General features: G+C 48.5%; 2 protein-coding genes across 2 annotated transcripts; both read left to right on the top strand.

Annotated features, from left to right (window-relative positions):
- The first annotated feature begins 2,604 nt into the window (after nt 1–2,604).
- Nucleotides 2,605–20,138, top strand: MCM3 (minichromosome maintenance complex component 3). The gene is made up of 17 exons (XM_034766685.1): nt 2,605–2,860; nt 4,242–4,354; nt 5,172–5,380; nt 5,708–5,838; nt 6,748–6,986; nt 7,506–7,614; nt 8,782–8,935; nt 9,034–9,165; nt 10,047–10,255; nt 10,881–11,055; nt 12,703–12,829; nt 13,660–13,810; nt 14,574–14,714; nt 15,409–15,506; nt 16,034–16,128; nt 17,194–17,269; nt 19,314–20,138. Exons 1-17 carry the CDS (start codon nt 2,780–2,782, stop codon nt 19,510–19,512), a joined length of 2,439 nt encoding a protein of 812 aa, XP_034622576.1. The 5' UTR covers nt 2,605–2,779; the 3' UTR covers nt 19,513–20,138.
- Nucleotides 20,139–47,718: 27,580 nt separating this feature from the next.
- LOC117874059 (interleukin-17F-like) lies at nt 47,719–53,044 on the top strand. Its single transcript, XM_034763877.1, has 3 exons — nt 47,719–47,745; nt 51,008–51,255; nt 52,807–53,044. Exons 1-3 carry the CDS (start codon nt 47,719–47,721, stop codon nt 53,042–53,044), a joined length of 513 nt encoding a protein of 170 aa, XP_034619768.1.
- The last annotated feature ends 8,419 nt before the right edge of the window (nt 53,045–61,463 follow it).

Genomic DNA, 61,463 nt, shown 5'->3' with positions numbered 1-61,463 from the left:
TCCAACACCTTTGAGTAGTATCCAATGGGTCGCCAGGTTGGTCCCGACCTTTGGCATAGAACTCCAGCAGCCACCCCTCCCCTCTCATGAACGTATAGAGTGAACGGCCTCCAAGGGTCGGGGAGGGCTAGAGCGGGAGGCTGAACCAAGGCTTCTTTTAGCTCTCGAAATGGTTTTTCCACCTCTTTGGTCCACGACCAATGGAGCAGACCCTCTTTAGTTAAGGATTCATATAATGGTTTGGCTCTTCCCCCGTAGTCAGGGATCCAGAGCCGACAAAACCCAGTCAATCCCAGGAAAGCCCTCAACTCTCAGGGGCTTCGAGGTCGAGGGTTATTGAGTATCACCTGGATTCTTTCTTTACCCAGACTACGACTTCCCTGGCACAAATGATACCCAAGAAAAGTGACCTGTCGCCTAACCAGTTGTGCTTTTTCCTTTGAAACCTTATACCCCTGTGCCCCAAGGTAATTAAGGAGCTTTTCAGTCTGTTCTTTACAGGCTGCCTCTGTTCCAGTACTTAAGAGCAAATCATCGCAATACTGGACTATGTTACATGAGGGGTGTCTAGCCAGGAATGGGGCAAGGTCCCTTCTTAACTGGCTGCCAAAAATCTCGGGTGCACAGGTAAGTCCTTGTGGGACCACGGTCCAGAGGTATTGGGCTTTGTAGTGAGTATCTGGGTCCTCCCACTCGAAGGCAAACAGTTTCTGAGATTCCAAATCAAGGGGGATGGAAAAGAAGGCATCTTTTAAGTCTATTACAGAGAACCAACTGTGACCTTTGGGAACTTGGCCCAGAATAGTATGGGGATTCGGGACGACTGGATAGGGGGCTTCTATTAGCTTGTTAACCTGTCTCAGGTCCTGGACCAACCGATACTGCCCATTAGGCTTAGGCACTCCCATTATCGGAGTGTTGTATGGGGACGTGCCTTCCCTGATCCACCCACACTGCAGAAGTCCCCTCGCAGGAGTCTTGGGCGGCTGAAGTCAGCTTAAGCCTCAGACCTGTCAGCGGCACTCACTCATCTTTTACACAGATCCCTTAATCAGTTACAATCTTGGTTTCCAACACACCATTAAGAGGAGAAACAAGATTACCCCACCCACAAACAAGAGTAATCCCTAAGGCTGCTCCAAGTCCCAATAATTGTTAAGAACGGCCCATGAACTGGTGGAGTTAGTGACGTTATTCATCGGCCATTGGTTGCTTCCCCTTTAACCAAAAACACGACGACATTACACTTATAATGCTACAACAATGTTAATATACCTTCCCTTATACGGGCTGCCTAGGGGATTTCCACCGTCCAACCCACACCTCGGGGGCGTTATTCCTCAAACCCAGGAGGTAAACGCACTTACCGCCCGAAGTGGCCGCGTCCGGCAGTCAGACTTCCCCTCCTTCTGAAGCCGTCTTGCTTCCGTGTCCTTCAGAGTTCTCTTCAGAGAGGACGCAGCTGCCCCGGCCGATTGTGACGATCCGAGGCCCGAGCAAACCAACAGCTCAAGGTGGCCACTCCTCGGAATCGCCCTCGGCCGTCGGTCAGTGCCCTCTACAGGGAGAGAAGTCCCATCTGGGGTTCCATTGTTAGCCAAATGGGCTCGTTTCCCCCTGGAGCTGCCCAATTACCCCAAGGAGACACGGGAGTCTAGAAGACGGCTTCAAGTTCTTTATTGATCAGTCAGCTGAGTGGGTGCTCCCCTCGGCTAGTGCCAGAGAGAGAGACACACCTTACAATCGCAAAGCAGGCCTTTTTATACCCAGTAACAAACAACGTAGCGTGCATACATTCTGCTAACCTATGGAATTTTTAAATTCCTTTCTAGGGGTAAATAGGATACATCTGTTGGACCTCCTTGATTGATTATTCTTCTGGGGGTCTTCAGGATGCATATGTCCGACTTCCTTGATTGATTGTCTTGCTATACATATATCCGGGAAACGGGCTATGGCCATGGGGAACAGCTGGGATAATAGGCGAGTAGTTGACCTTTGCTCTAACAGTGGGGTGGAGAAAAGCATGAAAATGTGACCCCCCCCCAGTTCACCCTAAAGGCTGAACAACCAGAAGGCAAATAGCACAAAGTCTCCATTTATTATTACTACTAATCTCATGAGTTTGGGGGCCTCACTCATGGCTTTTGAGTGGTAGGGGCTGGGTTAGCAACGTTCTAGGTGCCTGACTTGCTATGCTTCAGAGAATCAGAACGGATCCCAAACCAGACAACCCTGATGGACTACATATCCCAGCATGCCTCTGGCAGGAATACACCTCCCAGCATGCAATGTTCAAAGAAACTACATATCCCAGCATGCCCTAGGGCGGACTAGCGAGTGCAGGGCGGAGCCCTCTCACTCGCTACCAGGACACCCCTCCCACGCGATTTACCACGCCCCCACGTGTCACACACCCTCCCCGGTCATTGGCTGGAGCTGGGACCCATTCCCGTCCTTCCGGTTGGGCTCCTCCTCCCACGCTCTGCTATTGGCTGGCCGCTAGCCGGTGCCGTCAGAGGCTGGCCAATGGGAGAAGGCCAGGGCGGGAACCTTTGTGACCTTTTCGTTGGCGGGAAAATGTATCGCGTTTTGGCGCCAGGGGCGGAGCCAGCGCGAGAGTGAGCGCGGCGGACCCGATCTGCGCCCCTCCAGCCTCTGCCCCGCGGGTTCGCGCCCTCCCGTCCGGCCCTGAGCAGCGTCTGGGCTCCCCCCCGCCGCCCAGCCGGCCCCGAGCGCAGGGACCCCCGGGCAGGGTCCGCTCCCCAGCGCAGGCAGCATGGCGGCCCCCCCGGTGGGGCTGGAGGACGCGGAGTTGCGAGAGGCGCAGCGCGACTACCTCGACTTCCTGGACGATGAGGTGAGGCTGGGGGGCGGCGGGGGGAATCCCCGAGCTCCCGGCCCTGCTGCGGGGAGAGGGAACCCCGAGTGTCGCTGCTCCAGGCTGGGCCAATAGCGCCTCTAGCCGCTGCTGGGGAGGCTGCAGGGGGGATGTGGGGGGCTGGAAAGGGAACTGGGGGGGTCGAGGGGTGCTGGGGGGGGAGCCGAGGGGGAGGCTGCAGGGGGAATGTGGGGGGCTGGAAAGGGAACCCGGGGGGGCGAGGGGTGCTGGGGGGGGGAGCCGAGGGGGAGGCTGCAGGGGGGATGAGGGAGGCTGGAAAGGGAACCCGGGGAGGATGCTTGGATGTGTGGTATGAAGGAAAAGCGAGGGGATGTGCGTGGGGGAGGGGTGCCTAAGGAAGGGGGCGGTATGTAGGAATGCCAAGGGGCACTGAGGGAGCGGAGGGGGAAGCTGGAGAGTGGATGTGGGAGGGGAGAAGTGCTTGGGGGAAGGGGGCGGTATGGAGGAAGGCCGAGGGGTGCTTGGGGGAGAGGAGGGGGAGGCTGAAGAGGGGATGTGGGGGTGTGTGCTTAGGGGAGGAGGAGGTATGGAGGAAGGCCGAGGGGTGCGGGGAGAGGAGGGCTGTTCCTGGGTTTCCTGTTTCCTTCTCCAGCCCCACAGAGTGAGCTGTGGGTTCTTAGCTCCCACCCACCCTGGCCATTTCTCACCCTGGCCTCTATTGGGTGGAGAGCCCTGCCCCCTATTACAAACTGCTCCTATGCCACCATTCCCAGCTGGAGGAGACATTCTTGGGCTATCTCTGTTTTGAGTTAATGTGCTAAAAATAGATTGTAACTCTGGCTGTGGGAGGCAGGGCCAGCTCCAGCATTTCTGCTGCCCCAAGGGGGGAAAAAAAAAAGGCAGGTCCTTCGCTCTTAGAGGGAGTGAGGGACCTGCTGCCCCCAAATTGCCGCAGGTGCCGCCCCTCTCCCTTGGCCGCCCCAAGCACCTGCTTGTTAAGCTGGTGCCTGGAGCCGGCCCTGGTGGGAGGGTACTAGCCACCCCAAGTATGTTCCTGTTGTTTCAGATGGGTACGTGCTTTGGGTGATTAGCCCTTCCCACGGCTCACACTAGCATGGCTACGCTCTATATTTAGTGAGCCAGCTCCATCAGAGCTAGTGTGAGTATGTCTCCACAAGCTGGTAACTACACCTCCAACTCAAAGTGCAGACACACCCCGGGATGGGGAGGGGATTGAGAGTGCATCCGTCTATGTGGCCTTTCCTTGCAACAAAGTGTCAATAACGGTTGTGGACTTTCTTAGCCACTAAAGACATTCCTCTGGAATCAAATCATAGGGGCTGCATCTCACTGGCTTAAACTTCGTAAAATGGAACTCTTTTCCCATGGTGTGTTGCAGGAAGATCAGGGGATTTACCAGAGCAAAGTCCGGGATGTGATCAGTGACAATCAGTATCGTCTGATTGTCAGCATCAATGACCTACGGCGGAAGAATGAGAAGAGAGCCAACCGGTAAGAGTGGCCCCTGAAGGAACTGGATAAGAGTGGTTAACAGTATACTTCCCATTCAGCTACTGCACAGCATGCAACCTTAATATATGGCACTATACCTATCTCATAGAACTGGAAGGGACCCCGAAAGGTCATTGAGTCCAGCTCCCTGCCTTCACTAGCAGGACCAAGTACTGATTTTGCCCCAGATCCCTAAGTGGCCCCCTCAAGGATTGAACTCACAACCTTGGATTTAGCAGGCCAATGCTCAAACCACTGAGCTATCCTTCCCCCTATAAATCTTCTGAATGTCCTTAGGTTTTGTGATGGCATGAGAGGAGAGCCATTACAGTTGTTGCCCTGTTGGCAAACTTTGTAGGCGGGCCAATGGGTTAAAGCTATTACTTTCTCGCTAAAGCCCAGTCTGCACTAGAAAAGGTTTGTCTATGTATTTATACCAGCAAACCCTCCTAATGTAGACGCCGCTTACACCGACATCTAAAGTGCTTTTGCCACTATACCTTATAGCGGGTCCCTGAGCAAAATATGTATCAGTCAAAGCACTTACAATAGGCCATATTAAAATGGTGCCCCCCCCCCATTTTTTTTCCACACGAATAGACTTGGGGGGGGGGGGGGGTAGGGACTTCTCGACTGAAGTGAATTCTCATGTGGGTGGTGGGGAAACATCTGTTGGTGTTTGCCCAGCTCTGCTATTAATCTGTCAAGGCACTAGGAATTGCCACTGTGTGAAGGAAGGTTCTTCCTGCTGCGATGTGCTGGCAAGGTCCACTCTTAGCAGCTGAACTGACCAGAGTCCTGCTGCCCTTTGCTCCAGGCTCCTGAGCAATGCCTTCGAGGAGCTGGTCGCCTTTCAGCGCGCCCTGAAGGACTTTGTTGCCTCCATTGACGCCACGTACGCTAAGCAGTATGAGGAGTTCTACATCGGGCTCGAGGGCAGCTTTGGTTCCAAACACGTGACGCCCCGGACACTGACATCCTGTTTTCTGGGCTGCATGGTCTGCGTGGAGGGCATTGTCACAAAATGTGAGTACGGCCTGGGGGGCTGAGATGGGCCCTCTGAATGCACATGTAGGAACTTGAGAGTGTTAGCTATCTGTAGACACGAGAAGGGTGGGAAATGTCAGGGATGGTTAGGATGATGTAGAGTATAACTAGGCGTCATGGAGTGAAAGGTAGCTGAGAAGTTTAGGCTTGTTTTCAGGGAACCCGAGAGCTGTTACGCTGTGGGATGATCTCCCGATGGAACAGGTAGAAACCCCCTTGCTGGAGACATGGTGAACAGGAGTAGGCAAGGTCTACAAGGTTTTTTTCCCTCCTAACTTTCCTCCCATCAAACAAATCTAAATGCAGGCTCTCTGGTACGTCCAAAGATCGTCCGCAGTGTCCATTACTGCGCAGCTACCAAGAAGACCATTGAACGCCGATACACGGACATGACGACTCTTGAAGCTTTTCCATCCAGCTCTGTCTACCCCACCAAGGTGAGCAAATGGAGGCAGTGTTAAATGTTCGCCAGAGGCCCGGGGAGGGAAGTGACTTGCCCAAGGCCATATAGTAGGCCAGTGGCAGAGCTGGGTATAGATTCCAGGTCTTCCGAGTCCCAGTCCAGTGGATCTCACTGCAGTCGTCTCATATAGCTATTGGGAGTGAGTCACCTCCCTCTGGCTTCATCTGTGGGGCATGCATGTTGATTAAACAGCAGTAATGTATAGGCTCTGCTGTGGCAGAGGTGCTGATGTATTTGGAGCCTCTCCTAGTGGCCAGTCGAATGCCCTCCCACGAAACAGACATCCGCATCGGCTAACACCTGTTTCAGCCCTGAAGGCAGCAGCATAAAGAAGGCAGCTTATGAATTGTTTTGTAGTCTGTGCTGGATTTTATGGAGTTCAAACCTAGGGTCCTGGTCAGATGGAAGCATCTGTTAGTCAGACTGGATCGAGTGGTCTGTTAGGCAGAGTGATCACTCAGTCTTTGGAGAACATAGTGGGTAATTGGGGTGCCAGTGACCAAATAACACTCTTCTCACCTGAAGGTCTTGCTCATGTAACTTCTCTTGCACAGGTGATCTGTGACTGCCTGTCTGGTGTAGCCAGCAGGCCTCTCCATGACTGCTTAGTACACGCTAGGGCTTGGGTAGGCCGAAGGGGCTCACGCTAGGTAGTACAGGCTGTGAGTCTGGGAGCTGGAGAGCCTGGGTGAGCCACAAGGTCTCTGTGTCCGGCAGCCTCCATAAAGAAGCCCCTGGCAGCACAGTCCTGTCTCACTGCTACCACAAGGGACACTCCAGCCTCCCTTCCCGCTGCCCTGTTTGGGTGACCCCATCTGCCCCCGGAGACTCCTTTGCCATGCTCCTGTGAATGAGGAGTCTCATTACTGTGACACTCATCCAGGATGAAGAGAACAATCCCCTGGAGACGGAGTTTGGCCTCTCTGTCTACAAGGACCATCAAACCATCACCATCCAGGAGATGCCTGAGAAGGCCCCAGCTGGTCAGCTTCCTCGCTCTGTGGACATTGTTCTGGATGATGACCTGGTGGATAGGGTGAAGCCTGGGGACCGAATCCAGGTTGTTGGGACTTACCGCTGTCTGCCCGGGAAGAAGGGGGGCTACACATCAGGGACATTCAGGTGAGGGGCACAGTATAATCACTTTCCCTTCATATTGTTGCTTTCATCCTGAAAGATCCCAAAATGCTCTGTAGCTTTTATAGGAGGATCACTTCACTTGCCACTGAGATGCAGCCAGCTCTGGGGTGGGATGTAATAGCTGTTGAGCAGCAGCACGGTGTTGTAATTAGGCCAGAACACTTGGTCAAACACCCTGAATCTTTTGGAAGGTCCCATGCTCTCGCTAGTGACTATGGATGGCCAGGACCAAAAAAACGATAGGGATATGGTGCCACAGACACAGATGAAGGGTAATGCAAGCCTTAAGAATGGTCTTATTGCTCAGTTAATTAAGTAGACACAATGGCATCAGATACATCTTTTTCTGAGCTTTCCAGAGTCTCCAAGACTCAGCTTGAGGAGTTGACCCTTATGGAAGGATGCTGTGGGTGATTGCTGTAATCTGTAGGTACTAGCCTGGTTGCGCTGCAAGCAGGGTTTTTGTGTTCTAGACTTGACCAAGCTCCCTTTCCTTTCCAGAACCATTTTGATCGCCTGCCATGTGAAGCAGATGAGCAAAGAAGTTCGGCCTCTCTACTCTGCCTCTGATGTAGCCAAGATCAAGAGATTTAGCAAAAGTCGCTCAAAGGTATTAAGCTTTATTTTCAAACACACCCCGTAGAAAATTGTATATTAGAGATGGGAACGTGAACACTGGTCAGCTAATCCATTTCCACGGCACAAGGCAGGATTGCTCTGAATGTTTTCTAGTATTTTATCCAGCTTTAAATGGCTCTAAAGATATAGCTTCCCCCACTTATCCTGTGCGAGGTTGGGGGCTCTTACTTGGTTGTCCCAGTATCATTTGCTTAGTTTCTTCTCATCACTTAGGCCCAGCATAAACAATTCCCTTGCTTCATGTTGATGCTCTTCAGGTACTAGTTCAGCATCCATCTGACCAGACATCTCTCTTGAGCGTGCGCTGATCAAACTGGAATCCAGTCATGTCTGCTCTGCGCAGAAGTCTTAGGTTTTCTCACCCTCAGACCCTCCCCCTCTTCTTAGCTGATCAAAGCTTGAGCATTGCCAAGATCCAAAGGATACAAAGTCAAATCCTGCACTTACCTATGAGAGAAACAAATCAGCCCTAATCCATACCATATCCTTCCTCCCTTACTGCAGAACCTGTAGGTCTTTTCTTAACCAGAGAGTGCCATCAGACAGACCTCCCCTTCAGAACCTTTTCCTGGACAGATTTCCCAGCCTGCCTTGCCCTTAAAGGGATTGCTGCTTTACCATGAGGGAGAGAACTTGAGCTATGGGCAGGAATGTTAAAGGAAGCTCAGAATCTTTTTCCCTTGTAAATAACATCAATGTACGGTCTGGCCCAATATTAACAAAAAAGAAAAAAACTCCTTTTTTTGTCTCGCAGAGGCACACCCAGGTTAAAATCATATTGTAAAAATTCTTCCCCTTAGGTCACTGCTAAAGGGATTTAAAACACCCTTTTTAAACTCTCAGTTGCTGTTTACCTTTTTTCTCAGCTGGTTGAGGTACAGTGGACTAGTCAAATCAGTGTCTCCCTTTCTAGTTCTCCTGACTTAGCCCTGTCCTGTCGGGGGCTCCTGTCCTGCAGGGGAATGTGCCTGACATGTAACAGTTGCCAATGAAAAGCCCCTTCCTTTCCTGTTGATTTTAAGCCCACTCATTAGACTAGCAAAGCCTGAACTACCTGATCGTGTCCCTTTAAGGGGAAGCCACTCTCGTTAGTTGGTTGGATTTTTTTATGTGATGTACCTTATTTCCTCTGCCTTAGGATGTCTTTGACCAGCTGTCGAGGTCTCTGGCCCCCAGTATCCACGGGCATGAGTATATCAAGAAGGCGATTCTCTGCATGCTGCTCGGAGGAGTGGAGAAGGTCCTGGAGAATGGGAGCCGCATCCGAGGAGACATCAACATCCTGCTGATCGGTAGGGCGGAGGGGAGCGGCATTGGGATGCTATGATGACAGGAGGGCAAAGCCTGTGTGATGGGACGCTTCATAATCGCTTGGACTCATCCTTTCCAGGAGACCCTTCGGTCGCCAAGTCTCAGCTGCTGCGTTATGTGCTCTCCACAGCCCCCCGGGCCATCCCGACCACTGGCAGGGGCTCCTCCGGGGTTGGTCTGACTGCTGCCGTCACCACGGACCAAGAAACCGGTAAGGTTATCATTGAAGCGATCTGCTGGCAGAGGATGCTGGGAGGAAGGAAGTAAAGGGAATGGCTCTGTAAGATGTGAGGCTGCTGTAACATCTGTTAGCCATCACAGAACCATTAGTTGCTTTTGCTGGAAGCTTTTACATGATGGGAACCTCTTCTCCGATGCCAGAGCATTATTGGTGGATGTCTGCTGGGTTGCAGCTTCTTGCATCTTCTCATGCTGCATGTCTCTGAGCAGCGCCTGCATGGGCAGCTAGGTAGATGGCTCTCAGCTCTCCCATATCCTGTGTGGGATCCCAGTAGGAGCTGGTTGTGCCATGTCCCTAAATCACTGCACAGATGTTCTTGGTCTTCCTGCTGCTGGAAATATCTGAGAGAGAACTAATGGTACTTAAAAAGAACAGGAGTATTTGTGGCACCTTAGAGACTAACAAATTTATTTGAACATAAGCTTTCGTGGGATACAGCCCACTTCATCAGATGCATAGAATGGAACATCTAGTAAGGGGATATATATATCTCTCCTTACTATATGTATAGTGTATACTATATGTATACACACATACAGAGTTCTTTGAATAGGATCTGGTTACTTTCCACCCAAGGTACCATCCGACATCCTGGTCCTGCCATCCCTGTCTATCTTAAAGATCTATCTCACTTGACTTTCCCTAGGTTATCCCCACCACTCTCCTTTCCGCTGCGGAGAGCTGTCTCTGAAGCCAGGATTTCACATACTCCTTAGGCACCTGAGCTTTTGTGGATTTGAACCCCAGATGCCAGGGACCTGTCAGATCTCTGCGAATTTCAGAGGGAAGGGGAGGGCTTGGGGATGATGGCCCATACATAACCCTGGACTGCTCCCCACTCCACCCCCCAGGTGAACGCCGCTTGGAAGCGGGAGCCATGGTCCTGGCTGACCGGGGCGTGGTCTGCATTGATGAGTTCGACAAGATGTCTGACATCGACCGCACCGCCATCCATGAGGTGATGGAGCAGGGCCGCGTGACCATTGCCAAGGCAGGCATCCATGCCAGGCTCAATGCCCGCTGCAGTGTGCTGGCTGCAGCCAATCCTGTCTACGGCAGGGTGAGTTGGGGCGAGCGCTGGGAGGGGGGCGAGGGCTCTCTCGGATCAGCTCTTCTCCTAGTAGCTACTGAGACCTGGAGGTGACCCGAACCACTTTCCAGGAGAGGATCATCTGATGGATGGTAAAAACCCTTGATTCAAATAACAGGGTCCTGCGTAGGTCTCCGTGCAGCTGTGGATGCCAAAAGCATATCCTAATGTCCACACTGGGCCCAGACTCTGTCTTCACATCCCGTGCACCCCCATCTTGAAATCAATCAGCTGGAGACTCAACATGGCCTCTAGCCCGTTCTCTGGAGCTCAGCCCAAGAGCTGTTAAACAGCAATTAAAGCAACACGTGGTTTTCAGCTCTGATCTGGAAAGCGCCTGTCTTGGGGTCAACTCTGGGGGAGGCAGAATGTAAAATGTACCAGCCCCCTTTGTAAATGGGGCAACAATGCACGGTGGGGCAGGGTGTTGCTGCTGGATTTGGTTTCCTGGGGCAGTGTTCAGACTGGGATGATGTGTTAGCACCTTCTTAAATCCTGTGATGGAGGGTTCGCCCAGCCCCTTGAAAAGCCATGATGTCCCAGCACTTCTGATAGTTTCAGGGTCTCCTATAACTCATCTCCTTGCTCTTTGCAGTACGATCAGTACAAAACTCCCATGGAGAACATCGGCCTTCAAGACTCCTTGCTGTCCCGATTCGATCTGCTCTTCATTGTCTTGGATCAGATGGACCCAGAGCATGACAGGGAGATCTCAGACCACGTCCTGCGAATGCACCGGTACCGAGGACCTGGCGAGCAGGATGGGGATGGTGAGTTCAGTCTTCTCTCTTCCCCCAACCCCCTTTCACCCTGACTCCCCAATCCTTTGTGAAAACATTGCTCAATGTGCAGTGGCAGTCAGAAAAGCTAACAATATCACGAATCATTAGGAAAGGGATAGGTAATAAGACAGAAAATCATAATGCCACTATATAAATCCGTGGTATAGCCACGCCTTGAATACTGTGTGCAGTTCTGGTCGCTCCAGCTCAAAACAGATATATTAGAATTGGCGAAAGTACAGAGACAGGCAGCAAAAATGATTAGGGATATGGAACAGCTTCCGGATGAGGAGAGGTTAAAAAGACTGGGATTTTTCAGCTTAGAAAAAAAGACAACTAAGGGGTGATATGATAGAGGTGTATAAAATCATGACTGATGTGAAGAAAATGAATAAGGAAGTGTTTATCCTTTCACATAACACAGGAACCAATGGTCACTCAATACAATTATTAGGCAGCAGGTTTAAACCAACACAAGGAAGTATTTTTTTCACACAACGCACAGTCAGCCTGCAGAACTCATTGCCAGGGGATGCTGTGAAGGCCAGAAGTATAACTGGGTTCAAAAAGGAGTTGGATATGTTCATGGAGGATAGGTCCATCCCTGGTTATTAGCCAAGAAGGTCAGGGATACAACCTCATGCTGAGTGTCCCTAGTCCTCTGACAGCCAGAAGCTGGGACTTGACAACAGGGGATGGATAACTGCCCTGTTCTGTTCATTCCCTGTGAAGCATCTGGCATTGGCCACTGTCGGAAGACAGGATACTGGGCTAGATGGACCTTTGGTCTGAACCAGACCTACTGACAGTGTTTCTTCTCCCTTGCCCAAGACCTTGGGATTCCCCCACCCCATCCCATCCACAAATTCCTCCAGGCTTCATGTTGCACCAGCCATCTGGGGACCCATGGTCGGTTGGTCGGAAGCTTCTCTTCATTCCTGTGCCCTGAGGGGCTGGATTCTGATCTCCCCCATTGCAGTGCATTGGCCATTAAGCAGTCTAGCTCTCGCCCTCCAGTAACTTGCTGCATGTCTGGTTATCTGAATGGTCATGGCAGTGTGGTGCAAGAGAGCCAGCAGCAGAATAAATAGCAGGCTGGGCTACCAGGAATGGCTGAGGTGTTTAGTATGGCTCTGCCTGAGTCAATCTCAAGGGCTTTCCTGCATTGTTCTGTGTCTTGGTTGATTTGGTGACAGGGTGAGCTCAGCTGAGTGATACACACAACTCCTGGGGGCTTCCCCTTTCCCAGAGTCTTAAATGAGAGGAAAATCCTATTAGATCTAGTCCATCCCCGGGGTAGGACCAGTGCAAGACTGTTGCCTGCAGCACATTCTCCACTGGAGTGTCCTGTCCGGTTGGGCGTTTCCTCCACTCCCCCTGGAAGATACTCAGATCTCGCAGGAAATCAGCTTTCCCTGATATTTGGCCTACAATTTCCTTTGTTCAGTCGCATCCCATTTTGCCTAGTTACCCACGCCCCGTTACCACCCTAACCCTTGTCTCTCTTGCCTTGGTGCCAGCCAGCTGTAGAGGTTTCTGGGGTGATATCTGTGGCTTAGCCAAGCTACGTACTAGCCTCTCAAGGGTTCGGGCCTGGATGATGTGTAAATGCTGCTCTCTTAACTTGTCTCCCAGCCATGCCCCTGGGCAGCGCAATAGAGATCCTGGCTACGGATGATCCTAATGTGGTGCAGGAGGAGGACCAGGAGCTACAAGTGTATGAGAAACACGACAACCTTCTGCATGGTCCCAAGAGGCACAAGTGAGTGTGTCCCTGTCGGCCCCATCCCTGTAGCGATTCAATCGCGAGCAGGCTGCCATGTTGCTCTCAATGCAGAGGGCTGAGCCTGGGGCCTGCCGCTCTGCTCCTGGCTTTTATCTTTGAGGAGGTTCACGGTACGACTGGTTGTAAACTGCTGGGGCTTCGGCACGACCGTCTAAGCTCCTTTGTGGGCTTGCCAAGGGAGTGGGAGAAACGTCGCCTGCAGCAGCAGTACCTTGCCTTTATATAGTGCCGTTTGTGTGGAAGGATCACTAGCCCACTACTGACAGGTGTCCAGCCCTGGGGTGGAACACGGCAGCCGTTCTGCACCTGGCCCATACCACAAATCTGTAAAAGGATCATGGAGAACGTTGTATGTGGCTGAGCATCCCATGCACGTGTATGTTCCACGTACAGCCCTGAGAGTTCCTGTTCTTTGCGTGTTGCTCATATTGGGGGTGGGGGCTTCCTTTTGGAAGGGAGTGGCCCGGTCAGGGACGGCTCTGTTTTTTTGCTGCCCTAAGCACAGCAATCAGGCAGCCTTCAGCGGCATGCCTGCGGGTGGTCTGTTGGTCACGCGCATTAGGCGGCGTTTCTGTGGGTGATCTGCTGGTCCTGCGCCTTCGGCGTTCCCGCCGCCGAAGCTGTGGGACCGGCGGGCCTCCCATAGGCATGCTGCCAAAGGCCGACCGGCATGCCAACCCCCGCAGCTTGCCACCCCAGGCACGCGCTTGCTGTGTTGGTGCCTGGAGCCGCCCCTGGGCATGGTAAAAATGGAGTCTCCTGGTCTCGTTCCATGACTTGTGTATATGTTTGTGTGCTTCTGCCAGAGAGAAGATAGTTAGCATGGAGTTCATGAGAAAATACATCCACGTGGCCAAGATCATCAAGCCGGTGTTGACCCAAGAGTCAGCGAATTACATAGCGGAGGAGTACTCCCGCCTCCGCAGCCAGGACCAGATGAGCTCCGACATCGCTAGGGTGAGCAAATCTTTCCGGGGTCGGGGAGGCGGGAGCAGGCAAGGAAAGAGACCAGAATGGGTCAACTCCCTCCTTTTCCCATGGGCCAAGGAAACCGTCACGCATCCAGCCCTGAGATGTTCTCTCTGTGAGACGTCCACTGAGGCGGTGATGCTCCAGAGAGGTGAACTCCTCTCGTTCTCCCAGGCTTTTGCTAATAATTCTCTGGGGGGGGGAAATGTTGGCCTATTTCCCGTGCCCCAAAGTTGGCTTTCAAGCAGTATCTCTTCCCTTGATTTGCAGTCTGGAGCCTGCTAGTGGCTTCCAGAGCAGCACATTTCCGATGCTGATTCCCCGAGATGGGGTGGGGGCAGAGGAGGAAATCGTATGCACTTAGTTTTACATGGTCCTTTCTCCAAAGATGCATGCTGAGCCTCAGGCGAAGGCTCACTCTGGCCTAGTACGCTGGGATGCTACGGATCACGTGAGGCTATAGCCCACAGCATACCATGTCCATACTATTCCTGTTCCATGACTGGCACTGTCCCTGAACTCTTTGAGGGGCGTGTCTTCCATAGGCTTCCTTTACATCCTAAGACATATGTAGACTTCAGCAAAGATGCACGTGACCAAGGCTTTGGGGGTGTGACCTTGCTTGATCTGTGCTGGGACTCTGCCTGCTGCTATCCAGCATGGACCATAATAAATATGTGGGCATTGCCGCAACATGGAGCCATTGTCTGATCCCTCAGTCGCTGGACTGTCTTCTGCTCTCCCCTCCCAGACCTCCCCTGTCACGGCCCGTACGCTGGAGACGCTGATCAGACTTTCCACGGCCCACGCGAAAGCCAGGATGAACAAAACAATCGACCTGCAGGACGCGGAAGCTGCTGTAGAGCTGGTGCAGTTCGCCTACTTCAAAAAGGTGAGAGTGTAGCCAGGGTGCCTGCAGGTCGTGGGAACCATCCAGGGCTCCGGGTGCCAAAGGGTTAAATTAGAGGCAAACCCCCTGTTGGAACTTCCAGGATCTGGCTCTCAGCTGTGGAGCTGGCCGTTGGTGGAGTCCAGGCTGAGTGTTGGGGTTTGGCAGCTGCAGCACAGGGTCGGAGACTCCCTGCTGCGAGCCACCTTCCAAGACACCAGCTGTGATAGGCTCCTTGCTGTGTGATCTCGGAAGCAAGCAACTGCGGTTGCTCTTGGCAGTCTTAGTCTGGGAGGGGTTCGGAGCTTTGCTCTTTTTCGTGGCAAGTTGACTTAATCCTGTGTCCTGGTGCTTGGAGACGGCAGCAGGAGGTTCCATAGGAGTAAGTATTGTAGTGATTTTGGAATACTGGGTGTCAGGACTCCTGGGTTCTATTTCCGGTTATGCTGCTGACTGTGGGCTGCTGAATCCACCTCTGTGCATGTTTCCCTGTGTGAAACGGGCATGATTAGCTATATCTTGGGGTGCTGAGGCTTAATTAAGATACACAACTCTCTGAGATCTCCGCTGCTCCGTAAAATACCTTCTGTTCCCAGACCACTGCTGTGACTTCTCTGTTGGAGACTCAGCATGTATCAAATGATGTTGACTCCCCCGTTAATCTGCTTGGCTTGGGTTGTTTGGCTCCCTTTTGCAGGTGCTGGAGAAAGAAAAGAAACGCAAAAAGCAGGCGGAGGATGATACAGAGACTGAAGAGGAAGAGGAACCAGAGGGTGGCGAGAGAAGGAAAAAGAGGTGTGTTGGGAAGGGCTGGAGATGCATGTTGGGAGGGAGTACTAGCTGGGACTGGTGAAACCAACTGGGTGGGAGAGACTGTGACCAGCCGCATCTGTGTGCAGAAACAACCCCAGGAGTGGATTTTCTTGGAGAGGTCAGACTGCATTTAACAAAACTAACTCCCTAGAGGCTGTTGGCTAGAGGGTATTTCACCAGCTGGCTCTAGGCTTGGAACCTCTGTCTGGGATTTGGGGGCAGAGGGGAAAGCTTTAGAAAATGTCATGTCTTTTGGGGGGGTGGAAATCTGAATCTTTTTATAAACTTCCAAATGCTTTGGCCAGCCTCAGGGCTGTGCCTCGTTTGTTACCAGAACCAGCCCAGGTGTCTTCACTGTTTGAAGACATGCACTGAGTTCACTAGCAATCTGCAGGTGGCCTAGCTATATCCCCTCCCCGGGGTTAGAGGTGTGAAGTGCCTCCCTTGTGGCATTGGAGGCTGTTGCCTAGAGTGGTGAGGAGTGGCAGTAACCTTCTGTTGCTCTGCAGGAGGAAGAAGGCACGCCCTGGGGATCAGGAAGCCAAGGAGGGGGAGTCTTATGACCCCTATGACTTCAGTGACACAGAAGAGGAAATGCCAGAAGGTGAGTGGTTTTCTTTCCCTCTCTTCCTGGATCCTGTGTGCACAAGGGGCTGTATGTTGCTGTCTCCTGCCTGATGACGATGGAGAAGGGCACTGGTGCTGGACTTGGGCATGCCATGGAAGAGTTCCCTGGATGGCATGCTGTATTTCAAGCTGCCCGCAGACACAGCTTTCTGGGCAACAAATGAACTGAGCTTCTCTCACACACTGGAAGGTGGGAGCGAGACACCTTGGGTGATTAGCTCCAACCCCTGGGGCCAGTGCAGGATTGTTTCCTACAGCCTCTGTCCAGTTGTTGTAGAAAGTGGGCTTCCACCACTTTGCTTGGGAGACTGGTCCAGGATATTGCAGCCCTTGCTGTTAGCAAAAGTTTACCATTGTCAGTACACGTTGTTGCACTCTAAATTCACGCTGTGCTTTACAAGGGTCCACTGTCAAGGGGCTGTTGTTTTTAGGCACCGTCCAACCATGGATGAAGACCCTGCTCCCATCTCAAAGAGTGTGCATAGGGCAAGTCTTCCTGGGAAGGAGATCTCTTGGGCCGTGGAACAGTTTCTTGGCCATGATGGGCACCTGAGTGCTACAGACCTCTGAAATCCAAACCGAGTACCAGGATGGTATGCCATAGGGAGCAATGCTGTGTCATCGTCATGAGCCCATTTCCCCAAATGTCTAAACGCCACCACTACAGAAATCCGATACGGATATCACCAGTGTGTACCAATGGCATTATTCCTTGCATGGATTTTGTGAGAGAGTGGCTATTAATTACTATAGTAGCATCCCAGGGCCCCGTTCAGGGTCCTGTTGTGCTAGACACTGAATTAACAGCCAGACTAATTAGCCACTGTAAAACTACATGGAAGGAATAATATCCTTGCTCTGGAAAGAAGTTAGCAGCAGCCACGCTCTACAAGATGCTGTACAGATCCAGGCTGTACAAAAGATGATAGTAATCTCCTGGTTGCTGCAGCATATGCTACTATATCTTGTGTGCGCGCAGACATTGGGGGATGACGTGTAGCTCTCAGTTGCCAGCTGTCTCATCTTCGCTTTCTGCTTCCAGTCCAGGCACATACCCCAAAGACCCCTGAACCTGCGGAGACTGGAGGGAGCAAAAAGACCGAGTTGGCTGACTCAAGGTGAGTGGTGGGCTAAAGAAGCCATGGGGAGTTACGTCATTGGATCTCAAAGGGGTCAGCTCTGTGGCTTAGCATCAAATAAACTCTTATCCAGAAACCAAGATGGAAATCCTGGGGGATTCACCACTCTTCCTTTTAAATAAAATACTGATTGATGGTCACAAAACAGGTGCAGTCCAATCAGGCGCAGTGTGAGTTGACCCACCGTGTGTGTCCTCTCTCCCTGCTTGGGGGAAAAAGAGGTATAGTCCAGACCTTCCCCTTCCTGCTGAGTGTGTATAGAAAGGCTGCCTTTGATGCGGATACTTAACTAGCCCCCTGAATCACTTCAGATAGGCATCTGGATGGTAGCAATCCTGGTCATTACTGGCTTGGGTGGATTTGAGCCAGTCCCCTGTAGGGTAACAGGTTATTTTCCCTGCTAGCAACATATTGAGTCTTTCTTGTGGGTGTGGTAGGGGCTTACATTGCAGACAGAAATTGGGATAATGTACTCCATCTTCATGGGATTTAACTCCAGCTGGGGGAGAAGACTGGGTGTTGGAAGACTTCTATCCCTTAGAGTAAGAGAATAAGGAGACCAGCTCTGGACTTGCAAGTCTCACCTGAGCCTGCGGTTCCAAGTGCCAGGGAAATGTGTGTGCTCCAGTGGTATCTTGCGCTCAGATACACCCAGAGTGCAGAGCTTTTTCTGGGCACTAAGTCTGCCTGAGGTGGAAGTTAATTACTATATTATGCATCCATAGCCCCATCTTGGCTTAAATCTCCTTAAGCCTTATAAACTCAGCAGGGTTGGGCTAGAGCAGTATTTGAATGGGAAACCTCTGGTGAATTCCCAGGAAGTGGTATGGGTGACCCAGTGAGCACCTCTGATTAAGTGCCAAGCCCTTGCCCCACATGGTGCTAAGCGGGGGGACTGTGTTGTTTGACGTGCTTGCTGCCACTTAGGGCAGACGTAAGATATGGTCAGGGCTTCTGGTCACATGGCACTCTTTGACGGTTCGGTGTCTGTAACCCCTGTGTTCTCAGGTCTCCAGCCATCCCGTGTCTCTGGGCAGGGTCCCACGTCCCACTCCCTTCTAACTGGTGGTTGTAAGACAGCCCAGCTCCTTGCCTTACACTGTGATAGCTCCAGCCAGCCAGTCTGCCTTAAGGCCAGCACCTGGGCTTTGCTTTGTCTCCGAAGACTGTTACAGGTCACGACACAGCTCTTCCAAAGCAAAGTACTTTTATTCTTTGAGTAAAAGCATTACAGAGAAAACATATCGAATGACAGGTCGTATGTGCTTACTAACCCAGTCAGAATTCACCTGTCTCCCACATGGGGAGTCTGATAGGCCAACGTCCTTTCCAACCCTTCCATGAGAGTTGTCACTGTCTGTTTGCTGAAGCCTTGGGTCTGTTTATGTATCCCACGTTCTTTCTTGCTTGGGCTTTGGCAAACCCAGTTTGAACAAAACCACCCCAGAAGAGGGTCCTTCTCTGGGGAAGTTTTACAGTCTTAGTGACTTGACTTAATCACCCACTGTTTTTAGTTCTTGATGGAGCTGTGGTGACCTTTCCCCCGTGGAGTAGAACACAATCCTGCATAAACCATTCATACATTTAATATGGCATGGGGTTGCAATAGCTGTCACAAGACTTAGGGGACTTTAACTCCTATGAGCTGACCAGATTCCGAATTGGGTAAAATACCACCTGCAGTTCAGTTGGAGTATTATTTGCTTCCTGTCCTGAACAGCATTTCCGGGTCGGGTGCGGGAATTCTATCTAGTTTGTAAAGCACTTTGAAATCCTGCAGCTTGGAAGGCACTCTGTCAGATAGCAGTTACCATTGACCCTGACTCACGTGGCTGGCAGGTAAGGCACTAAGGTGATAAGCCTCCTTAAAAATTCCCAAGATAGGTTGCAAGTGCTAGAGTCCTCAATCTTTGGTCTCGTGCTGGGAGCTGTGACTCTCTCTGGGGAAGAACTAATGGCTGGGAATGAAGAATGATTTGAGTCTAGCTTCTGGTTCTAATTACCTTTCCTCCTGCTTGGCTAGGCTGAAAGCTTTCAAGGCTGGCCTCTTGGAGGTGTTCAGAGCTGCCCATGCGCAGTCTGTGGGTCTGAAGAGCCTGATGGAGTCCATCAACCGGGACAACCCTGACCCCTTCTCGGCAGCTGAAGTCAAGGTGGCATTGGAGCGCATGCAAGACGATAACCAGATCATGATGTCTGATGACATTATCTTCTTAATCTGAACTTCAGGGTGGGAGATGCCAAATTCTCATGAATTGGCATTGGAAACTCTTCTCCTCTGAGTCCTCAGACCCATCCTGAATGCTTTACTTGGCAGAACTGAACTTTCTGCCACTTGTAGCCCAAGCTGGAATTGGCAAACTCTGCAGCTGCACTGCCTCATGGAGCTTGAGAGGGAATAAAGAAGCTGGTTCTTGAAGGCCTGGGGATCCAAAGTCTGTTTTGGTTAGTTTGATTCCAAAACCATTGGAATGTTTTTGTTTTTATGAGTAGCAAAAAGCCCTTGCGTACAAATTACTTATCTTCTAAATGTGCTCTAGGTGAGTCTCAGCTGTATGCAACTGCTAATGAGCTTCATTCAGGACACAATAGTTGAGATTGATTTGGGATTTTTATCTCCGTGTGGAGAGCTCAGGATACAAGTTCTTGCTATACACTTTCACGTAGCACAGATTTCTCATTCCGAAGTGGTCCTTTTAAACCCCACTTCCATTTTTTTAAATGTTTGCCTAAAGTGTTACTTTTACTTTTTACAGTGGCAATGCACAAATTCACCATTTGGTGGCAACAGTTTTATAAATTCTCATACTTTACAGTTTTTAAATGGGATATTAATATGCACTTAGGAAATGACATTGGGTTCCATAATCTCTAGTGATTCAAGACCTGAATCTGCTTAGTTTACGAGTCAAGATAATTTGTCCTTTTCCCTGAATACTTATGCTGCAAACTCAACCTGAGCTGTGATATTCGGACCATTTTGAACAATGATTCTGCAATTGGATCTTAATTGACACTCCCAGAAGTAGGCAGGTTTGACTTGGCAAATGTGATTCAAAGGCTCTTCTTGCTGTGCAATGTTAGACTTGGTAGTAGGTGAGGGAAGCCAAGGATGAATGAATCTCACAGCCCTATCTGGAATTTCAAAGCCAGATTGGTGACAGGGTTTGGAAAGGTTACCAAGTTGGTAACATGTTTCAATACCAACTAGGGTTTTACATATCAAGGCATTTAAGGCTGCAGAGTTTCTAAGGGATACATGTGATTCCAGATCTGTCTAGAGTTCTCATCCACATCAATAACAGTTCTGCCTTTAGAATGAGTAGAACAAGACACATGATACATTGAAAGCCATGCCTAATACTGGAAACAAAGTAAAGGTTCCGTAAATTGTTTTAGGTGCTTTTGAGCCTAGGTCCCATTCATTTTCAAAGGGATTTAAGCACCAAGTCCCACTGAAAGTTAACAGGACTCAGGCACTTATGAAAACTTTACCCAGCGACTCCATAAGCACTGTCAGCTGAATTAGTGCTCGCTTCTATCACTGCTCTCCAGGGACAAGCAGAGAAGGATGTAAAGTGTTACTAACTCCCTTTTAGCCAGTGATTTGTAAGACTGAAGATTTGGGCTTCTGTATTATATGGTGTAATAGGCTTATACCACAAAGAGATGATTATCTATTCCTAGAAAGCTCCAAAACCATATGCCCAGAATCATGCCTAGCAGTGTTGGTGCAAGGTTTATCAGAATTGTATTAGTAACTCTCTCTGTAAAGGGCTCTCCGCAGGAGTGGCTGTTGAAAGTGGTCCTTGGTATTTCACTCTCTGTACAGCTGATACTGCTTTTTTCCTTTGTCTAACTGTTGTCTCAGCCTTGTGTTCAGTGGATGCTACAATACTTATCCAAATAATAAAATGTCAAGGTCGTGTCTCTCCAGTGGTGTGCCTTACGATGCGGATGTTCTGTGGGGTTGGACTCTGCTCAGCAGAGGGCATGTAACTTGGCTGTGTTTGGAAGCTCTGCACCCAACACGCTAGCTTCTGCACACATGGACAGACCCTTTTTCTTGAGGGGTGGCTTAGAAAGTGGTGCTTCATGGGCTTTCAAAGCAGATGTGCTTGCAGCAGGGGCTTGTCAGCTTTTGCACTGATGCCAATGAGATCAGCAACTATTACATGTTTTGGGATGGGTATATTTTAGGTACAGTGTCTAACAACTACAAATAACTATTGAGACGGCTTCACTTAGAGATGGCTCCTCTAGGCTCAAAAGTGTTACTCTGTCCAATCCCTTTTGAAAACTGACTAACAAAGCACTACGTATGGCATTTGGTACATGAATGACACTAAATTATGCCTTATGGGAGTAGTTCAGTTGTTCTCTGTGGGCCAGATTCAGTCAGCCTTATGCTAGCTCTAGTACCTTTAATTGGTATTTATTTAGATTTAAACAATAGGTTAAAATAAAGCCCACAGGAAAAGTTCTAGGCTCCAGACACAGCAAATATATTGGTAACAAACAACAGCGAGCTAGCAGCATTAATCCATCATAAACAGTAACAAATAAAATCAGACCAAACATCTGGGCAAAGGGAAAGCCTGTTTGCTGGGATCTTTGCCATTAACTTCAGTGAGGCCAGGATTTCACCCAGTGGGTGGAGCTGACCAAGTGCTACGTTCAAATGCATTCAAATTCCAAATGATTGTTCTATTTGTGCTCCTAGTATTATGCAAATGAATTCTAGGGGCATTGTCATGTTCTGGGGTGCATCCAAACTGGTGGAGTTGTCACCTCTTACCCTGTACCACATAAGTGCCTTAAAACTTTGCTACAATAGCTCTGTGCTTGGGATGCCTGCACTCAACAAGCAGCATGCATTTTATGTCTTTGTTGGGCAGCCCTGGTCTCTCACTTTGTATCCAGGAGGTTGCCTGCAATACCACAGACTTCCACTGGTCTCCACCAGACCTTGGTTGACGACTTGGCAAGGTGACTCCAAAGCATGCACCATCCTGAATTTTCCCAAAACTCTGTGCTCTGCGAGCAAAGCCCGCTCCTGGACCGTTTAGAGAGAGATTAAGGTTTGTTTGTTCCTTGAAAGAGACAAAAGCATATCACGGCTTATTAATATAAACGGGAGAAACACCCTTTCCCTGAGTTGGTTTATTGTAAAAATAAAACAAGCTTATTAAGAAAAGGACATAGGTTAAGTGGTGCCAAGTACAAGAAATAAAAGTAGAGATGGTTACAAGCAAATAAAAGTGAAAATGCCATCTAACAGTCTAAACCGAAATCTAGCAATCTACAGGCTTTGTTCAACATTTCTTACCAATCTTTCTTCTTTCCAGCCATGGCTGACTTTCCCTCAGTCAGGACTTTCCACAGAAGTACAAGCTGCTGGCTTCTCTTGTTTTTCTAGGTGAAAGATCTTGCCGCAGTAGGTTCTCTTATATTCAGTTCTCAGAGACTTCAACCCCTCCTTGGCTGAAGGACACATCTTTCTCAACTTGCATGAGGTATGGCCCCTTGTCTGTCTTGTGATAGATGCCAAGATGGCTTCTCCTCTCCCCTTATCTCTTGCCAAGCTCACTGGTTTGTCCCCCGCTCAGGATGACCTCATGCTGTTCTTCCTTTCCTATGAACTTCACATCTCCCTGGTGATTTCTATGTAAATAAGTCTTCCATTGCTTTTGATCACGCCTTCCTTATTTTCATTGCCAACAGGTAGATAGCTGCCTTCCCTCCTGTCTGGGAGGGAACCGGTTTCTCCCTGTGTTTGATCAGACTTGAAAGCATAATATCATCTATATTTCCTCACAGAGTGGTAATACAGACATTTCACAATGATATTAATCACCAGTGTGTCATTAGCTTTAAAAGATCTTACTTGATACACTTTTAAATACAGTAGTATTGTATACAATCATTTGATTCAATTACTTATCTTTTGAGGTTCAGACCCCCTGTCGTTATAGGCCAGTAAACCTTTGAAAAGTAAAACCCAGACCAAGGCTATAGCCACACTACAGTTTGTCAGCAGAACTTGTGTCGCAGTAGGGGCGTGAATAAATCACACCCCTGAGCAACATCAGTTACACCGACATACCACTGTCCACACCAGTGCTTATGTTGACAGGAGCGCTTCTTCTGCTGATGTAGCTTCTGCCGCTTGCAGAGGTGATTTCATTATGCTGCTAGGAGAGCTCTCTCCCGTCCCATAGAGCATCTTCACCAGACACGCTGCAGCAGCACAGCTGGAGTGCTGAACATGTAAACATGTCCCAAGTTTCTCTGTCCGGCTGGGGTATAGACACCGGGGTACAGTCTCTTCCCCCACTTGTTAGCTTTGTTTACCTGATAAGTAAATAGACTTTCATTGTCTCTGCCTGAAGACTAGGTTGGTCAGAAAAGCAAATACACATTCTGTTGTCTACGACAGACAGGGCTTGTGCATTGCTTGCCAAAGAAATTTTTAGAATATACCTAGCACATATTTATAAGTCTTTGTACACACCCTCTGTATACATCATGCAAGAATATTAATGATCAGTGAGTTATTAATTTTCCAAGGAACATCTTACGTGCCACCTTTTAGACACAGATTATTACAAGTGCGTGAGATGTAGTGAGTTTGTTGGGCCTGATAAGAGCTGCTGATAAAGTGGTGAACCACACATATGCCTCTGTGTTACAGGCAGAAATAGAACAGTCATTCGGCATTTGAAGGCAATACTTGCTCAGTTCCGCTTCCAGGGTGAAATCCTGGCCTCGCTGACATTGACAGCAGAGATGATTTTAGTGGAGCAGGGATTGTCTGCTTTTGGTTTTCTTTGAGACATCTTTGATTACTGAACTGTCACCCAGATGTTTGCCACTGCTCACCATGCAGAGCCAATAGAGACAGGAGAGAGGCTGCAGATTGTGCTGCTGGCAGTCAGGAAATATCTTTGGTGAAGGGAGCAAACTAGAGCCAGGGGTCACTGAGCGAGAGAGAATATGGAATCCTACCAGGTAGGTCGGTCTGGACTCGTGTGTGTGGCTATTGATGGAACTGATTCCCAGTTAACTCAGCTTAACTAACATAACAGTAACTGCCACCCCAGAGGTGGCATTTGGATGGGGATGGGTGGGCACATTTGAAAGGTTCTGATGTGGTGGGGGGACTGCAAAGCAGGCAGCATTGGGACTCCAGCATCAGGGAAGGAGAAGCAGCCCCATGTAGCAAGGGGAGGTGAGGGGAGCTCAGCCAGCGGCCCTGTTGCTTCCTCCTCCCCGCACTGATGGACACACGGTGAGTGCTGCCAGCGGGGGCGTTGCTGCTTTTTTGCTCTAGGTGTCCCAGTGAGAGGCATCCCAAGAAATCTGGGGGGGGCACATGACAAGCACCCTCCCCCCCATGTGTCACCTCTGCTGCAGATGTTTGTTCCAGGATGCAAATATCTGTGGTTTATCCCAGGACTCAGCCTCGGGTAAAGTATAAACATTTGTGATGTGTCTTGATGAGAATTTACAATAGCTGATAAATCTGAGTTAGAACAGAACTATAACCTCTAATCTAGACAGACCCATAGTGTCACTAATCACTGCTCCTCTGACTGTAAATTCATGTTAACAATTAAACAGATGCCTGCAGTTTCCTAGATGCAGCTGTACAGACTGATGAGTGGCTGATCTCCAGTATCTCATATTGCTTTCCATTGCATGCCAGAGAAAAGGGACTCATTTTGAGACTTGGGTATGCAGTTGTATGGAGACCCTTTGCTGTATTGTACGCTGGCTGCTATTTTGGGGGGAGGGGGACCCATTCTCAATCTGCCAGACATTCTTCGTCTAGCCTGCAGTCTGATGGGTTTAAACCAGAGGTCTGTACGGGGGTTGTCAGTGATTCAGAGTCATCAGATGTGGGTTAATTGCTGACTGATAGCAAGACAGGACTGGAGTCAGTATTTGGTGTAAAATCCTGGGGGTAGGGCTTCGGAAGATAAATCAGCAGAGAAGGGCGCACTTCTCTCTCTTTCAGGGCTCGTAGTATTTGAGAATGGTGCCACATTCGCGGTGCTGCAGATTGACATACGCGGTCTCCAGCACAGGCACCGCTTTCTCCGCACTGTTCTCTATCAGCGTCTCAGGGGCCCTGTCTGCATCCTTTCCATTATTCTCTGCTGAGACTGCCAGCAAGTGGCCAGCAGTGGCAGTGACTTTGCTGAGGTGGACACTGATCCAATAGAAACTAAGAGACCCACACCATCCCCAACTGACTTCATCTAAGCCAAAGAGCCTGATGGTCCCTGTCAGCCTGGACTACATTCACATCAGAGACCCAGATATCTCCATAAGCCATTTATTCCCCCTTTTGCCCATGCTCACTCTTAATCCAGATCACAGAGGCAAGGGATTGCCAGACTGTTGCTGAGAGCTGTTAAATGGTCTTGCTACAACAGCTGTAGAAAAGGCTGCTCTTCTAGCAATGGGACAGAGGGATAGTAGAAAATTGTGCTTCTGTGAATGCCCTTAGGTTATGTCTACGCTGCAGATTTCTGCCAGCTTAGCTATGCTAGTCTGATATCTGACCAACAGAGTTTTTCTGTCCAAAAGCCCCTAGCATAGAGGCAGTCGTACCACCAAAATCACACTTTGACCAAGGCAGCTTGTTTTGCTCATGGTGGTGGTGGAGGAATAAGCTATGCTGGTAAAGGCACAGCCAGTATAACTCTTTCCACATTAGGAGTGCTAGTGTAGTAAACTGGTATTCCTATACCAGTAAAATGCTTCTAGTGTAGACACAGGCCTAGTATTGACAGGGTCTATATCTCTTTAATCTTTCCTAGTTAGCACCAATCATGGCTGTGGTTTTGGGGATGTGGGCATCTGCCCACCAGGAACTGGACTGAGACAGCCAAACTCCTTTCATTCGAGCTGGTTGAAATTTTTCTGATTTGGAATTTTTGAAGACACTTTTTTGTTAAATTCAAATTTGGACAAACACCCCCGTTCTTCCCCAGCTGATCAAAATGTTTCAATTTTCAAAAATAAAAATATTGATATAAAAACAGTAAAGATGTTTGAATATTTTCATGATTTTTTTATTCCTACTTTTTTTGACCAGCTCTGCCTTTCACACACAAGGGTCACAGGTGACTTGTAGAGCTGTGGCGAGAATAGACATTCCATTCAGCACAGGAGGCCGAGGTTTTGAAATTTGTTTGAAATACATGATGAAACCCGAAAATTTCAAAATTCTCTGTGAAAGAAAATTCCGGTAACTTTTTTTGTTTCAGGTCAATTAAAACATTTAATACAATTTAAAAAATTTAAAAAAATTAAAATGTTTCATTCCCCAAATGGCCAAATAGGATGTTTCAATATTAGCAGAACTTTTCCCCCTCCAAAACAAAATGTCAGCAAATCTACACAATTTTCTGAAGCTTTTTGATTTAAATAGAACTGCATTCTCCAATGGAAAATGGTTCTGTCCAAGTTTTTCTGACCCTTCTTTGATAGGCTTCATGTCACCGATCAGTCTTACTTTTTTTGTATGTTGATTTTTTTGATGAATTGCTCAACTATTGCAATGAAAAATTGTCTATTTTTTCCTCAGTTTTCCAACCAGCTGAAATTTCTAAAAATGATTTAGTATTTGCTTTTCAGCCAATTCTACTTTAAACTCTTTTCTATACATAGGAAAATGTGAAGGGGAAAGGGTGTATGGTAGAACTAGCCTAATTCTTTACTTTTCCAGGCAGTTGGAGTAGGGTGAAAGAAATCTGTAATAAAGCAACTTTTGAGTCCCAGGCTTTGTAAAAAGATTGGCTGTCCCTGATGGAAAACATTTTGATCCCATCCTGCTATTTTTGGTGCAGAGAACAAGCAAGTGTAACACATTTTGCCTCGATCCCAGAGGTAAGCCAGTGTAATTATGAACTCCTTACACACTTCGTTGCAATTACTCACACAAATAGACCTATTGGCTTCAGTGAGACGTTGTGGGGTTGTGGATGTAACTAACTACTCAAGCACAATTTAGACCTAAATCTTTACTGTAGTCTCAGCAGTAGCACTAACTTGCATTTTCACCTTCCCTGGATTTCACTTTTTTGTTATTTAGGCCTGGACGGCACATAGAAGTTCTACTGGTGTCACTATACTGGGTAGGGGATGTAATTTTTTACAACATAGTCATACTGGTAAAAACCCTAGAATAGACACAATTACACCAAACCAGAATAAGCTATAACACCATAAGCACTTTTTATATCAGTATAATTGCATCCACACTAGGTTCTCCCCCTCCATATGCCCTTTTATCTATACCCACATAATTAGATTGTTACCTTGGTTGAAAATCCCCAAGCTCATTTTCATCCTGTTAGTTTTCAAAATAGAATGGATTTGTTGTTTGACATTTTCTGCATAATTTTTATTGCACATTGTCACGGGGTAGATACACCCAGGGATGTACGGTTGGCGGGGGGCTTTACTCCCCAGCTGCTAGAGTCGCTCTGATGGTCTAACCGACAAAAATGGGACAGTGTGGCCTAGTGGTAAGAATTCTTTGGGCTACCCTTTCTCTCAGTGCAGAGTTCTTTGGGGCCACTACGCAGGGTCTCAGACCTTCAAGCCAGGTGGAGCACCAAACTGGCTCAGTCTTAGGGTTTCAGACAGGGTAGAGCAACAAACATGCAGTCTGGGGTGCTCAGGCCCTCAGGCAGGGTGGAGGAGCAAACAGCCTGCTGTCCTAGCTCTGGCAGACAGCAGAGAAACACAGGCCTAATGTGGGGAGGCTGCCACCCCAGGGATGGGGTTGGTAGTAGAGGGTAGGGGGACCCAGGCCCACCCTACTCCACTGGGTCCCAGCCCAGGGCCCAAACAGTGGCGGTTGGTTCCGCCACTGGGTCAGTGGGGATCCCACTACAACACGCTGACAAGTTTCACGGTCCTATGGCTGGGCCAGTGTCTTATTTCCCCTGGGCCACTTCCGATCCTGTCTTTCAGTGAAGCAGTCCGCTGGTCCTTTGGTCCCTGGGATCTTCAGCTGGAGAGATCTCCGACAGGTTCAGTTCCCTCTCAGGTATCCGCAGGCAGCCCGGGGTCCGCGTGGGGTTTGGCGTGCCTGGTCAGTGTCGACCTGACCGGGGCTCCCACAGCTCTCTGGAGGGAGCTTGCAATACACATCCTTCCTCCTTGGCAGTCCGGCCCAAACGAGCAGGGCTGCTTCTCTTTATACTCTGTCTCCAGACTGAGCATGCCCAGCAGGGACAGAGAGATGTGGCTTCCTCAGCCCACAATGCACATTAACCCCTGCAGGACCAGTGGGAGGTAGATACACCATGTCACAGGCATTTTTTCATTTTCAAAAATATTTTTTTTTTATTTGAAATTGAAGGTTTTCAAAAAGACACTCTGTTTGATTTTGAAAAACAAACAAAAAAAAATCCCCCCGGGTGGCTGAGCTGTCCAATCAAAATCAGCAAGGCAGCAAAACCAAGCCAGCAAGGTTGATGACCGAACACAAAGAAGGCTTAATGACTGAACACACAATTACACAAAAAAAAAAGGAGGGAGGTATAATAAGAACAGCCAACCACAAAACACTAAGGTTCAATGATGGCGGAACATAAGGATGTTAGAACACAAAGCCCAAAGAAGACAACTGTGTGGGAAGCCTAAATGTACAAGGAGAAGAAGAGCAAGAACTGAAAGATTGTGACTGTCTTTTTGTTTTGTGTTTGTATAGTGCCTAACACAATGGGTTCCTGGTCTGTGGCTGGTGCTCCAAAGTGCTACTGTAGTGCAAATAATAATCATTAATAAAATAATAACAATTAATAATTGAAAAATGAAGGCCAAAAGCCCAATAGGCTAGTTTATTTTTTTTTTTTTTAAATTGCAGCTTCTATTAAGAACTTTTGAAAAGTTAAGCATAGCCACAAGAAAACTATCTGGCTTCGCAAAATGTTTCATTTCTGAAAAAAAAGTCTTTTTTTTTGCCTCTCCGATAAAAGACAATTTGTTTGCAAAATTCCCACCCAGCTGTAATCACTCTGTGTTTCCCCAGATGCAAATAATCATGGTGGCAAAAAGTAGATGAGTGAAATGTACAGCTATATCTTAACATCACTATGTTTCCTGAGCGCCGGGATAACATTCTTGCTATTCAATGAAAGACCACGTTTGCCCTTTTCTTGGCATAGCTGCTATGAGATCCAGTTGGCGGCCTTTATTTCTAGGGCCTGTCACCGGGCAATTATCCACCTGACACGCAAGTCTGCCTAGACAGTCCCTCCTCCCATTAATTTGCATGGCTAGAGGCCCCAAATTGGGCCTATTTACAGATAAAATCTGAAGCTCGGCTGTGCAATATGCAAATACGGTACTATCAAGAAAACAGTTTAACCTAATTACGCTGCCCAAACTTTCGATTCCCATCGCATGAAGCGAGTGCACTTGGTCGAGTCAGCAACATTTTGGTTGTTTGGGTCAAAGATCTGAGGCCAAGACTCTCGCAATTGAAGACATTCTTCCCCTGCAGCTGGGATTGGAGCATTCCTGTCCTACATTTCTCATCTCTCTTATGACCAGATCTTGGGAGCTTCTGAGTGCCCTCAATTCCCACTCACTTTAATCAGCACTAATTTAGATCTTAGGTGCCCGAATGCAGTGGTAGGTGCTCAACTTTCAGCACCCAGCCACCTAATTTCTAGGCCCAAAGTGAGCTTCATCTCCTCAGACAGAACCAGTGAACAAGGATGTGACACACTGAATACAGCTTCACTTTCTATGGAGTCTTTTATACAAATGGTCTCCCAAAGCACCTTACCCAGTTCAAACTTGCGCACATTCCCCACACTCCGAGCATCAACCTCTCGCAGCTGTGAGGGCTGGGATTGCCAAGAACAGATGGGGAAAGTAGGCCTCAGAGAGGAGACGCAACCAACACTCGCTCAGTTAAGGAGCTGAGACTGGAACCTTGATCTTCTAGCTCCCATGCTATAGGCCTCAACCACCTGAGGTAAAGACATTTTCCTTCACTTGACACTAGTAATAGGGCCCTTATCCTCTCTGAGCCAGGCACCACATGCACAACACTAGTACCAGCTGACCAGGAGTTAGAGCAAGGATTAGAACATGGGTCTATTATAGAAGCGGGTGGGGAAGGTTGTGCAATGTCCTAGCTGGGATGGCCACCGCAGCACGATTTGAACTGGGGACCCTTGGAGCTAAAAGGGCAGGCTCCTGAGGCAGTGTGATTATGTTGGAATGTAATACCAAAAACGCTGTATCAAAACACCTTTCCACCCCCATCTGAAGTTGTGGCAAGTAATGCCTACAAGTGATTTCAGTGCTGGGTACAGTCGGTAGCCCTGGAGCTACTGGGGCAGGTGAGAACTGTTTTCACAATGCTCCCAGCCCCGATCATCTGGAAAGTCAGACACTGGGCCCAAGGATAAGATTTGTTTTTTTTCATGGTGGCTTTGGATATTCACTACAAAGCTACAGGGCTAGCCTGGTTGTTTTGAAAGGACTGTCACCAAGACTTTTGACACAGCATCCTTTGTTTCCTCACTCTTGTATACACCTGGCCCCTGGAATACAACAGTGATAGCAACACTGGGCCCTATCTCCAGGAGCTTCTTTCTAAGTGACACCCGGGTCCCACATAACTTTCACCAGCCCAGGGTTCCCTTCTTGAAGGGACGTTTCTCCCTTGCCCCACAGCATGGCTTTCTGGGGCTGTTCTTTTAAACTGAGCGGAGCCAGACAGCTGCAATCTTAGAGGGGCCATTTTGTAATTAGCTGCTGTTTGCTGTATCTTCTGCTCTTCCAGCTGGTAAGTCCCTGTTATCAGGGCCAGTGGAAGGATGCTAGGCGAAACTTCCATCTTGCGCCAGGTGCCAATCAGCTTAGGCGCCGCAAGCCTGGGAGGCGGGAGCAGTGAAGCAGCCAGGGCATGCTCGGGGCAGGGGTGAGCTGGGGCGGGGAGTTCCCCTGCGTGCCGCCCCCGCCTTGCTGCAGGCGCCCCTCCCCGAGCTCCATTGCCCCAGCTCCCTCCGCCTAAATACCGGCAGCGATCGGAGCGGCCGAAGATCCGGCAGCCGTGGTCGCTGCCGAAGAAAATGGCGCCTCCCAAATCCTAGGCGGTTGCCTAAATGGTTGCACTGGGCCTGCCAGTTATGTATTCCTGGTTCTTATTGCTGAGAAGCTGGGACAGTCTCTCAGCCCTACATATACTCTAGTAATCATGCAGTTCCAGGGGTAGTACACCAGGTGGCGCTCTAGTATAGCGACAGTACTGCTTTGGCTTTTTATCACCATGCTGTCTAACAAGGTTAGATGACACTGTACACCTATCATACCCCCTCCCTGTCTTCCAGACCTCTGGTTAGAGCGTCTACAGTTGGTAAGACCTTATCTACACTGGGGTTTAACCACCAGGATAGCTGTGCTGCTGCAAACCCGCAGTGTGGACAGGCAAAGCAGTTGTAAGTTGTGATTTCCACTGATGCTGTTTATTTCTGCTTTGAACCAGATTAAGTTGCACTGGGGCATATAGTGCGTTTGCCTGTCTAAACTCTGGGATTGCGTTGATCCAGCTACACCAATGATTTGCTGCTGCTGGCAGACACAAGAGCAGACCCCCATGATCTAAGGCCTGTGAATGTGTCTTTCACTTTTTTGCAAAGGTTTTGCTCATTCCAGAAATATCAGAAAATCCAAAAGTGTTCTCCCCCTGCTACTCCCCCACTAAGAATCTCTGTGTTGTGTCGGGATGGGCGCTCAGAGCGCCAGATGTTGCGGGATGGTTTAAGAAATACACCGATGCCACTGAAGAGCCAAGACTCGCTTTAATATTCATTGATATCGCTGCATAATTCAGGGCTCCCCTGCTGCTGCAAGTGGGGAAAAGAGGAATTGCTAGGTGATTTAGGCCTGGTCTACACTACGAGTTTAGGTCGACTTTAGTAGCGTTAAATCGAATTAAGCCTGGACACGTTCACACGACGAAGCCCTTTCTTTCGACTTAAAGGGCCCTTTAAACCGGTTTCTTTACTCCACCTCCGACGAGGGGATTAGCAATAAAATCGGCCTTAGCGGGTCGGAATTGGGGTAGTGTGGACGGAATTCGACGTTATTGGCCTCCGGGAGCTATCCCACAGTGCTTCATTGTGACCGCTCTGGACAGCACTCTCAACTCAGATGCACTGACCAGGTAGACAGGAAAAGCCCCGCAAACGTTTGAATTTAATTTCCTGTTTGCCCAGCGTGGAGAGCACAGGTGACCACGCAGAGCTCATCAGCACAGGTAACTGTGATGGAGTCCCAGGATCGCAAAAGAGCTCCAGCATGGACCGAACGGGAGGTACGGGATCTGCTCGCCATATGGGGAGATGAATCAGTGCTAGCTGAATTCCGTAGCAGTAAACGAAATGGTAAAATATTAGAAAAGGTCTCCAAAGCCATGAAGGACAGAGGCCATAACAGGGACGCACAGAAGTGCCGCGTGAAAATTGAGGAGCTACAGCAAGCCTACCACAAAGCCAGAGAAGCAAACGGAAGGTCGGGGCACAGCCGCAAACTTGCCGCTTCTACGCGGAGCTGCATGCGATGCTAGGGGGTGCAGCCACCACTATCCCAACCGTGTGCTATGACTCCCTCACTGGAGAAACACACAGGGAAGAGGGTTCAGGGTACGAGGAAGATGAGGATGGAGGTAATGTAGATAGCTCACAGCAGCAAGGAAGCGGAGAAACCGGTTTCCCCAACCACCAGGATATGTTTGTCACCCTGGACCTGGAACCAGTAACCCCCGAACTCACCCAAGACCCTGAGGGCACACAGGGGACCTCTGGTGAGTGTACCTTTGTAAATATTACACATGGTTTAAAAGCAAGCGTGTTTAATGATTAATTTGCCCTGGCAATCGCGGCCAGTACAGCTACTGGAAAAGTCTGTTAACGTGTATGGGGATGGAGCAGAAATCCTCCAGGGACATCTCCAGAAAGCTCTCCTTCATGTACTCCCAAAGCCTTTGCAAAAGGTTTCTGGGGAGGGCTGCCTTATCCCGTCCACCATGGTAGGACACTTTACCATGCCAGGCCAGTAGCACGTAGTATGGAATCATTGCATAACAAAGCATTGTAGTGTATGGTCCCGGTGTTTGCTGGCATGCAGACAACATCCATTCGTTATCGCTCTTTGTTATCCTCAGGAGAGTGATATCATTCACGGTCACCTGGTTGAAATGGGGCGATTTTATTAAGGGGACATTCAGAGGTGCCCGTTCCTGCTCTGCTGAACAGAAATGTTCCCTGCTGTTAGCCACGCGGTGGGGGGAGGGGTGAAGTGATCATCCCAGAGAATTGTGTGTGTGTGTGGGGGGGGGGGTTAGTTGGGTTTGTGCTGCATGTTAACCCAGAAACCGCAGCCCCTCCTTTTACATTGCAAACCCATTTTAAATGGCCAACCCAATTCATGCTTGATATGGGAAATGAGGGCTCTGCTGTTTGAAACTATTCCCACACGTTAAGAAGGTTAAAAAAGCCAAAAGACTGTGGCTTACCATGGCTGCCTGCAAGTCGAAATCTGTTGCCTGGCACTGCGTGAGTGATCTCTCACACAAAACCAGCAGGCCCTCACTATAGGAGGAAAAATGCGACCTTGTAACGAAAGCACATGTGCTGTGTAATGTGAACAGCAAAATTTAACGTGAAAGAGTGTACCCATTGTTCTCTAAAATGTGTCTTTTTTAACCACCTCTCCCTTCTCCTCCACCAGCTGCAAATGTTTCTCCTTCACAGAGGCTAGTGAAGATTAGAAAGAGAAAACGGAGGACGCGGGACGATATGTTCACGGAGCTCCAGATGTCCTCCCACGCTGAAAGAGCACAGCAGAATGCGTGGAGGCAGTCAATGTCAGACATCAGAAAAGCACAATATGAACGAGAGGAGAGGTGGCGGGCTGAATCGCGGGATGAACAGAGCAAGTTGCGGGCTGAAGATGATAGTTGGCGTCAGCTTGCAGACAGAAGGCAAGAGTCAATGCTTCTGCTGCTGGAGCATCAAACTGATATGCTCCAGCGTATGGTTGAGCTGCAGGAAAGGCAGCAGGAGCAGAGACCGCCGCTACAGCCCCTGTGTAACCAACAGCCCTCCTCCCCAAGTTCCATAGCCTCCTCACCCAGATGCCCAAGAACGCGGTGGGGGGGCCTCCGGCCACCCAGTCACTCCACCCCAGATGATTGCCAGAACATCAGAAGGCTGGCCTTCAATAAGAGTTAAAGTTTTAAAATGCAGTGTGTCCTTTTCCTTCCCTCCTCCCCCACCCATCCCGGGCTACTTTGGCAATTATCCCCCTAGTTGTGTGATGAATTAATAAAGAATGCATGAATGTGAAGTAACAATGACTTTATTGCCTCTGCAAGCGGTGCTCGAAGTGGGGAGGGGAGGGTGGGGTGGTTGGTTTACAGGGAAGTAGAGTGAACTGGGTGGGTGGGGGCGGAGGGTTCATCAAGGAGAAACAAATAGAAGTTTCACACCGTAGCCTGGCCAATCACAAAACTCATTTTCAAAGCTTCTCGGATGCGCACCGCGCCCTGCTGTGCTCCTCTAACCGCCCTGGTGTCTGGCTGCGCGTAATCAGCGGCCAGGCGATTTGCATCAACCTCCCACCCCGCCATAAATGTCTCCCCATTACTCTCACAGATATTTCGGAGCGCACAGCAAGCAGCAATAACAATGGGGATATTCTTTTTGCTGAGGTCTGAGTAAGTCAGTAAGCTGCGCCAGCGTGCTTTTAAACGTCCAAATGCACATTCCACCACCATTCGGCACTTGCTCAGCCTGTAGTTGAACAGGTCCTGACTCCTGTCCAGGCTGCCTGTGTACGGCTTCATGAGCCATGGCATTAAGGGTAGGCTGGGTCCGCAAGGATCACGATAGGCATTTCAACATCCCCAACGGTTACTTTCTGGTCCGGGAAGAAAGTCCCTTCCTCCAGCTTTCGAAACAGAGCAGAGTGCCTGAAGACGTGAGCATCATGTACCTTTCCCGGCCATCCCACATTGATGTTGGTGAAACGTCCCTTGTGATCCACCAGGGCTTGCAGCAGCATTGAAAAGTACCCCTTGCGGTTTATGTACTCGGTGGCTTGGTGCTCCGGTGCCAAGATAGGGATATGGGTTCCGTCTATGGCCCCACCACAGTTTGGGAATCCCATTGCAGCAAAGCCATCCACTATGGCCTGCACGTTTCCCAGAGTCACTACCCTTGATATCACCAGGTCTTTCATTGCCCTGGCAACTTGGATCACAGCAGCCCCCACAGTAGATTTGCCCACTCCAAATTGATTCCCGACTGACCGGTAGCTGTCTGGCGTTGCAAGCTTCCACAGGGCTATCGCCACTCGCTTCTCAACTGTGAGGGCTGCTCTCATCCTGGTATTCTGGCACTTCAGGGCAGGGGAAAGCAAGTCACAAAGTTCCATGAAAGTGCCCTTACGCATGCGAAAGTTTCGCAGCCACTGGGAATCGTCCCACACCTACCGCACGATGCGGTCCCACCAGTCTGTGCTTGTTTCCCGTGCCCAGTATCGGCATTCCACGGCATGAACCTGCCCCAGTAATACTATGATTTCCACATTGCTGGGGCCTGTGCCTTGTGAGAGGTCTATGTCCATGTCAATTTCCTCATCACTCTCATCGCCGCGCTGCAATCGCCTCCTTGGCTGGTCCGGGTTTCGCTTTGGCATGTCCTGGCTCTGCATATACTCCAGGACAATGCGCGTGGTGTTCATAGTGCTCATAATTGCCACGGTGATCTGAGCGGGCTCCATGATCCCAGTGCTAGCTATGGCGCCTGGTCTGAAAAAAGGCGCGAAACTAGTATCTGATGGACCAGGGTAGGGAGGGAGGAAGGGAGGGCCGAGTGACGACATGGCGTACAGGTACAGGGAATTAAAATCAAGAAAGGTGGCTGTGCATCAGGGAGAAACACAAACAATGTCACACAGAATGCCCCCCCCCCCAAGATTAAACTCAAAATCCTGGGTTTAGCAGGCCGTTGATTTCACGGAGGGAGGGGAAGCAAATGAATTCAGAACAAATCTATTTTTTACATCTTAAGCTGGCAGCCAACGGTGCAGCATGACTGATAGCCACTGCAGTACGACGACGACGGATACTAGTTGTAATATACCATCTTCTACCAAAGGGCAAGGGGCTGCTGCTGTGTAGCAATGCAGCCCCACGTCTGCCAGCACCCAGATTGCCCTCGGTCTCTTCTGGGCGCTTAGCAAACAATACTGGGCGATTGGCAGAAAATAGCATACTACGACTGATAGCCATCATCATCGAGACAGTTGCATGTCTGCCCAGGTACTCATGATTGACAGCCACTGCAGTACGACAATGATGGATACCAGTCATAATATACCATCTTCTACCAAAAGGCAAGGGGCTGGTGCAATGCAGCCCTATGACTGCTAGCCTCATGGCTACCAGTCATGCTGCACCATCTACCGCCAAAAGGCAATTAGCTGCTGCTGTGTAGCAATGCAGTACCATGTCTGCCGGCACCCAGATGACATATGGTGACGGTGAGCTGATCTGAGCGGGCTCCATGCTTGCCGTGGTATGTTGTCTGCACAGGTAACCCAGGTAAAAAGGCGTGAATCTATTGTCTGCCGGTGCTCTGACGGAGGGGGAGGGGCCTGACGACATGTACCCAGAACCCCCCGCGACACTGTTTTGCATCATTCAGGCATTGGGATCTCAACCCAGAATTCCAATGGACGGCGGAGACTGCGGGAACTGTGGGATAGCTACCCATAGTGCAATGCTCCGGAAGCCGACGCTAGCCTCGGTACTGTGGACGCGGTCCACCGACTAGAGCACTTAGAGCATTTTATGTGGGGACACACACAATCGGCTGTATACAACCGATTTCTATAAAACCGGCTTCTATAAATTCGACCTAATTTCGTAGTGTAGACATTAGTTCCACAGTGCCACAAAGTACAAAGGCCCTTTTCTGTAAGTAAATCAGCAAGTGCTAGTACATAGACAGCAAAACCAAGCTGCATCCTTCGAGGAAGAGTGGCTCAGTACAGACCTGGCTGGACTTTCCCCAGAGTGTCTTTGATAATATGCTGACTCACAGCTATCTGAGTGGGAAGGAGTCAGAAGGCAAGGCTGCTGTGACAATCAGACTGAGAAAAACTCCCTGCCGTGTGGGTTAGACTCTGCAAAGTGCTAAATGCTTACTCAACCTACACTTCCACCGAGATATCTGGGAGTGGAGGAACAGTCAGCATTGATCTGGAGCGTGGACCTAGGCACTTAGTAAGCATAAGGATGACAGTTAATAATAACACCTACCGCTTACCTAGCACATTTCATTAGGAGATCTCAAAGGATTTTACTCACAAGGGCAGTATCATCATCCCCATTTTACTGATGGGGAAACTGAGGCATAAAGTGGTGATGTGACTTGCCCATGATCGCCCGGCAGCACAGTTGGGAATAGACCCCAAATATCTGAGTCCCAGGCCAGCGATCTGTCCACTAGGCGACACTGGCTCTATCAAGGAGCTGTTATTGAGTCTCTGGTGAGTGAAATGTGCTTCCATTTTTGACAAATGACCAAATTAATTTAAAATAAAAATGTCTTGGTGTTGATTACCGGGAACTAGATGCTACTGTCCTCTGCCCCAAAAGAGAATTTGCCAATGAGCACGGTGTCTTAACTAGTGGTTAGAGCATGGGGCTGGGAGTCAGGATTCCCACATCTAGTCCAGGCACTGCCACTGACTGTGACCGCGGCTTAACTGCTTCATGCTCCGCTCTACCCACAGTGTGAATCTGAGAGCATAGTTTTGTTCAGGGTGTGAAGCCACCCTTGAGAAGTAAGAAATGGTGAGGTTTGCATTGCAACCTTAGAGAGTGCTCTAGCCACACATCACAACAATCCCTCCTCACCTTTTAAGAAAGCTGGTTCTGACAATACAGAGGCAGAGCTGGCTGTGGCTGTTGTACCAGAAAAATGAATGTTTAAGAGCCCAGGGAGAACATAAGAATGGCCCTACTGGGTCAGACCACGGGTCCATCTAGCCCAGTATCCTGTCTTCCGACAGTGGCCAATGCCAGGTGCCCCAGAGGGAATGAACAGAACAGGTGATCATCAAGTGATCCATCTCCTGTTGCTCATTCCCAGCTTCTGGCAAACAGAGGCTAGGGACACCATTCCTGCCCATCCTGGCTAATAGCTATAGATGGACCTCTCCTCCATGAGTTTATCTAGTTTCCATTGATGGACCTACCCACCATGAATTTATCTAGTTCCCATTGATGGACCTATCCTCCATGAATTTATCTAGTTCCCATTGATGGACCTATCCTCCATGAATTTATCTAGTTTTGCTGTAGACTTCAATGGGAGTTACAAAAGACAAAATACTTAGGCAACCTCTTTCTCAGCCAGAACTTGTTCTTTGTTGACAGGTTTGCCATTGAATTACATTGATTGTCCATGTTGTTCAGAACTGCAAGCAAGTCAAACAAGTGCAAATGTCTATAACACTAGGAGAGCTTGTAGGAAAACCGATAGGATGTTATTTTAGAGAGTCTCAGGTAGCGAAGAAAAAGAAGCAGCGGGTGGAGTTATACAGATGCAGTCATGGTCTGTGGGTGAGGTATATTAGAGGTGGGGGGGGGGGGTAGCAGAGTCAAGGAAAACCAAACAACTCAGAATAAGTATTGCTTATTTGTATTCAAGTAGTGCCTGGTTGTGCCTCACACTGTACATACATACACAGTGAAAAACAGCGCCTACCCCAAAGAGCTTCCAATCTAAATAGATAAGCTGGACAAAGAAATGTCTCCATTTTACAGATGAGGGACTAATGCACAGAGAGATTAAATGTCAATAAGGCATCAGTGGAAGAACTAGGCATCGAACCCAGATCTCCCAACTCTTAGGCCAAAATACCTTCCCTACAAAACCATCACTATAGTACAAGGATTGCTAAGGCCGTGTCTACACTGGTTTCCCAGTCCCCGTTTTATTGGCATATAGCAGCTGACATTACAATGTTGCTACAGCACTCATGCAGGCTGCCTTTACTGATGCTGTGCATCCTTGCTGCAGGAGGGGGTAGTGGCAAACAGGCATTGCACTGTGAGTAGGTATCTTTATGTGCCCCGTGACCGCAGCGTTGAGAAAAGGCAGCCAAAGTGCAAAACATTGGTTGCTTTTATCACCTTTCCCGACAACAACCTTTTCCATAATCAGCATATCCCATAGTTTATAGTGCCACTATCCTGCAACAAGTAGAGTGTGGTCAGGTGATTAAAGACCATGAGCGATTTGCTTTATAGCCTTGATGGGCTTGAAATTCATTTTTTGAGTGGAATTTCCAAGGTGTTTTTAATTAAAGAAGACTGGAGAAACAACACAATTCCATCACTTGCAAATGCTTGCTAGACATCAGTAGACCTCCTGGCTTTGGGAGGGAGATGTGATCTTAGAGGTTAAATTTAGAAAAGGGCTGAGAACTGGGACTCCTGGGTCCTATTTGTTTTTCAATTGTGATTTGTATTACAACATGCTCGTTCATCTAACGATGGGGGTCTCAACATACTTTGTGGCTCTGTAGAACTAGCCTACATGCCACAGCCGAGCACATACTTATGGCATAGTCCTTCTGAAAGGCAGGGCAAGTGAGTGGATGAAATATGGGTCTGCCACATTGTACACCTACTTCCTATTCTCAGCTCTGCCAGCAGCGCACTTGTGCACTGGGTGTTCTTAGTTACCCATCCGGGAATGATACCTGCCTTGCTCAATAGGAAAGGTGATGAATTGCAGAAAATTATTAATATCAGTACGTGGAATAGATGAGTCTTCCACTCACAGAATCCTGGCTCCTAGGCCAGTGTGCCTTCCTCTGTGCCAAAAGGTATTTTAGTAGCAAGGGTGTCTATGTCCTGTTCAGATCTGTCACTGCATACATTTGTCTCAAAGCGATGCAGGAGGCTCAGTGGAGCCCATGAGCTAGTAAGAAGAAGTTTTTAAAGGCATCTAAGGGAGTTCAGCATGTAAATCCAACTGAAATTGTGTGAAGTATTTCTTCACAAAATGCACAGTCAACCTGTGGAACTCCTTGCCAGAGGATGTTGTGAAGGCCAAGACCATAACAGGGTTAAAAAAAGAACTAGATAAATTCATGGAGGATAGGTCCATCAATTGCTATTAGCCAGGATGGGCAGGAATGGTGTCCCTAGCCTCTGTTTGCCAGAAGCTGGGAATGAGCGACAGGGGGTGGATCACTTGATGATTATCTGTTCTGTTCATTCCCTCTGGGGCACCGGGTATTGGCCACTGTCAGAAGACAGGATACTGGGCTAGATGGACCTTTGGGTCTGACCCAGTAGGGCCATTCTTATGTTCTTATGAAATTCAATGGACGCTGATCACCTAACTCTATAAGGTGCCATAAAAACTTCAGCCAAAGGGTGCAATGAATTCCACGGTGAAAATGGTGATATTCTTAATTGTAACTCAGTAAAATATGGGAAGATTCACGTGATGCCAATAAAAGGCACTTCTCTGTCCTCTCCACTACATCCCTGCCAAATCTGGAGTCCCTGCTCCTATAGACTGTGACGTGAAAGCTGTTCAAACAGTGCCGGGAGATTTGTTTTATGTATCAAAAAATCACCTCTTTTTGACTGACCTTCTGGAAAATGCGTGCAACCTTTTTGATTAATGTGTCATTAAACTTCAATCTGAGGCAAGCGCCAAGCATGGAAAATTTGAGCTCGAGTAGTTAATATTTGCTGAAGTTACACATAATCAAAAATAGGAGGCGATAATGGAAAGTATTAGGAAACCTGAAAAATGCCACTGTTGCGCTGCCTATACTTATTTCCATTTAACATGATACCTGTAAAATCTAACCCGATATACAATGCAACGCTTTGCTCTGCTCCTTTACCTCAAACAGTCAATTAGGAAAAAGAAAAGACCAGAAAATAGGTCAGTTGTTGACCTGTAAATGTGCAACGTTGGTAACTCTACTGTCACTCGGTCTCCTTCCACGTTCCATTCGTCGTCGTGTTCATCTGTGGATGTAAAGACTGATGACAGTCTGGCCCATTACTGGCAAACAGGAAGCAGTCAGAAGAGAAAATGTGTCATGAAAGTCATCCAAAGAGAGGAATCTGCGTGATGGTGACTGTAGTGACCTGAAATATCAAAAGTTAATGTGACACGAGTGGCTGGTCTCAACATGATTCCTACCAGACAAGTGTCAAGGTCCAAAAATCATGATTACAAGTAGCAATGACACTAAGGGTTGATGGGTAAGGTTCTCTGGCAAGAGCCCATTGTGCTAGGCACTTTACAAACACAGAGCAAAAAGTCACCCCCCCCCCATATACTTAGAGCATACAATCTAAGTATGTGACAGGAAACAAAGATGGATACAGACAGACAGGGGAGCACAAGGAAACATTCATTAGCATGATGGGCAGTGGACTCTGCATGCCAGTGAAGAAGAGTTTTAAGGAGGAATTTGTAAGGCAAACAATGAAATATTCTGCAGGAGGTCAGACTAGTTGATCATAATGGGACCTCTTGGCCTTAAAAATCCAACTCTATAATTGGCTTTCTAGTCTCTACCTTTCTACAAAGGTAGTGTGGTCTGGAGGAACGAACACAAAGTTGAGTTAGGAAGTCCTGTGTTTTAATGCACTGCCTCGGAATTTGCCATGTGGCTTTGGGAAAGTTGCTTCACCTTCTGTCTCAGGGCTTGTCTACAGGGAGGGAGTGGACTGGAATAGATATTCTGGAATTTCTCTGTGTACGGACACTCTATTCTGGAGTAAAAGTCACTTTTGTTCCAGAATAATTATGCCACTTCCAAAGTGGAGTAATTATTCTGGAATCTAGTGACATTTATTCTGGAATAGGGAGCTATCTTCAACAGCTGTTATGGTCAGTTTCCTGTGTCTTCCCACGCCTAGTACTGCAGTATGCTTACCCGTCCACCTCACAGTGATGTTGTCAGAATTCTAAAATAACCTGTACAATGTTTATCTCTGAGTGACCCCTGCTTATCATGATAATCGTAATTGTCTCAATGTTGCCCTGTGCTCCCCCAGTTATTCGTTGCATCTACCTCTCGTTTCTCGTCTTATACTTAAATTGTAAGCTCTTCAGGGCAGGGATCCTCTTTTGTCATATGTCTGTATAGTGTCTAGCAAAGTGAGCTGGGACACCTTGGTTGCTACCACAAACCAAATACATAATAATGAAGTGCTTTGAATGTGTGAAGTGCTACATACATGCTAGAACAATTAGATTATTCTACACTAGTTATTGTGCTGGGCCCATCATGACAGTATCTGAACACCCATCTAACCTACGTTAAAAAGTGCCTACTGCCTTGGGGGCAGATCGTCTGCTGTGACTGATCATGGTTGCATGGAGCATTTACACCAGCTGAGGATCTGACCCTTAGTATCAAATCAGAGAAGTCAAGGGCAGCGTGGGCATAGAGTGAGAACTATCACCCCATTCCTAGAAATGGTCCCTCCATATCCTGGCAAAGGTGAATAAAGGTCAACCAGAACTCAGCATCACGTTCTATCAGTGGTGTATTTTCCCCTAATGGTGGAGGTGGAGAGAAACGACTGGCATCTAAGTTCTAGTTATATGAAAAGTGTCTGCAATTCTTGATTCAACATTGTGGTTGGTGAAGTGGAGCCTGGTCTTATTGTCTCAAAAAAAGCCACATAAAGCAATAGCGAAAGGAGAGCTTGTTCTGGACAGCTCTGCTAGGAAATCTTGTGCACGGCCATGAGCGTGGTGGGCTCCCCGCAAGTCACAGCACAGAGACCACCATCACGCTTATCGCCGATCTGCTTCCCAGTGAGTTGCACGAGGAAGGATGGTTGAGTGCATAGGGCTGGGGTGTGCCCCCTAGGCTAGTGGTTTTCAAACTTTTTTTCTGGCGACCCAGTTGAAAATTGTTGATGCCCACGACCCAACGGAGCTGGGAATGAGGGGTTTGGGTTGTGGGAGGAGCTCAGGGCTGGGGCAGGGGGTTGGGGTGCGGGAGGGGGGCAGGGATCTGGGCTGGGGGTGCAGGCTCTGGGATGGGGTCAGGGATGAGGGGTTTGGGGTTCAGGAAGGGGCTCTGGGTTTGGGGGGATGGCTCAGGGCTGTGGTAGGGGTTTGGGGCGTGGACTTACCTTCGGCGGCTCCCAGTCAGTGGTGCAGCCAGAGTGCAGAGGCAGGCTTCCTGCCTGTCCTGGCACCGTGGACTGCGCTGCGCCCCGGAAGCGGCCAGCAGCAGGTCCGGCTCCTAGGCGGAGGTACGCAAGCGGCTCCGTGTGGCTCTCGCCCACAGGCACTACCCTACGCAACTTGTAGTCAATTCCCTGCTCGGCTGCAGATTGCCTGGGTGGCTGGGGTAAGTGACTTAATCTGTGCTGTGCCTCAGTTCCCCAAATACTTCACAGGGCTGTTGTGAGGCCAAAATCCACAATGAGATGCATGGGCCATATAAGTATCTAGACAGGAAGGTTTAGAGGGGGTTCCTGGGCAACAGGGATGAGGTGCTTGTGAGGAGAGCTTGGGACTATATACTATATGTGTATGGCTGAATGGTTCAGTTTACTATAATGATCCCAGGCTAATCTTATTTAGTGTGTCCGTTAATCTCAAAGCTCTTTACTAAGAAAGGGCAATCTTATTATCCCCATTTTACAGATAGAGAAACTGAGGCAGAGAGTGAAATTATTTGCCTAACATAACCCAGCAAGCAGGGGGTAGAGCCAGGAGCAGAACCCAAGTCTCATAAGTCCCAGGCCAGGGCACTAACCACTAGGCTCCATTGCCTGGCTGTTCAGCTATTCCTCTCAGCCCTCTTTGCTCTTCATTGCTCCCTTCTAGTCCATCCAAAATGCAGCTGCTAATATTATTTCCCCCAGCCATCCGCTTCACACCTCTATTCATATGCCTTCAGTGGCTCCATCTCGCCCACCAGAGCAAGCTCAATGCCCTCATCCTACCTTCAAGTCCTGGCAAAACTTGGCCCGAGCCCACAGCTTGTATCTGATGTCTTAGCTCCAGGTGATACTTTGCCAAGGATGGCAGTCTTGAGGGCTCCTTTACTAGGATCCTGTATGCATGGCGTGACCTTCCAATGCCGGGACCCCAGGCCCATTCAGAACCCTTGCCCAGAAACACTAACCCAGGGCAAATGCCCTCTTAAGCACAATGTATGCATAAAGGGAAGTTGACAAGGCTTTCTGTCTTGGTCATCCCCCTGACCATCCCCAGCCCCTGAGGGATCATATACCCCATCATAGAGTCAAAGAGAAAGCACACGTTTTATTTTAACAAATTTTCAACTATAAGTTTTGGGTTTTTTGCAATATTCATGAATCTCATAGATATGAATTACATGCAACCCCCCCGCCCCCCGAAATAAACAACATTATTTAAGGTTGCCAAATCAAGCACTCAGAAAGTAGGAAATACAAGAATTAAGGCTGCTTGTTCAGACTTAATGTGGTCCCCCCCCCTTTTTATTATTATTATAATATGGAGATATACCTATCTTACAGAACTGGAAGGGTCATTGAGTCTAGTCCCCTGCTTTCACAGCAGGACCATATACTGTCCCTGACAGATTTTTGCCCTAGATCCCTAAATGGTCCCCTCAAAGACTGAACTCACAACCCTGGGTTTAGTAGGCCAATGCTCAAACCACTGAGCTATCCCTCCCTTGTGTCTGCTTCTGCATGTGCATTATGAAAAAGACTTTAATTATGTGATCACATACTATTTTTTCCACAGACTCCTGCCTCATTCAGTATGAGGATAGATGAGTTATTCAATATTTCGATTTCTCCTCATTGTTCAGTGTGAACCCTGCCCAGAAGACTGAATCACTAAGTGCCTCCTGGGCTTTTCTATGCTGATCGTCACAATAGTATTTGATGCTCTACAAACATCAATCCATATATTTTTTACAATCCCCGCTCTGAGATGAGGGGCTGGTATTATCCCCATTTGATAGATGGGAAACTGAAGCACAGAGAGATTAAGGTCAAAAGTAGCCAGACATTTTGAGTGCCCAGTTTGAGGTGCTTCGGGAACCTCATTTTTCAGGGTACTTATCATTGTATAGCACCCTACATGGTCAAAACAGTTCCCATTGACTTCAGCTGCAGCTATGCACGCTCAGCACTTCTGCAGATCGGACTGCAGGACCCAGAAAATGAGGCACACACAGTTAGTAACCACCTGGGAAAAGTTTGGTTTAAGTGACTTGCCCAGCACCACACAGGAACTCTGTGGCAGAGGAAGGGATAGACTCCAGTTCTCCAGGGCAGCATTTAACTGCCTTAACCATGATATTATCCTTTCTCTTCCTGCAATCCTCTGCCTTATTCACTGCACACCTTCCAGCTTCTGTAACAAAGGAGGATGGGGTCCTGCAGAGAAGTCTCCTTCACTACACAGTCCTGATTCATCCCCAGAGCAGGTCCATCCTGAGCACTGAAAGAGGCAGAGGTCCTGGGAAAAAGTACTATGTGACCATGTAACTAAAGACTGTATCATAATATGTATGCACAAGGGGGGGAATTAAGGTTGTACAAGTTACTTGTCCAGCAAGTTCCAGTCTTTTCCCCTATCCAGTCTCCTTGCCCAACCATTCCCCATTCCCACAACACACTCCTGGCTCCTTGTCCTGCCAGTCCCAGTTCCCTGCCCTCCCAATCCAAATTTCTCCCCCTTGGCCTCTAGTCACCTCCTCACCCATGTTCCCCATCAGCTCCCAGTCTCCCTACCCAGGCTTCTTATCCAATCTCGGTGTTTCCATCTCCCCTGGTGCCTTGTCCCAGTCTCTTTGCCCAGCCAGTCCCAGTTCTCCCTTTGCACTCTGGCTCCTTGTCAGATCTGTCTCTCCTCGCCCACCTCTTTCTCCCGACCCCACTGGTTCCCAGTTCTAGACTCTGCAATGGCCCCTCCTCCAATCTCAGTATCCCCCATTTCCATCCCCAGCTTCCAGTCCCAGTCTCCTTGCCCAGTCAATCCCACTCTCCCTCACACTAGCCACCAATCCAAGTCTTCCTCCACCTCAGCTTCTTGTCCCAATCTCCTTCCCACACCATCCCCTCCTAGGTCCAACTCTTGTCCCCTCTGCATTTGAACCAGGTGACTTCCTCTTCCACACCGCCTGGTTGCCAGCAGAGAAGTCACTGAGAGCATAGCAGAGGCAGGCTCCATGCTCTCATTCTGGTGCCTGGCCCCACCTTGGCCCAGAGCAGCCATTACAGGAAAAGTCCAGCTTGGCCCATGTAGCCCTGAGCTGGAAGGACTTTGTGGGGATGCGCAGTCTGGGCAATGCTGTTAGGACCTGAGAGACGCGCCAACATGCGCAGGGAGGACAGAATCCTCAGAGACTTTATTGGCTCAGCCCTGAGAAGTCTCTTCGGAGCCTGTGGGAATTGGAGTTTTTCAAAGGCTTATAATTTGGTCAAATTTGGGAAGATTTTCATGAGAACCCCCGACACAAAGATCACCCTCTGCCAAGTTTCAAGTCCTTGCTCCAAGAGCTTTCCAAAGGAATTTTTTTATCATGGACAAAACAAAATACTTTCTCCTAGTCTCAGAAATGAGTCAGGAATATCACCTAGTCTCCAGTGCCTTTAACCACAAGGGAACATCCTTTCTTGTCTTGTAGCCTGCTGCCCCATGCACTGTCCATCCTGTGCACAGAATGAGGCAGGGGAACTGTAGAAGAAATAGCAAGTGATCATGTAGTTAAAGACTGTATTGTCATGCCCAGGTACATGGGCGCTGAATTAAAGTGGCCCCAGCAATCTAACTTTTGAGTGCTTGACCTCGTGATCTTAATGTTCTTTTATGTAGATTTTTGTAGGCAGTATATAGGTCTGTCTGCATAGGTGTGTGTGTTTGTGGCGTACGCGTGGAGAGAGAATTGACTAATATAAAGACAGAAAAATGCTGACAACACAAGTGCAAAAACGGATGGCACCATTCTACATCTCTTTAGGGCTATTTTATCTCTTATTTATCACTTTATCTGCATCTGATCAGTTGGTCTGGGATTCCGATGTCTGGGTAGTTGGTTCATCACATGTATTTTCCTTTCTGCCTCTCACCCCGTGACAGCTTGCGGATGTGACATAGAAAACGTCAAATGACCCAGAACCGCAAGTAAGGGCAGGGAAGCCACCTCTTTGCTGCAATGGAAATGATGGGAGTGATTGAAAACCATTATAAAAAGGAGCTGTCGCTGGGCTGATAGATATATTCAGGTTGAAAGACCTCCTGCGAAAGGATACTCACTACTGGCCTCAGACAGTCCAGATCTGCAGCAGAAGAGAGATCGCGATGGCTTTTGCAAGACACCCCTCACTGGTGAGTACTTTTATTTAACCCAGGTGGCCACTGTTTAAATAAATAAAATCTCACTCCTTCAGAAACCAAGGGCTAGGGTGACTGTCCATCCCATTTTTAAAGGGACAGTCCCATTTTTGGGGACTTTTTCTTATATAGGCACCTATTACCCCCACACTCCCTGTCCCATTTTTTCACAGTTGCTATCTGGTCACCCTACCAAGAGCCCCCTTATGCCAGTGCTGCTTATGAATGACTCCTCTTGCCTGCAGTGGGAGCTACTCAAAGGCAGCGTGGTTAAGCCCTCGAGCAGTGGGACGAGTTTGGGATTTTCTTTAAAGCTTTCCCAAGTGGATTTAGTGATGGATTGACAGCCCTGGGGGACTTACCGCTGCCATGTCTCCAGCAGAGAGGGGCTAAGCTACCCTTTGCTGTTTCAATAACGTACCCAAGCCTGTTCGGAGAGGAGCCCTTCTGAGGGGGACAGGACTGTGCATTATTGTTATTTAGTTGTAACGACAGTGCCACTTACTGGCCCGGATTGGGAGTGGCACTGTATAAGTTCATCAATAGAGACAGTATTGGGACACTAGATGGGGAGGGCTCTGAGTGACTACAGAGAATTCTTTCCCAGGTGTCTGGCTGGTGGATCTTGCCGGCATGCTCGAGATCAAATTAATCCCCATATTTGGGTCGTGAAGGAATTTTCTCCTGTCAGATTGGAAGAGACTCTCAGGTTTTTTTCGCCTTTCTCTGCAGCGTGGGGCCCGGGTCACTTGCAGGTTTAAACGAGTGTAAATGGTGGATTCACTGTAACTTGAAATCTTTAAACCATGATTTGAGGACGTCAGTAACTCCGCCAGAGGTTAGAGGTCGATTCCAGGAATGGGTGGGTGAGGTTCCGTGGCCTGCAATGTGCAGCAGGTCAGACTTAGATGATCATGATGGTCTTTACTGGCCTTAAAGTCTATGAGTCCCTGCCTCGAACAGCTTACAATCTAAGCAGACAAAGTCTGGGTGGGGAAAGAGAAGCTGAAAGGAAGGCGGTGATTTGCCCAAGGACACAAAGCAGCTCAGGGTCAGAGCTGAGAACAGAACCCTAACTCTCAGCTCAGTGCCCTTATCCACGGATTTTTCAAAAGGGCTGTGTACCCAGGGGAGTCAATGCGAGCCTGATTCAGCTATGCAAAGCTTCAGCGAGGCAGGCACCTCTTCCCGCAGTGCTGAAACAGCAGCTCAGCTGTGACTGTCCCTCTATTGGGTTTCCGGGCATGCTTAGTCCTTGGCACCTGCCCGGATGCTGTGTTGCCCCATCACCTGGCTGTAACCTTTGATGAATGTGGGTTTGAATCCTGTCTTCAATAGGAATGTGTCTGGGTTTTCCCCTTGCACAGCCCGTGATAGCATCAGCACCCTTGCAACGTTCGCTCTTCTGCTGCGTCAGCATCTCAGCTTTCACTCAAAAGAAAAAGGGTGTGTCCAGCGTAGCAAAGCTTGAGCTCATGAAATGAGTGCACCCCACCCCCAACCACCCCCAAACAGAAGCCAAATCAAAAGCGGCCAATAATAATAATAATATTTTTTTTTAAATCTCATGACTGCCGGGGCCTGACCCATGATTGCCGAGTGCTTTGGGATGGCAGTGCTGTCTTTGTGTGTGCCACAAAACCGCTGGCACGATTGTCAGCTCTGCCAAAGGCAGGCTGGGGGCTGGAAAAGAAGGGGGTATTTCCTCCCGCTCTGCGCTGAGTTCCTTTGGCAGAGCAGCACCACAGCTGAGGATTTAGCCTAGCAGGGACTGTTGCAGGTCAGGAGTGTGAGGCTGGGGCAGGGTTGTCTGGGCTTGACAGAGCTGGGGATGCTATGTGCCAGTCAGAGCTGATGTGCTGGGGCAGAGAGGTGTTGAAGAAACACCTGCCTCTTAGCTTAACCCTGAGCATCAATTGGGCTCTCCCTGATTGCTGGGGCACTTTGGAGAATCAGGTCCCTCAGCGTGGGTTTAAAAGCTTAGCCTTGTACTCCCCTTTTTGAAAGCTTCAGCCAAGAGAGAACGAGCAGCATTCCTCAGGTGCCCGTGTGTGATATAACCTTCCCAGGAGCGATTCGATCGCCTGAATCTTCAGCCTCGAATTTGATCCAAACCTGCTCACCCAGTGCTCATTTCATGTCCCGGGCCATGTGTAGACATGGATCTGCAGCCAATCCCCCTGATCTGAACACCCCTTGACTTTGGGAAACGATCGGATCAGAACGATCCATGCCTGGACCCAAACCCAACCTTTGTGGAGCTGGCTTTCTCTGATCCTTACCAGAGACAGAGATTTTCTTTGGCTGGCCCGTCTCTCATTGGCTTGGACTTGCTCCCGTTGCCTTTACCCTGCTTAGAGCGCCACCATCTGATTCCATTGTTTGTCCTTAGCTTTGCTCCTTGTGATGGTGTCCACCTCCCCCTGGCTGGATTTCACTGTGCCCTCCTCCCCAGCATTTCCAACGTTTAGCTGAGTCCCTGAAACCCCCTGCATGCCCAGAGAGACCAGGGAAAATGGACTGGACTTTGCATTGCAAAGTACTGGACCAGATGCAGTACAAGGCAGTGGGGGAAAGGGAGAAGTGCAAAAGAGACTGGGGCAATGCAAGTGGGCAGCTGTGGCCTTCAGGATTGAGCTAGGGAGTCAAGCATCCTGGGTTCTATTTCTGCCAGCGCTGGCTTTGGGCAAGTCACTGTAGCCAAAATGTCCAAATGTGGGTGTCTAAAGTTAGGCACCTACATCCATATTTAGGCCCGATTTTCCAGGGGTGCGGAGCGTCTAGCTGCTTCTCTTCCATATCCAGCCTTGTGCATCCTAGCCTGATAATAATCAACCCCCAAGAGCAGGACCTGTCATTGCTCTTAGAAGAGGCATCTCGGCTTAGTGCAAATATTTATTTTAAAGACAAAGATAGCCATAAAAAAAAAGATTTCCTTGAAAACTCTGGGCGCTGTCCACTTTTGAATTGTCTTCCCTTGGAAGCAGCATAAGCCTCTACTGCTGTGCTGGACAGTACGTTATACCCAGCTGAGGTAGAGTTGCGGGCGAATGGTAACCATAATCCAGCGCTGATTCCCCAGGATGGATGAATTGGCCTTCTATCTAAAATCACTATTCACCAGGTTTCACTTGTGCTTTGCTCTTCCTTTTACGATTCACAAGAGAGTCCCGAGTGAGGTGTCACTGGAGCTGTTTGGTGCCCTCGTCAATTCCAAACTCCAAATAGAATTAAGAAAGCTGTTTCTCTCTTTCAGTTCAGGACACTGCTGCTAATGCTGATCCTGGGGCTCTCGGCTAAGAATTCAGCCCATGGCAGGGCGGTACGGACTGAACCCAACAAGGAAGGAGGCTCTAATGAGAGAGTGAGCGACGGCTGCCCGCCCCAAAAGAATTCCAGATTCCCTCTAAGTGTGAAAGTCAACATACACATCAGCAGCTCCAGTCATGCAATCAGAGTGGCTCATGATGTCAGGAACCGGTCTATATCTCCTTGGGATTACAGGTAACACACACATCCCCATTGGCTTGAAATGTACTGGCCACGCTGCACTGCACAGTTATCTGCATGTTCCCATCGGAAACAAGAAGGTCTTTGCAGGGAGGGTGCAAGGATGTTTTGCGCCCTAGGCAGCTCTGTGGCAGCTCTCCGCCACTCCCCTCCACCCTAAGGTGCACCCCCTGCGGCAGCTCCCCACCCCCCCTCAGACCTGAGGTGCCCCTCCCCCCGCAGCAGCTTCCCCCGGCCCGGGGAGCCGTGTGGCAGCTCCCCGCACCAGTTCACCTCAGCTCTGCCTCCTGCCCCGAGCACGCCATCACCGCTCCACTTCTCCTGCCTCCCAGGTGTGCGGCGCCAATCAGCTGTTTGGCGCCGCAAGCCTGGGAGGGAGAGAAGCAGAGCAGGGCAGCGCACTCAGGGGAGGAGGCGGAGCAGAGGTGAGCTGGGGCGGGCAGCGGTTCCCCTGCGTGCCACCCCCGCCTTACTTGCTGCAGGCAGCCCTCCCTGCGGCCCCCTGCCCCAAAATGCCGACGACGACCGGGGTGGCCGAAGATCCGGCTGCCGCGGTCACCGCCAAAGGACCCGAAATGCCGACCCCCCAAATGCTAGTGCCCTAGGCAACCGCCTAGGTCGACTAACGGGTTGCACCGGCCCTGGATCGTGGTGTCCTTTCAGCATTTACAAAGGGTATTGAGTGAATTTGCCATGGAACTCCACTAGGTGTCGTCAGCCAGAGCCCTGCTACATTTATCTGGTACAGAGGAATTATAAAAAGAACAGGAGTACTTGTGGCACCTGAGAGACTAACAAATTTAAGGTGCCACAAGTACTCCTGTTCTTTTTGCGGATACAGACTAACACGGGTGCTACTCTGAAACCAGAGGAATTATAAACACTCTCCTAAATTTTCAGCCATTTCTAGGAAATCACTCTGAAATAAATAACACAGGGTGACTCCTTTTGCCTTGTCTCCTAATGAGGATCAGTAGGCATGTAATGGGGCAAAGAGGATAAAAATATAAAATGAATAGAAGGAAGTATCTTTTTCACAGTTCATAATGAACCTAGGAAGCTCACTGCTACAGGATATTCTCACCCCTGTTGGAGACAGGATCCTGGGCTAGATAGCCATTGGTCTGATCTGGTATGGTCACGCCAATATTCCTATTCTCGGGGCAAATTTACAGTAAACACAGCCATGTCCAGAACTAAGAATAGCATCTGTCTATTTATTAAGTAGAATAAAATTACAAGGCCTATCAATCTGTTTGCTTTGGGCTAAAAGTTGATCACTAGGAACATCCTGCATTGACCTCATTTGGAAATAGGGTGACCAGTTGTCCCGATATTTGGGGCTTCATCTTATTGCCCCCCACCCCCATCCTGATTTTTCACACTTGCTGTCTGGTCATCCCATTTGGAAATAGGTTATTGAATGAGACAAAACACTGATCTGTTGAGTGAATCATGGAGGAGACTCAGACCCTGCTGATCTGCATTGTCCTCCGAGGAATAGCGGTGTAACAGAATTCATTCTCTTTGTGTCTTGATTCACAGCATTACCAAGGATCCCAACCGGTTCCCCGAAGTGATCGCTGAGGCCCAGTGTCGCCATTCAAGCTGCGTGAATGCCTTGGGGCAGGAGGACTACAGCATGAACTCCGTCCCCATCCAGCAGGAGATCCTCGTTCTCCGACGGGAGCAGAAAGGCTGCCAGCACGCCTACCGGCTGGAGAAACAGCTCATCACCGTAGGCTGTACCTGCGTTCTGCCTGTTCTCCGACATCAGTCCTAAGAGGGTCAGGACAAGGAAGACACATGGACAGCCTGCCGGTGTAACAAACGACATGTGTAACAAATTCATGATTACTCTGATCTGTCAGATCCTCATGAAATTTAACCTGACTTTTCAATACAAAATCAGGGGGAGGGGTAGGGGGGATTTTTTCCAGTGCTGATTATTATTGTTATTAATTAATATTTACACTATGGTAGGGCCTCCAGGCTCTGATCATGGGTCCCATTGTGCTAGGTGCTGTACTGACATAAAAGTAGAAATGGACCATGCCCTGAAGAGCTTACAGTCTGAGAAGACAAGCAACATACAAAAGGAAGGGAAGCAGGAGATGTAAATTCTGATTTGTCAGAGAGCACAGCTCTATTCCCAAATCATTTTGTGCGTGTCCATGTCAGTATCTGACATAGAAAACTGAAAATCAATGCAAGACTAGCTGTACACTAGAAAGAGTTTGCCAGGACACCCTCCTAGTGCTTTTGCCCGTATAGCTTATACGGTTCAGCAAGGGAAATGAACTATACTGGCAAATGCACCTTTATGCTGATATAACTGCATCTATACTAGGGCTTTTTCTTACAGAAATATTGCAAAAAAAAAAAAATCCCACCTCTAATCGACTTTCCTATACCAGCAACTGTTTCTAGTGTAGCGCTGACTAAGAGACTTTGGGCCTGATTCTGATCTCATTTACCCTGGTTTTATCCCGTTATAACTCCTGTGATTTCACTGGAGTCACTCCTGACTTACATCAGTGTAAGTGAGAGAAGTGGACCCACTGGCTTCTGCTGGCGTTTAGCAATAAATATGACATAAATGCAAAACTCCAGGAGAAATGGCAAAGACTTGTTACATGTTTATATCTCTATTTATATGATCTATTTATATGACTATATTTATGGCCCTGTAAGTGCTCAGAGTACAGGACCATTGTATCTGTTTATTTGTATTTATTCAATAAAGCCAAGGACAGGCTCCTGTTTGCTACTGTTTTCTTTCTTTTTAAAAATGCTATTTTCCTCGCAGGGAAAGAAATCAGGCAATTAAAAGTTGTGAGTATTCCAGAAGGGACCGATAGATCCCAGCTAAAACCAGGGCCCCGTGGTGCTAGATGCTGTACATACACATGCCCTGAAATTATGGTCTAAATAGGTAAGGCATGCAAAGGATGGGATGGGAAAGAGAGGCCCAGCGACTTGCCCAAGGTCCCACAGGAGGTCAGCGGCAGAGCTGGGAAAAGACTCTAGGTCTCATGAATCCAGTGCAGTGCCCTCGCACTCTGAACGTCACTGCCTCTCACCTTGTCAGAAGCTGTGTTCAATATTACACTGATGTTAGGAGAATGTGAAGTAACTAAAGTAGAGACTAAACAATAATAGTTTTGCTTTTAGTTTCAGCAGGCTAAACAAGCAAGCATATTCCGAAGAACCTTCACGCCAGTCGGGGTATCTCTATATGCTGACAGAGATTTTTTCTTCCCCTTCCCCAACTACTGTTCTGTACGCTGATAGAAACCCCTTCTTCTCCTAACCCCTAGCTCTGCAGGGCGATGGAGCTCCCTCTTCCGCCCCCCTCTTCTTGTCAAACTTAATTATACTTGTAGTGCCCCTCCCACCCCGTACCACCTTATTAGCCCCTTATTTTCAAGGCTACCAGCTGGGGGGAGTGGACGGGGGGGTGCAGCCTAGTGCTTTCACTTACATTCCCTTGCTTGCTTGTTCAGCCAGTTTACTTCACATTCTCCTAACATTTGAGAGAAAAAGAAGTAGGAGCAACACCCACTGTACATTCTGCACCCGGCCCATTGAGTGGCTCTCAGGGCAGGAGCAGGCTGAGTTATGAACTATAGCCAGGCTTGAGATGGAGCTTTTGCTTTGCAGGCTTCCGTAGCAAGCCTGAGTTGCTGCCTGTACTGTGGTTTGAAGGTTCCATCGGGCAGTGTGACTTAGGTGTCCCAACAGCTGCTTACCAGCCATGTCACAGTGTGCAGCACGCTTGCCTTATAAGAGTACGGGCAGGGCTGGAGAAAGCGGTGTGCTGGCTTGGGATGTATTATGAGAGAGAGAGACTCCCTTTGTGTCCTCTTCAACACAAGACCCACCAAAAAATAGGTTTAAGCGTCTTTATTTTTTCATCTCCTCCTGCCAGGTCCATGCTGAGTAGAAGTAGGATAAATTGACTATCTGCATGATGTCCCTGGATTTTTAAAAGCCACAACCCGAAAGGTCGAAGGCCTTGATCCGAAGCCCCTTGAAGTCAGTGAAATGACTACAATGGGGCTTTGGCTCAGGACTGACATGAGGTAAATTGGATGGTTTGAGGTCTAAGGGTATGTCTACACTGCAGTTGGGAGGTGTGACTGCAGCAGGTGTAGACATACCCATGCTAGCTTTGATCTCACTAGCCTGCTAAAGATAGCAGTGGAGTCACAGTGGCATGCACTAGCTGCCCCGGTACGATCCCTCCTGGGGCCCTGGGCATGTACTTGCGATACTAGCCTGAGCCACAGCCTGTGCTGGTGCTACCATGGTTACCCTGCAATTTTAGTGTGGTTGTAGCTGTGGCCCCAGGATGTGAGAAAAGACAGGTAGGGGTGGTCCCTGCAGCATGTGTGAACCCCTTATGCTTAACCATCTAACCCTTTATTGCCCACTTCAGTTTAAGTAGTCTCCTACAACCTCTTTATGTTTAACTGTCTGTCCCTCCTTGTAGTTAGCTGGGATGCTGGTTACCTTCCCCAGACCTGAAGAAGAGCTCTGTGTAGCTTGGAAGCTTGTCCCTTCCACCAACAGCAGCTAGTCCAATAAAAACGACCTCACCCACCTTTTCAGTCAGCTATTGTTAGCAAGGTAGCTTGGCTGTGCCTACAGATGCTTCAGTCACTCCTCCGTGCTGCGAGACTCACAGTCATTCATGCCTGCGATTGTTACTTATTACATGAATTGCAGTAACCAATAGTAGAACTGGGTTAAAACAAGTATTCGACAAGTTCTTGAAGGGTAGGTCCATTAATGACTATTAGCTAAGATGGTCAGGGTATAGTGGGGTGGTCACCCCACTCCTGCCCTGAAGGGCTTAAAACAGCCCTGGGAGAGGGCTGCGGTGGGGAAAAAGCTAGGCAGATTGGGGGAAGCAGTCACAGGTGGGGCCTAGGGTGGAGCAGTGCTGGGGAAGGGCAGAGGGAGCTGGGGAGCTCCAGCCTAGCAAAGCCCCAGGCTGCAGGCCGAGTTAAGGGCCCACAAGTAGGTACGGGGGCTGCAGAGGGGCAGCCCAGAGATAGGCAGAGACAGCTGGTCCAACCCCCCTTGCCGATGGCGAGTGGTTTACACACTGCCGTCTGCCTCAGTGAGTGGGGGCTAGATGGAGACTGGCAGTAGCCACTGAGGCAAGGTGGGGATAGGAGGTTGGGGGTTCCCCGGGGAAGGGAGACCCAGAGTGAGGGGGTACCGCGGTGGGCAGAACCCCTAGGCAAAGGGCACCAGGGTCTGGGAGGAACATGGGGCCAGCAGCAGGCGAGACACCAGTGTGCAGAGGGCGCTGCGGGCTGGAAAGAGCTAATTTCAAGGACGACCAGCAGGAAGTGCCGCACCGGTGGGTCATCACCCCACCACACAGGGATACAACTCCATGCTGTGGGTGTCCTAAGCCTCTAATTGCTAGAAACAGATGACAGGGATGGATCACTATATAATTGCCCTGTTCTGTTCATTCCTTCTGAAGCCCTTGGCATTGGCCACTATCAGAAGAAGGCATCTGAAGAAGTGAGGTTCTTACCCACGAAAGCTTATGCTCCCAGTACTTCTGTTAGTCTCAAAGGTGCCACAGGACCTCTGTTGCTTTTTACAGATTCAGACTAACACGACTACCCCTCTGATACTTATCAGAAGACAGGATACCTTTGGTCTGACCCAGTATATCTGCTCTTATGTTCTCCCTAAACCTTTGCATTTTCAGAGTATTTCCTTTGTGTGATGCTTATTTCAGCACATAGCCCTGGGTGTGAAGCTGCCAGTTACAATCATGGGTCCTGATCATGCTGTCAGACCCAAATTGTTTTAAGAGTCATGTTGATCTGATTGCAAGTTTGGGGCTATCATATGTATCACTATATGCCCTACAGGAACTTGTGGGGATCCCCCTGAATCTTCTGTGGCGTAATAGCATATCCTAGTCTTCACTGACTCATTTCCCTTTAATAATGAAGCATTTTCACTCCAGTTTGGAGTCTGGAAAGAATCTGGTCATTAAGACTTGCTATTTGTTATTATTATTATTATTATTTGATTAGATTGTTGCGGGTTTCTATTTTAAAGTGTTATTCTTTTTCTAGCCATAGTGGGAGCTGGTGTCTTCCCTGGTGTAAATGCGTCTAGCTGTAACTTCAGTTTACGCCAGCTGTTTCCTTGTTTACATGGGGAAAGTTGCACCGGTTTTAAATGAAATCAGTTTTTCAACTGGTGTAAATCCCTGTGCAAATACTCTACCTTTGGTTGTGGAATGGCTAAACCAAAATTCTTCCCAATTGATTAAAGTTAAGCCAAAAAAAAAAAAAAAACAGAGAGAGAGAGAGAGAGAGAGAGAGAGAGAGAAGCCATTCTTAAATCAAAAGAGTGTCTACTACACAAGACTGTAACAAAATCAAAGTTTCAATTCAGACCGGTGAAACTTTCTCATGCAGATAAACCCTGTCTTCTTCCCAGCATATTTCAAATCTGTGACCCAAACGTCTGGTTTGGAGCCCTCGTGTTCTCCCAAATTGGAGGTGAGGTAGGTCTGGGCGACTAACCTAGCCCTTGTCTAGTTTGCAGTGTGTTTCTCCTCCCTGGGGGTGGTGTGTGCGTAAATTGGGTCTAGCCACACCAGTAAAACACACTACTTTGATGTGACTAGAGGGGAAGCGTTTCTCATTCAGTTACAAAGCAAAGCGAACTCTGGCCGGCTGTGACAACAGAGCTGTTTCTTTATGACTGCCAAGCCCTTCATGTGGCGAGCACGTAAACCCAACAAGGCGCTCTGGCAGCTCCCCACATGATATGAGTTCCCTTGTTACAGTAACCCTCTGAGAGGGAAGCGGGCAGCATGTCGTGCACCAGTTGTTGTTACTTACGGTGACCTAAATTCTCTGCCTCCTGATAAGCCCTTTCTTGGTTGCCACAACTGCTAATTTGCTGCGCTGGAATAAACAGCTCGAGCCTTTGTCTTAACACAGAGTTAAACTGGCTTTTAAATAATTTTAGATAAATTGGTGCAAGTGCCTGTGTGGACACTCTTAATTCAATGTAACCTCTCAATTTAGCTTGAGCCAGCAACATATCAACTTTAGCTAAATTGATATAAACCAAGTAATTAAGCGCATCCACACAGGGGTTTGGACTTGTCTGACTATACTGATTCAAAAGCACACCTTTAGTTAAACTAGAGCAAACCTGTGTGTAGACGGGGCCTGAACAGAACCAGCACCAAGGCCTATTCCATTCTAAAGAGACCACTTTCCTGGAGAGAGTTGGCTGAGCAATAGGACCATTTATCTTTGAACGATTATTTGATTTAAAAGCAAATGCCAAAATTTGCAATGACCTATTTGACTGGCTTTTACTGCCAGGAATCTAACTAATGAAACAGCAGACAAACCTGTCCCTGGCTCCCTGTCAAGAGCATAATTTCATCACTGCCAGCATCAAATGAGTCCAATTCGAAATAACTCTACTTTTTTTCAAATTGCATCCTGCTCAGCTGATCTTACAAACCTAAGCCAGATCCTGGCTGCTTTTTGTGCTGCTCCAGTGGTGCAAAGCAGCCCTAATGCCCGTGGATCCAGCCCCAAGATGATCCCATGTCCTATGGCACAGAGCTGCTGATGTGCAGTGACCACAGCCTGTCATGCTGATCAATATTGTCACTTTTCTTCCTTGTACTCCTCTGTCTGTCTGCATCCATCTGTTGTCTCTTATCTTACACTTAGACTGGAAGCTCTTTGGGACAGGGGCCATCTTTTTGTTCTGTTTGTACAGCACCTAGCACAATGGGATCCTGATCCATGACTTGGACTCCTAAGTGCTAAAGTAATAGAAATAATAATAGGAGTTCGTAAGCCACCCTTCAAGCTGCAGCTACTGAAATTGCCTTTGGGGTCACAGGCAGCTGGCGAGCAGTCTTCAAGGACCTGACCAGTCCACAGCTAGCGTCAACACTGGGGAGCTACACAGGTACCATAAAACCAGCTTGGTGCTTCCCCTCAACCTGAGCTGAACCTAACAGTCTTTGGCCAGACTTCAGTGTCGGGGGCCTTTGCCTCTCTCCTTTCCCCTTCTTTTTCCTTCTGCTTGCCTGACACTGCCTCTCCCTGTCCCTTCACACAGTCCTTCCTCCTTTGGTGTGAGAATCTCCTTTTTCTACAGCTCCTGCCACCTGGAACAGCCTTCCTCTACCCAGTCTCATGGACAGCCCTCTGGACTGTGGGACTATTCCTCCCCAGTACCGCCCCCAGAAGATGGACCTATTGGAGATGGAGTTGCCAGGAGATGGTGGGCCCAAAGCTAATGGCCCTCCCCCTCCAACCCAGGCCACAAGTAAATTCTGGGGCGCCCCAGAAGATGGAACTGCCTGGAGTGGCCTTCCTTTGTCATGGTCACCAGGCTGTTGTGTGTCATCTAAAGTTTGCAATCAGCCAGTGGTGAGATGGTATGGATAGAGCACATCAGTTGATAGCATTCCTGGAGGTTTCATTATATGATATAATTTTTAATTCATTAAATTAAAAATTATATCATACGATGATGAAAATAAATCTTTTAAATTAAAGATTTATCATTAATTCCTGAAGACTCCCGGACAATCCTGGAGGGTTGGCAACCTGAAACCAGCTTCTTTATTCAGGCAAACTCAAATATATATCAGAGATCTCACCAAATTTCCCCTTGAGATTTTGGCCTTGATTTTCCTCATATATCCAGCTTCTAAAATATGTTATCACATTTCCTCAGACTAGCTCTCATCAATTGGCATTACACAACATAGCCCTTTCTATCTAGCAATCTATCTGTGTATTTATATGACTCATCAATATAGTATCTGATCATCTTCCTTTTTTAACTGGGACTAAAAGTAATAATTATCTGCTCTTTTGCTACACACTAAAAATCTCAAACCTTCCTTTCTGTTTGCTTTTTATTGTCGATTTTTATCACTTTTTAAGTTTAGCAGGGCTGCTGCTACTGCTGACATTTTACAAAGCTGACAGGAAACTCATGGAACCGAACTGGAAGGGAAGCCAATGATGTGTGAACTGAGGCAAAAATCACACAGTCACAATTCCATCCCGTGAGCTTAAATCAGGGAGAGATAGAAATCTTTAAAAAAATGGCGGTGGTCATTTATATTTTTAAAAGGAGGTGCTGGATGGACAGTTCTGGAGACGAATGTCCCTTATTCATAGAATGGGGCCTGACAGAGCAAGCTTTCCTTTCGACCCATCCCAATCCTGGAAGGACCATTTCTAGGGTAAAGGGAATAGTTCAGCCTCCAACTCTCCTCAGTTCTTTACTTCAGACAGTGACAACTATGGTCATGGAAGTTTGACCACAGGAGATTGGAATGAAACCACGAAATGGCCAACAGATGGTAAAGTATCTGTTTATTTACATTTATTCTATAACATTTTGGGTGCATACTGAGATGTAAAGACAGACCTGTTTCTCATGGTGATGGAGGCCATATGAGATTGTAGATAGAATTGAAAAGAAATCCTTCCTGGTAGCAAAAGAATTCAGGCAATCAAAAGTCAAGTCTAATATTACTGAAGAAACATGTGCGATACCCAAGAAGCTTTCTGAGCTCAGCAAGTGAGTACAGCAGGCATGAATACAGTTGGTCGGGAATTTTTCCATGGAACTTTTTTCATCAGAAAATGTTGATCAACTAAACTAAAACTTTTCGGGGAAATGTTTCAGGTTAGACTAAATTTTTGTTGGGAAAGGTGGGTCAGGTCCAGGATGGAATGTTTGAAACCTTGAAACATTTTGTGGGGACGGGAAAACCGTTTCCCACCCAGCTCCACTAATGAGGCTTGAGATAAAGATTTAATTATGCTGGCAGAGTGAGCTGTTAAGTGCTCCGAGAGTGACATGGATATCTCTGCAGCTTGTAAATGGAGTGTTGACCAATGTAGACCGGAGTTGGGATGTACTGATGGGGAAAGGGGCTAGAGCCCATCACCAGCCCCTTGAGCCATTCAGTCACCATCTTGGATTAGAACATAAGAACAACCATACTGGGTCAGACCAAAGGTCCATCTAGCCCAGTATCCTGATTTCTGACAGTATCCAATGCCAGGTGCTCCACAGAGAATGAACAGAACAGATAATTATGAAGTGATCCATCCCCTGTTGCCCATTCCCAGCAACTGGCGAACAGAGGCTAT

The sequence above is a fragment of the Trachemys scripta genome, chromosome 3, assembly GCF_013100865.1.
Source record: "Trachemys scripta elegans isolate TJP31775 chromosome 3, CAS_Tse_1.0, whole genome shotgun sequence".
In the NCBI taxonomy this organism is placed as follows: domain Eukaryota; kingdom Metazoa; phylum Chordata; order Testudines; family Emydidae; genus Trachemys; species Trachemys scripta.
The sequence above is the reverse complement of the archived record's forward strand: the minus strand, read 5'-3'. Positions and strand labels throughout refer to the sequence as shown.

Bases quoted from the DNA above. Each gene is read 5' to 3' on its own strand.
- MCM3 (XM_034766685.1), top strand. From the start codon at position 2,780: ATGGCGGCCCCCCCGGTGGGGCTGGAGGACGCGGAGTTGCGAGAGGCG. The intron at 5,839-6,747 runs GTGAGCAAATGG...ACACTCATCCAG, and splicing joins GCTCTGTCTACCCCACCAAG to GATGAAGAGAACAATCCCCT. The intron at 14,715-15,408 runs GTGAGAGTGTAG...TCCCTTTTGCAG, and splicing joins AGTTCGCCTACTTCAAAAAG to GTGCTGGAGAAAGAAAAGAA.
- LOC117874059 (XM_034763877.1), top strand. From the start codon at position 47,719: ATGGCTTTTGCAAGACACCCCTCACTG. The intron at 47,746-51,007 runs GTGAGTACTTTT...TCTCTCTTTCAG, and splicing joins TTGCAAGACACCCCTCACTG to TTCAGGACACTGCTGCTAAT. The intron at 51,256-52,806 runs GTAACACACACA...CTTGATTCACAG, and splicing joins ATATCTCCTTGGGATTACAG to CATTACCAAGGATCCCAACC.